Genomic DNA, 60,557 nt, shown 5'->3' with positions numbered 1-60,557 from the left:
CGGGCGGTGAAGCCGAGGCTTCCGCGCTGTTACAGATCAGATTCTGCCGAGTCCCAGCTGTTGTTGTGCCTGGGGAGTGCCTGGCACGGGTGGCAGCGCTGCCTTGAAAGCTGGAACACACAAGGTGTTTCCCAGTGGGCTTCTGTGAGTTGTTGGGGTTTTTTTTCTGGCCACAGTGAAGCAGGAGGCGAAGGCGGCATCAGAGGAGTTCGTCAGCTCTGTCCCTCTGCCCTCACACAGGAGCAGCCCTGGTTCGGTCATTTCTGGGCAGTGCATGCCACACCTGTCCCTAAGGACCACAGACCCTGGAGTGTTCACCTGGCAATGCCAGTGCTTGCTGACATTAATAGGAAGTGTCCCCTTGTGCCTGATCTGAATCTTTCTTGTAACATGTCCACAGTGGACACAGATAATGTTACATTCTCCATCTACGTGTTTGAAGACTGTTGCCGTGACTCTTCTCAGTCTCCTTTTCCTTAGATAGAAAAACTCTTAAGTACCTCGTCCATATTTTATAACTCCTTTGTCATTCGTCTCGGTGCTCTCCCGTGGACTGTCACCAGTTGATTCACAGCTTCCTTTCTGTAATGTGGCCAGAACTGGGTGTCACATGCTGAGAAATGGAAAATGAGATTTGGGGTGGTTTAGGGGTCAGGCTTCTGTTTATATTGTGAGATTTTTCAAAGCAAAATAAATTGCATAAGGATGACCTAATACATACAGGTATTTCAGGACTGGGATAAAAGTTGGGTTGAGGTGAGGCATGTGTTTTTGTCTCTTGCTTGCCTACTTTGTGACTATTTATTTATAAGTTTAGGGGACTATATTTTAAATCCTACATTGCTTTTATATTTTAGCTTGACCAGTTATTTTTGTAATTTATGTATGATTTTTTAAGGCAAGTTTCAATTTAAAAATATGAATGGTGACATTCCATAGGACATGCTAACAAATAACTTTTTGTGAATGAATACTATGTAATTCTTACTCCAAACAGTAGAGAGCATCATATTACTAAAGGTTCCAATTCAGGCTGCTTTCTCTCCAGGCAATGGTGAACATGCTTAAGAAAATGAACAAATGTCACCATCTTCTTTGGTTCTAGATTAACACTTTGATGAGTTATTATGACAGATTGTCAGACTATGGAACTCATGAATGCTTTGCACCTTTAACCTGTTTTTTCTTCATTTTCAGTTGTGAAGGTATCAATACTCCTACAAGGGTGTTCTCTAGGAGTGCAGAACACCTTGGAGCTGGAATAAAACTGTGAATAATGAAAAGATTGTGTGAGTCTTTATTCTTCCTTGGAGACCCTGCTTTGGTGGGAACTCTGCATCTCTCATCTCTGTGCCAGAGCAACCAAGGACCCCTGCTGCACCCTAGTCTGCACAGGCACTGGAAACAGCAATAGTGATGTTTGGGAAAGCAGCAAAAGCTGACCAGGCAGAAAAAGTGTGTGTGGCCGTCCTGTTTTCCACCCCTGGCACCTCCCAAAATAATGAGTCATTTCCCAAAATCATCAGCCTGCCTTAGAAAAGGTACTTTTGCAGTTGTTCCCTTGTGTGTTACAGCTTCTAGATAGCAATGCTCATTTCCCCCATGTAATCTGGTTTATCAGAAATGCAATTTAATATGTTCTTTTTTTAGTTTTAGTTTATGCTGTGGCTCTCATATAACAACTGGAGTTCCCTTTTCTTGGTCTCAGACAAATAAAATGGTAAGTTGAGAGGCTTAGAGCAAGTTGCAGTGGGAGGAAGGAGGGTAGCACTGAAGCTGGGTCTGGAGAGAACCTTCTTCCCTTGATCTTGTGCAATAAATCACCCTTACACAGCTTAGCACAGATATGTCTTGTCAGTCCAGCCTCTGGTCTGGGCTCCTCTGGGAGGTGTGGTAGGTGTCAAGGCAGAACAACTTCCCTCCAGTGCTTGGCACCAGCATTTTCAAACACATCTGTCCCTGTGCTGGGCATGGGTGCACATCTGTTCATATTAACCGACCTAATCCCTTCATTTTCTCTTCTCTGTTTCCAGCATTTCTCCGTTTCAGGTCCTCTGAGCCTGCCCTGGAGGATAGGCTGTGGTCTTTCCTGTTGCTTGAGATATGAACTTGTACAAGTCCATACCTCATGGCAGCAAAATGCTGAGGAATAGGAACTTACTTGATACCTCTTGATCTGTTTCAGTCACCCTAGAAGTAATGTTTTAGTTTTCTTAACATACTTACTGGAAGAACAGGTTTGCCTTTCCTGACCTCACTCCTAAAATATTTCTTGTGTAACTTCTTAAAAAGTAGTAAAGTAGCAAAGTACAAGGAAATAGTAGTGGAATGGGAATGAATCACAAGACTAATCAGCAAAAAAAGAAAAAAAAGAAAAAAGAAGAGGTGCCAAAACTCTGTGTTGTTTTCCTGCCAACTTCCTTTTGGCTCTGATTTAAAGGCCAGAGACATCTTATCCACCTTACTGACATGAAATGGGAAACTCCAGTTTTCCCCAGGAGTGAGCAAATAATTCAGTGATGTGTCCCAAAGCTATACGGCAAGGTCAGCAAACATTCTATGAGGATATTCTTAATAATGAATAAAGCTCCTGGTTACAGATCCTACCTGGCTGGATCAGTGTACAAATCCACCTGCACAAACTGGGGCCCCTTTTTACAGTGCCAGAGCTTGATTTATTTTCTACAGCTTATGTGGAGATCACTGCTGGACACTAAGCTCAGACTGGTTGCTAAGAGTGTTAACAACAGCAATGGCTATTTTGTTTCTTATTTGGACACACTCCTGGTCTCCAGTGATTCCATAATCTTTTGAAGAAAAATACTCCCCTCTTGCCCTCCCCTAAAAGTTTTGTGCCAGCAGCGCTTGCTTCCACCTGCCAGAGTTATGCTCTGGAGTCATATTGTGTCAAACGCTTGTAAGATTGAACTTTTTCTTTCTTGCATTTTTGCCTGAATTCTGCATGAACCCTCACAATTGCAAAACTCCAACAACAGAATGGAGGGAGGAGGGATAAAGTGTTACCTGCTAACCCCAGAGAGGGAGGAGCTCCCTACTTCAAACATCATCAGAATTATAAGGAAGGTGTGTACTTAGAGCACTTCCTCAATGTAGAAGTTCAAGCACACTATGCTGAAGACCTGTCCTGAGGGTGCTGTACAAAGTCTCCAGAGGGTCATTTCATGGGGGAAAATCCTGCCAAGAACCATTATGCACAGCTTAACCAGGGAGAAGAGAATGAGATGGTGAGTTGTATCTCCGTCTAGGTCTCTCTTAGCTTGAAGCAGAAGGTGGCACGTGTTCTGCAATAGAATGCTACAGACTGTAATTGAGTTATTGCTAGTTGGGGTGTTTCCTTGGCCGAAACATACAGTTAGAAAGGGATATATTTTTTTTTTTCTGGCAGAAAGATAATAAGGTTGATTATGTCCATTGGGTTTAACCAGTTATCCCCTCTAACAGAGGATGATGGCTCACTTTTATTCATGTGGTGTTATGTCCATTGGGTTTAACCAGTTATCCCCTCTAACAGGGGATGATGGCTCAACAGATTATTCATGTGGTGTTACAAATCTAGATGGAGGTGGTTTAATATGAGCTAGAGGGATGGGCCAGACTGGCATCCCCAGCCATTTGACAGCTGGGTCTCCAGGATCAGCTCCAGTTAGAGAACAGGAAACCTTGGCTTTCTCCAAAACATAAAAACACCTGTTATGTTTGCATAAATTACTGACAAATGCAGTCTGTTAAATTGTCAACACTATCTCAGAAGCTGGGATTCCTAAATACTGAAATACTATATTTCTTTCCAGAGTTTCCCAGGGAGAAATGTGTTTGCATGCATTTTGTAACATCTGGAAATAAGTCTTATGTTTACACAAAATCTCTGTTCTCCTGCATGGCAATGCTGTTAAATAGGAAAGAGATTGAAGTGAATTCAGTGCTTCTGAGCTGCTTTGGCATTACTGTGTGTTATGAGTCAGCTATTCACATGGATTCTGTCCCTCTGATAGATTCTGCTGGAGATATCAGATCCATGATGCAGCTGTACAACAGCAGTTCTTAGGCATATCTGGTAAATGCAGTGCTTCTCAAAATCCCTGTGCTGCAGAGCCACTGGAGCATTGCTGTAAGTGTCTGCAGGATTTCAATAGCAAAACCATTGAAACACAGTCACTTCCAAGTTGACACAACTGTTCACTTTCAGAAGTCCCGGAGAAGTCTTCAAAATCTCCTCACTGACATTCCTGTTCTAGTGAAAGAGACTGTGTCACGTGCAAACATGGATACCTGTTATCTTGCAAAGAAAAATGTAGATTTTCAGACAGCGCTCTCAGCTGTCCAGGGAAGGGGAGATGCCACATTTTGCGTAATGCAAACCTGGGGAATGCAGTAGAGAGTCACCCAGCAGCATGAACTGAGCAGTGCAGGAAGCACAAGGCTCTGGCTCCGCGGGTGGGGACTAATTAGCTGCGTGCAATGCAGAGCCCGACTGGCTCCGCCGGCCAGTTACTAAACCTGCTGGCAGCGCCCTGCTCCTGGCTCTAGCCCTGGTGCTGATGTGCACTGCTCCCCAGCTCCAAACAGCTGCTGGGTTCGTGCCTCTGCTCCACCCTGCCCTGTCCTTCTAGGAGTAGAAACACCCTGTTGTGCTCTCACCACTATCGGTGCTGACTCTAGCAATGCCAGAATTGAGCTGGAGCTAATTAGGTTTAAGTGGATTGTCTGGTGTTGTGTACAGTCACGCTGTTGTACCCTGAATGTTCAGTTCCAGCTGTGCCCTGCTGGGACACCCAAGCTGTGCTTCCATGGAGCCAGTTATCCCAAGGATGTTTTTGGTACTCATCAATATCATACTGAGCCCATGTGTCCTGAATCTGTGCTCAGGGATCTGTGAATCTGAGGTTTTCCATGCACAGCTGCTGTGTGTGCCCAGTGTTGAGTCAGTCTCCACTATGAATCCAGAGTGTCTGGCAGTTGCCATGCTCTCCATGCCTGCACTGAGTAGGATCAGTACTCATTCACCTGGAGTTCCCAAAGGAAGTTGAAGAAAAAAGACTTGTAAAGCACTTGAGAAGAAATGCAATTAAAACTGTATCCAAATTATGCTAATTTAGGCAGGAATGCATGTGTATTTGTTACACAGATGCAAGACAAAAAAAAGATTGAGATAGAGTAAGATATCCCTGAGGATGGATGAAGTATTGTAAGAGGATGAGAAAAAAAGCAATGTGTGTATAGAAAAAAGAGAGCAGCTAATGTGTGTATTTATGTGAAAGGAAAAAAGAAAGTAGCATGTAAATAAAAATAGTTGTGAAGAAAGAGAAGTCTTTAAGTAGAAGAGTGAAGAAGGATATGTGAAGTAAAGAGAATTAATTTTTTTTTTAAATTCAAAGCCATGAAAAATATTTTTTAATGCTATTTTCAACAGTCAGTTTAATCTACCTGAACCAAATTATTAACAAGCAGCTCTTGACTTTTCGAACAAGATCAGATCTCTTGGTCTAATAATGTAACAGCTGACACTGGGCAAGTGCCAGTTCTTCCAGAGTGGAATAGTTCAAGTAATTTGAAAGCACGTAAGTAATTCACTTGAACTCTGGATGTGCAGTGCTTCCCTGTGTTGAACAAGCTGTCCTGTTTGCTGAGGAAATTTGGGGAACTCTAATAAGAAGAAATGCTTTGAAGCTTTCTTTTGTGTTTCCATTTCTTGGTACAGCTGAGGTGCTAGATAGTCCTGGATTTAAGAGTATTCACTCTGACTTAGGAAATGGAACCTGTATATCCTTGTGTATATCTTTGGGATTACTTTACAATTGCTGCAGAGCATTTGCTTGAATTAAAGCTCACTCTTCTGCTATGCAGCTAAAACTTAGCAAGGTGTATTCAAAGCATGAGATAAACTCTCTCTCCATAACCATTTGTAGTACCAGAAAGGTCTTAGTAGTGTGAGAGAACTCTGGACACAGCAGCTTGCCTCAGAGAGGGCTAATAGTAGGCTTCCCTTCAGAAAAATCTGCTGGAATATTTTGAGAAGTACATTTACAGTGGAATACAAAGAGGAAGAAAACCCACAGCTTTATGCTCTCTGCCAATTTGATGTTCTCTGCACAGCTTGGGAATAATCATTCCCTTTGCACAAAACCTAACGTGTGAAGCTTAAGTCTTGCAGTGCAGAAGATTGTGATAGACTTTGACAGGCTGCTGCTTTGGGAAGGATTTTCCAGCAGCCTGTCTTAAGCATGTGTTCCCCCATTGCTTGTGGCTGAAGGAATGCAGTCAGTCAGCTGGTGCACCCCAGTTTACTGCTGCATCTTAGCAGCTGTCTGCCTCCTTTGAGAGGCCACAATTCTTAAGGGAATCTGATACAGGAATTTTATATACTTTGAATGTGAAAAATGTAACTTTAAAATTGAAATAAAATCTGAAAGGTACAATCTTGTTGCTAATGGAACAATAGTGAATGTCACTGCTGGTTTTGAAGAGAACAGGGACAAACCTTTGATGAAACAGGTTCTGGTCGGTAAGGCTGAGATTCAGTTATTAAATTGCTTGTGGAACTTAGCCAGTCTTTCAAGTCTAATCCTATTAACTGTTGTTATAGCAACAGGTTGTTCATAATAGGGTACCTGGTGTTGGGGTTGCCAGAAATATGACCATTCACAGCCACTGTTTAGGTTCCCTGGTGGTAGCTACAGGCTTTGTTTTCACCAAAGTAAAAGGTGCTTGAATTTTTTTGACATTTGCATTTAAATTCTGCTGTGCAGATGACCTGGCAGTTAGAGGCAATTTTTATTTTAAACATAAGTAACAAAGACTTGCTGGACACTAGAGTGATAAGCCCTTGAATGGTGGCTTTGTGTGGTTCTAAAAGCAGCTAAGAACCTTACTTGCCACTGAACAGGTCTGGCAGCTTTTTCTGTCCAATAATCCTGGCCCCTTCTCAGACCCTTCACTCACAAGTCAAACCATTTTGTTACAGTCTCTCCTCTGACTGTTGTGAGTCTCAAGGCAAAAGGGATGTTAACAGATGAGGAAACAAAATTTTACTGTACACTGCAATATTAAAAAATATTCTATAGAGATGAGATGAACACTGTATATCAGCCTATTCTGTAGATGGTTTTGCCTATGAGGAGTCTTACAGACAGCTAATCTTAATTTCATTTTCTACCATTTCCTAGTCTGATGCACTCAAGAACCCAGAATTTTGACTGTGAACTGTTTTATATGCCAAATGTACTCATTTAACTCTAAAAACTTGTTCATGCATTAGAAAAGTTGTTAAGGTGCAAATCTGTATTCGTCAGATCCTCTTTAAAAGAAGCATGTCTGCACGAGTGCAATGAAATGAAACGCAGCAAAAGTTATTTCCTTAACAACACAAAACTAATCTGACAGACATGTTCTCACTGCAGTCCTCTCAGCAGGACTTCTGCCAGCATTGAAAGTATTGTTTGCCATAGTAGACATGCATTTGCTTGGAGATCTTTGTAGCAGAGGCCAAGTGAATCCTAAATAAACTTCAAGAATTTCTAAACCCTAATTACTATAAGTCATTCATGTGGCTAAACAAACCTGTGCCATGTGTGTGCCTGTTCCTCTCTTCTTCATGCACATTGTGGATACCTCTGTTATGGGTCTAATATTCACCTTTTTTTGTGGAAGAGAATAGTTTTGAGAATTCTTCTAATGAATTTAATTTTGACTTATCTGATGAGTGAGAAGTTTCTGCTTTAACAAGGAGTTATTCATGTATTAATTTTTTTTTTAATGAATGCAGCATTCATTGCTATAATCCTTCCAGCTGAAAGCACAGGGCCAGAAAAAACTCCTCAACCTAACAGAACATTCTGTACTGAAGTTAAGCTTGAAAGGTTCTGGCTCAGAGAACTTTGGCACAAGTCAAATTTGGAGCTCAGTCTATTTCCTTGCCTAGCTTTACTTCTCAGTGACGTGGCCCAGGTGACCCACTCCAGACATTTCCAAACTGTGGGAAGTTACTTGTTTTGTCAGTAGATTCCTTCATGGACATCCAGATGCATCAGTTAACATCTGATGTTTAGTCTTTCCTAGCTTACTCGTTGTAGAACTCCTAAAGAGCTGTATTCAGAAATGTCACACTCATCAAGACATGAACCAACAAACCTGAACCAAAACCTCTGTTCATATGGCAGTTCATGCCCTTGAAGGGTCAGAACAGCTCAGTGGTATCCCTCTATCTGTCTGTCTCTCTGTCTGTCTCAGGAAAGTCCCTTGTGAGAAGCAGCAAGATCCAGCACACAGCATAATGAATACCTTAAAGAGCATTATTTTCTTCCAAGATGAGCTGTTTTCCTTGTTTGCCTCTCTTCTGTATTTCAGGATGAGGAATAGTGATGCATGCTTGGTTCTGGGGAGTGTCTTGGAATCTATGGATTCAAATCACTTTTTGAGCTGAAATTATTCTGAAAAAAAAGGCCTTAAAACATATGCTGGCATAGGGGGATGCAGATACATATTTTCATATATTGGTGAATGGTTTCCTAGGCAAAAATATAGAGAAATACAGAGTTTGCTCTAGTTTTGTGGTTATCTTGCTGTATCAGACTTGGGAAACCATTGAACATTTCAGTGAAGAACACTGCCAACAGATGATGATCCCAAATGGCCGCCAATCATATGCAGAGCATCCACCCTCTCTCTTCTTAATTCTATGAGTACAGCCTTTCTGACTTCTCAGACACTGGGTGTAAGACACAAAAACTGAAAATTAAAGGAGTGATTCACAGGCAGAAGCTAGATGCACATGGCAGCAATCCTGTTCTTCCCCACCCTGATATTCATGCCCATCCCAATTTGAAAATACTATTCCAGTTATTCCAGGTCCAGCCACATACTGAAGGAAGTCCAAATCCCTTAGGTGTCTCTGTCTCCTTGGGATTCCCTTTGCCTTGCTGACAAGCTGTGAAGTCTGGATCCAAGCTAGTAAGCAATCTGGATTTTGCTAGTAAGCAATTGCTGTGAAGAGTGAGTTCACATTGTCCTATGTATTATTCCGTATGCTGGTGCTGACACTATTTCTTTAACCTTTTTGGTCAGGTTATAGCCAGAGAGAGTTGAATGGAAACCCTTTACCTTGTTATAGGAGCATGTGACTATTAATTGCACATGACTGCTACACCAGCTACTTCCCAGCAAGCTTGCCTGTCTGCTCTCACCTATGGGCTTCCTTCTATCTGCTGCAGAGTTGCCTTATTATCTTGGTCTGCTCAGAGATTATAGAAGCCTTTGAAAGTGCTGTGTGTTCGTCTCACAGGTGGTCTAACCAGGTCCAGTGCAGTGCAGGCCACTTTCCTGTGTCGTTTACCATAATTTTTTGTTGCAGTTGCCAATTTCTTCCCCTTAGAAACCTCCTGGAGATTGCCTAGGATGACAGAGTCTGTCTTTTGGAGAATGCCACAGAGCAGGTGTGCCGAGGCAGCATGTGGAACCACTGGGCAGGGCCTGCATTTCACATAACAAGCAAAGACACCAGCACAGAACCAGGAATTATGCATTAGTCATCCTTACAATTACATTGCCTTTTCTTCTCACCTTATAAATGGATCTTGCAATATCTGTGGCTGCAGAGATCTGATCCTCAGATGCAGATTACATAGTTGCTGCAGATATACTCAGAAGAAGGAATTGAGGAACCTTAACCCTTATGCTAGCAAATTCTCCTGGTCACCTGATGTAATTGCAGCCATGGAATCTCCCATCTTAGCTTAGGCTGCATCTTCTCTATAAATGCACTGTATACGTTTTGTTTCACATTTACTGAGTCCCTGCTAGCAGTACTGAGAGGAAATTTGGCCATGGTACCAAGACCTGCAGCTCTTAAAATGTAATGCTGACAGACATGTTTTGGGCAAGTCACCTTGCCTCACTGTAACAATTTCCCCAGCTTTAAAAATGGAATAATAATAATAATAATAATACTCATACAACTAAAATGAGTAGCTTCCTTTGGCCTGAACATGTAAAGCATTCTGTAAGTGTTCATTAGATGTTCTTCCTAACAGTTGTTGTTATTATTATTATTATTATTATTATTATTATTATTATTATTAATCATTAGCTCTTAGGCCAATGGCACATAGGCAAGCTCCAAAATCCCCATACTGGAGCTGTCATGGAAGAGGGTAACAGCTCCAAAAGCTGTGTCAGTGCCAAGCTGTGCCCAGCAGCTCCAGCTGGTGCAGGCACACAGTGTCATTCAGCACCAAGCACAGACACTGACTGAGTCTCTGAAGTGTGGGTGCATTAGTACAGATCACTGCTAGAGCATGGGGGCAGCCCTAAGGCAGCAGCTCTGCACTGATCACTCACCATCCCCTGGTGAAAATGTGCTTAGTCTCTTCAGCTGTCTGACCCTTAAAAATGCTGATGGTCAAGTCTGAATTCCTGACTTGGAATAAATGTTTAAACCTCTATATTTTGTCATCATTCCTGCTCATGCACACACAAAACAATGTTTCATGCTGAGTTTCACAACTCCATAAAAATAGTGGTCAGGCTACAGCAATCTAGATTTTGTGAAGGTGGATGAAAAGTTCTCTTGAAGATGCAAATTTTTGGTAATCATATTTAGGACACTTAAAGTAGCCAAGTATAAGTTCTATGGCTTGTTTTTCACAGTACCATACCTAACAGTAGCTATGGGAGAACAGCGAGTCACAGGAAGCTGTAGTATTCCAGGCATTTCTTTAGGAGGAATAGTAATGATTTTTGTCTTCTTTTTGCTGTACAGGACATATTTGGCTACAAAACTCAAGGCTGCCGAAGGGCCTTGTGCATTGCTGGATACATCTTGTCCTGTGGGGCTCTGAGGCTGCTGTTTTACTGGAAGCCAGAGTGGGATGTGTGGATAAACTGCATCCAATCCAGCTTGGAAGAAGCAGATGTTGTTCTGCTTAGAACAACGGTAGGTGCCTACTTTAATCTTTAATTAGTCCCTAGTAGGTGGCTATTTGGAAGGTGAGTTAACTGTAAGGTATCCAGTTAGCTGAAGTCTCTTACACTGCTGGTTTCCTGCAATAATATCTTATGTGTACCATTGTTGATCTAAAGAACTTAAAAATATCCCACAAATTACATGTATGATGATGGTGGGAATGGAGTGTAACAGCTGATCAGACAAGGTGAAAGACATTGGGCTGATAAAACCCATAATATCTGTGGTTTTAAGACTGTTGTTCTCAGTCCTTCCTCCTCCCTCCTACCATCCCTGTTCTTTCTACATTGTAGCCTTGTGCTCCAGATTCTGGAGCATCTGTGTGTTTGGCAGTATCCAGCAGGTCCCGTTTCCCTCACTTGGCTGTTCTGGCGAAGATGCTGCTCTCTGCCAAAATGTATCTACTGGGCCAAATTAAAGATTTGTCTAGCAGTGTCTCAGCAGTGCCCAAGTGTGTCATGAGGGATCAGTACACAGAAGAGGCCAAGCCTACACTGCTGCTTTTCTTGGCTCTGTGGTTCCATTTCCCATCAGCCCTTCCCCATGTCCAATAAGCTTGCAATCCTGCAGCTAATGCTTTCAGAGCTGGCACATTTTGCTGTAGTTTCCTGATGCAGGTCACTCCCTGTTGAGGACTGTACTGAAGCACTGCAACATATGCAAACCCTTGGTTTTATTTCATGGAAGCTGCTGCAACACTAAAGAAGTAAACTGAGACTTGGGTCTGAATCCCAGCTGAGCCTGAATGCTGCAGGAGCTGGCAGAGTTGGTTTACTTCCAGAAATTTGATTTGTTCTGCTTCAAAGATTTCTGAACAATGGCATCTTCAGTGTTTGCAATTGCAAAATGGATCATTTACTGCCTCTGTGTTTGAGCTGCCTTCTTAAATGAGCACAGCAGCCTGCAGTTAAAAGCCCAGGTTTTGAAAATCACAGATCTGCCTGTTGAATACTTTCTAATGAAACAATCTGCATTGTAATAGCCTGGGGGGGTATGTTTTTTCTTTTATTAAAAACATCATATTAGGCTTAATATCCTTTCCTAATCTTCAATTCAGTTTGCATTTTTAATTACCTATTCTTGTGTGTAATTTTAAAAAGACGTGCCATGCCAAGCACTTTTCAAATAAATGAGTTTTTAAATGATCCTTTGTGTAATTAAACAGAAATTGAATCATATTGTATGTTCTTGTTATCAAGTAGCTTTCGCAAATGTGTTCTAAGTGTTTGAAAATTTAAGATTTCCTTAATGATTCTTTGTGTTAAAATGACAGTTTTGTTTTGTTTTGCTACATTATGATTATATCAAATGTGATGGCTACTGCTAATGAGGATACAAGTAATCTCATCAGCTTGATCCTTGGAATTATCTTTTGCTTCACATAAAACCTTAATTCTTAAGTCATCATTATCTCTGCGTTTGCAATATAAGAGCCTATTAACTCACTTTTGTTATTGAATTTTGATTCACTTTAGTTCAAATGATGAGCACCTGTGTTATTCACTGGTTCCCATCTCAATCTGCATCCCAATCTCTACTCATTCTGAAATCTGAACTAAAGATAAATATCAGAAAATAAATGTTATACTACTCAAAAGACCAGTTTAAAAAGAAAAGCAGGCAAATAAGATATATAAACATTATTAAAGTTCTTTTTTAACAATTAAATTATTCCAAAAGGCTCATATTTGGTACAGAAATGTTTTTTTACTCTTCCCTTTTCCAATTAAAGTTTCATAACTGCAAAACTGCTCACACCCAGAATGTAAGTCAGTCTCATAGTTGGCCTTAGTGCATGTAGTTCAGTGTTTGGGACTGAAACTTAGCATGGAGCTACTCACTACAGTAGTTCATCTAATCTCTCAGACTGTACTACCAATCCTTGTTATCAGGCAGTTCTAATGTTCAACTGGCTTTATAAAAAATGGGAAGGTCATGAACTCAGTTTGTGGTAAAAGCTTGTCTAAGGTGCCACAAGTGCTGACACTTCTTCCAATGAAGTGTTAACTCAGGAGTGGCTGTAAAGGTACTGGCACTAAACATCCATTTTGCAGCACAGCACTGTGTTCCTTTTGATCTTCCCTTTGCAGCAGGGTCACTAATCTCAGATTGTCCCGTGCTGTTTGCCTGCCCTAGATCTTGACCTGGGTGTTCCCATTCCATCCTTATCAGCCAAACACCAGACTGTGGTCACTGAAGTATTTGCAGTACTCACATTTTGACAGGACAGTTCTGTTCTGTTCCTATTCTAATGATTTTTCTCTAAATCACAAGTGTTGGGAGGCTACTGTTGGCTAATCCTTAAAAAAGCCAGAGTAGTGCTCCAGAAAGGCTGCTTGACTCTGAGGTGAAAGTGAATTTGGTCTGTGTTTGGGGCAAATTGTGACATTTCTCTTCTATATCCACTTAGGATGATTTTCGGACTTACTCTCGTAAGACTGTGACATGGATCTCTGTGTCTGCATTTATCAAAAGTAGATCAGACTATCCATCCCCTGAGGAAGACTCAATCTTCAGCAAAGCCATAATGAAGCCAAGTTTGCTAGTAAGTAAAGTATTCTCTGCAGCATCTGGGAGATGATGGCAAATCTCAGCCATGCCTCATGGAGTAAAAGTGAGCTGTGAAACATATGCAGCTAAGAATCTTGCAGCTTGAGGAACACAGTGAGCTGTGGAAAAAGAAAAGGATTGTATTCAACTGTACTCACCTCTGTAAAAATCCTCTCTTATTCTGAGGGGGGCTATGAAATGAGAATTCTCACTATTTCTGAGAGAAAACCTATGTTATAAGTAGGAGAGCTTCAGGAAACTGAGGTTGGCATTGGAGAATCAGTTCCAAATTAAAAAAAAAATCTGGCATAGGAATCAGGGAATTTAGGGGTGACTGTGCATCTGAAAGGAGTCTGTGCAGAACTGAATGCAGCTGCCTCAGTAACACGAAAACAGGGATGAATGCAGATAGGGAATAGAACAGAAAAGCACCTGAGCTAGATCACTATTTCCAGAAATATCTCATCAACACATTTTGCTTCTTTGCCTTTGTATGCACCAATTTGTTCTTTAAAGTGCATTTGCTGGAGTCGCGTTAACAGGAGTCACTACTGACAGTTCTTGCAAAAATGTATCCTGGTCTCTGCCAGTCCCATAGATTTGTGATCCCAGTGAGACACTGGGGTGAAAGTAGATGATGGATTGATCCAAGCAGATTTCAATGCCTCTTATCAGCTGAGTAAATGTAATTATCCCATTCTAAAACATGTACCAGACAGTTCAGCCACGTGCCTTGCTTAGCATTACAGGCTAAGTTTGTGTGAGCAGTAGGAATGCAAACTGATGCATTTGTTAATATCTGGCTTTTGATTGTAGATACTAGAACACTGCACCGAGGAATCCAGAAAAGAGCTATTTTCCCTTTCAGGAAATAAATTTCTAACTTACTAAAATTTCTTTTTATATCTACAACAATTTTTAGTAAATATTTTCAATATAAACCTAACTTTAGCTGAGCAAAGCTGTTGCTATTTCTACTGTGGACATATATTAATGTACATAGGAAAGTTTAGTGTCAACTAATCTAATCAACTGGCACAATGCAGAAAAAGTGAGACAGGTCTGTAACATTCTTTTGAGGATCAAATTAGTAACATAAAAAAGCCAAATATAGCCTCAAATAATAGGCCCTTTGAATACCACTTTCGTATCAATCAAAACATCTAGATAGAAAAGATCACATTTCAAAGCAGCAAAAAGAGAACAGTTTAATCATTCCCTAGCAATTCAAAAGCCCTTACTTATAATTAAATTTCAAAGTGTTTTTGCCATTTAAGCTACCTGAGTGTGCAGAGTTCTGTGTAGTGACCAAGAGCTGTCCAAGGACCTCATCTGACAGGGAGCTGAGTCCATTTCTTCCCACTCCAGTTTCTAGCATTGCAGATATTGCAGCTCCTATTGCATGAAATCCTAACTCCAGACCTCTTGTTAAGCTAATGACTGTGGTTATAGCTCCATTTTGAGTCGGTGCCTGAGCTGAGTTTAGATTTCATTGGCCTATAATAATGCTTATTGCACTGGGCAGGGAGAGTTCCCTGGAGCTGATTTCTTTACCACTCATGTGTACAGGTGTATAGCCCTGCCTTCTGCCAGCTGATAGGAAGTGCCATTATCTCTAATAGGATTTGTTATTGTTGTGCAGGACAGGACAGACTCCTCCTGCAAGTTATAAATGACAGCGTGTGTTCCTAATGGATAACTGCTCTGCAAGGGCTTAGCATTAGCAGTGACTCAGTATCCTGGGATGGCCTTTCTTGTCTGTTGGCACATCTGTTTAGCCAGACTCAGCACCATGCTTGGAAATGACCCAAAGTCCCCTGCTTTCCCCAAAACTAGACAGAAGACTAGGGAGCTGTTGGCTTTTTCAGCTGCTTGTGTAGCCACCATGGCATTAGTGATCTCTTACATTCATTCTATGAGATCAGAGTGAAGACCATTCCTTTCTTCAGAAAAAACACTGCTTTGTACTTGTGTGACCTAAAGGTCTGTAAAACTTTCTGCAACTCGCACTGTTCCCCAGTTATAGATTGGGGATCCCAATCTATAATTCATCTAGGGTGTCAATGAATGCATTCATGTCTTCTCTCCCTCCTTGCGCACATAAAATTTCCTTTATCTGTACTTGACCCCAGTGAGGATGCCTAGATGAGCTCTGTGAGCAAGTCTCAGAGTATTTTTGTTTGCTGTGTTGCATGCTTTGTTGTCCCTGTCTCGTTTTCCAGGTGAAAACTATCCAAGTACAAAAAATCCGCTATGTCTGGAATGTCTATGCAAAACAGTTCCAGAAAGTTGGGTGAGTTCACTGTGCTGGTTGCACAAGTCTCTGAAGTCAAGTGTCTTTGTGAATAATATCCTAAGGAACACACTCCCTTTCTATTTTAGAGTCCTAGAAGACCACTACACTTGCTCAGCTATACATGATAAATTTGGTTCTGGTCTCACCTGCAATGAACAGAATCTCAGGTACTCATTTTAAAACACGAACACTCAACATATGGATTTCAAAGGGATGTAAATTCGATCTGTTGGTGCATTTCCCATGAGTTTTTTGTGTATTTATTAATACACACATAATTTTAGATGAAACAGCCATGCATGGAAATATTGAGTGAAAAGGGCTAGAGAATGTTGTTTATTCCTTGTCAAAATTTTTGAAGTGTCTCAGTATTCATCACTGTTATTGGTCTCAATCAGGAAATAACTATGTCCTGTAACTAACTTTAAGCAGTTCTTATTGGGAGTAAGAGAAGGTCTCTGTAGAAGAGTGCAGATAAGTTGTGTGTTTGCTTCTTGACTGGAGCTCCAAATTGACTAGTTCTAGTCATTGAACTTATTCTCATAAACTAGTGTATCATTAAGCCAGTTACAGAACATATATTTATGAAACTGCTAAATAGAAAAATAATCTTCAGTTGATTGAATACTGAAAATCCAGCTCCTGACCTTAGCTCATGTCAAATCCTACATTCCAATCATTCTTAACTTTTTGCAAAATTATTTGTGTTTGGATCATTTACTTTTAGATGCAGAACTCCTTTGTTTATGGCCTCTCAAAGTAATTCTTGTATGATGGAAACATTTGCCTAATGTTTACACCTCTTGTCTGCATAAGTAAATGTAACTGGTACAGCTGTCTTTTCTAACGTAAGCACTGTAGGAACATTTAAATTTCTTTTCTTGAAAAAAAATGTCCTCCCAGCCTTTAAACTAGGATCAAAATAAGTCTCAGGACTACTGAAATCTGTATTGTCTTGATCAAGTGACATTGTCACTATTTTATCTGTGACTGATGTATCTTTATCCCATACAGGAGAGTTATATGTGGGCCAAACGCTATTGATGTTCCAGTGATCCCTATTTGGAAACTACTCATCAAAGAGGTTAAGCATTTCTGTTGATTTTATTCTAAGCTGCTTGGGAGGCCATGTGTGCATATAATTGATTCTATATCTGATTTAACTTCCCACTACTCACTCTTCAGGCACATTTATTTTTCAAATCCTGTTGAAAGCTGTTCCATGAAATCATCATAAGTTCCTTCACTGTCTCTTTTCCCCTATCCTCCATCACCATACCTGTGTGTCTGCTTGGTATTTCTATGTATCTGTGTCCTGGGAGCTCATTCTATTTGCCTTCTGAGGGCCATTGAAGGTTTCCAAGCTGCACTGGAGATCAGACCTTCCAGACAAGGGCTGTCTCTTAATCCACAGAGGTTAAGAGAACAGCAGTACCTGGTACATGCCTGTAGCTGCAGAGAGCTCGAGTGAGTTCATGATTTTGGGCAAGCACTACACAAAACACCAATATCTCTTTCTGACAGGAACAGCCTGTATGTGCCTAACCAAGGTGTTTGTGGCAGTGTGCTTATGGTATGTGAGCTACATGCTCACAGCACAATCTGCTCTTCTCTCACTTTTGTTGCATTTCTTGTAAGAAGCAAACAAAACAAGGATTGGGCTGAGTCATTCACATCTCAAATAATATCCTATTGGTCCATATTATTTGTCCCTTCTGTCAGATGAAGATGGTCCGATCTCATTAGACTAAAGTGACTGCTGAGAAAATTACAAAGGGGGCCAGAAGTCACAATACTTAATGTCTCTTATTCCAGACCTTTTATAACAGGTTGGACTGTCTAATTGGGGCCATTTAAATGTGGCCAGCTCTTTACCACTGCTGTCTCTCCAAACAGGTCCTAAATCCATTTTACGTGTTCCAGCTGTTCAGTGTGTGTCTGTGGTTTGCTGAAGATTACATGGAGTATGCCACAGCCATCATATTCATGTCTCTCCTCTCAATATTTTTGACCGTATATGATCTTAGAAAGGTGAGACACCTCACATTTTCCACAAGGCAGATTTAATGTCTGGGCCAGGCCAGCATGTTACAACATGTGCTACACAGTGCTACAAGACTTACTCAGAGGTTTAGTCTTGTGACATTTTGTAGTAGCAGGTGCAATGGCCTGGCCTCCCAGTCACCATAACCTCTGTGTGGTACCTTACCCACATCCTCCCTTCCCCATTCCAGTGCTTCACCTGGTAACATTTTGTTACGCTCTCTGTAATTAGGGTGGGGAATGTCTTTCTCTCTGTGTTGTACAGTTCCTGGTAGAGCCAGAGACCAGTTTCTGACAGCTCTCATAACCACAAATAACAAAACAAAATAGTTGTTAGTGGACAAATTGCATCATGTAAGTAAGATGTAACACTTTTGTGTGTTCTTCTTTAATTTATAGCAATCCATTAAACTGCACAGACTGGTTGAGTCTCATAACAACATCATGGTCACTGTCTGCAGAAATAAGGAAGGTGACTCCTCTATGCTTCTTTTTTCCAATGTGCTTTGTTTCTATAGCAATTTACATAAAGCATGTATAGTAACAGATTTATTCTAAAGTGATTTTCATCTTCTGTTCTCAGCTCAGTTAACTCACTTCTGCACAAAGAGTTAATTTCACTTAGAGATATGTTGTGGCATATCAAACATATTAATAATTGAGTGCAGCCTTAGCTGAAAATTGTCAGGAAAATGAAGTAATTTTTCTTAAAGCAGTGCTGACACAGCCAACAACATACCAATTGAATAGCTGTGAGTCCATCTAATTGCTCCATGCAAAGTCTGTTCATTGTCGAGGTATCTAGAGCCAGTCCAGAGAGATGAAGTCAAATGAAGAAATTTAGATCCAAGGCCCTTCAATTAGGTCAGTGCAATGGAACAGTTAACCATTGGTTGGGATCCTGGGTAGACAAGGGGGACTTCTACAATTGGAATTGATATCTAGGCTTTTCTTAAATATTGGAGGTTGTATACATAGGTCCTACTGTAGTCCTTTGTTTATCAGCCATTATAAAGAATTCTATTCAGCAATTGGTTCCTTGTATTTTTCCCCCTTGCTACAGAGAAATATATGAAGCACAAAGTTTGCATTACTTGTCATTTTCAGGTTTCCAAGAGCTGGAATCACACCATCTTGTTCCTGGAGATTTGCTGATTTTGAAAGAGGGCAAAACCTTTTTGCCTTGTGATGCCATCCTGGTCAGCGGGCAGTGCACTGTAAATGAAAGCATGCTGACAGGTACAGCTCCTCCCTGCCAGGTTTGCCACCTGAACACCATCAACACACACAATATGGACTTTAGGAAGCGCAATTTATACTTTCCTACGTTCATGGAGTGCCATCCTGGTCAGCGGGCAGTGCACTGTGAATGAAAGCATGCTGACAGGTACAGCTCCTCCCTGCCAGGTTTGCCACCTGAACACCATCATTGCCCCACGGCTGCAGCCAGTGACACAGGACAGACACAGTTATCATGCACATCCCTTTCTGTGAGACAGTCCATAGCTGGCCAAGAAGGGGATTCTTTTGGTTTGATATAACAGAGATTGAATTGTTGTTAATTGTCTAAACACACAATGTGGACTTTAGGAAAGGCAATTTATACTTTCCTACCTTCATGGAATGCAGCATTTAGGAAGAGGCGATCTGATTAGAAGGGAAAGAGTGGACAGTGAAGAGGAGTGAGCAGGACAGGAGAAGAAAATGGATATGAAGCAAAGTTGTTCCTTCACAGGGCCCACAGTCCACTCTGGCTGCAGGGGTTTCTGTCACTTACTGGATGTCTCATTGCTGCAGCATCTCCTGTGGAGTGTCTATCTAACCCTCCAGACACTTAGCCTCACATTCCTGTGATGACAGTGGAGAACACACCAGATGGGAGAGGTTACTGAAAAGCAGGGTTTTTAGTGCAGGAGGGGGTCACAGTTCTATTTCTTGTCTTTAAATTTGGTCTTGGTCTGAATCAAACTGAAATTGACAGTTCTGAAATTTCATGGAAATGAGAAATTCCAGAAACACGTTTCATTTAGAAAACTTTCAGCTGTCACAAAACATTTCTTCTTCACCTTAGTGTCTGCTTTGACATAAATAGAGTATTTGTCACCTGTCAAGCACTGAGCTAAAGGCTCTCATTTTTACTAGAGAGGGAGAATAGGGGATATCATGTTCCCATCTGCTTGAGGGAATGTGTGGTGACCTGCACATCAGGTTCAAATTAGGTAAACAACTTGTGGTCATTCAAAGGCAGTCATGCAACACCAGTTCAGAACTCTTTTCAAGTCTCTACATCTACAGTCAGGATTTGGAGTCCTTGGTCTGCGTTCAGTTCTTAGACTTACATGAAGCTGCTGTACTGATGCAAAGAAAAACTCTTCTCTGGCATTCTGTTTGTTTGCTAGGCTTTGAGCTCTATTCACTCTGAAGATGTCAAAATAAAAAAGTAAAATTTCTGTAAACTGGTTTCTCTAGTAAATACCTTTAACTTACCATCTAGATGTCTGGGTACTTATTTGAAAGTCAGCAGGTTGTTATTGAGTGTACTGCAGTTTTCCTCATCTGAACTAATCTTCCGTAGGAGAAAGTATTCCTGTAACAAAGATCCACCTACCACAAGCTGATAATTTCAAGCCCTGGAGAGTGTACTGTGCAGAGGATTACAGAAAACATGTCCTCTTCTGTGGAACAGAGGTCATCCAGACCAAGGCAGATGACAGAGGAGTAGTGAAAGCTGTGGTGCTGCAGACTGGTCAGTCAAAACTTGAGTTCACTTTTCCTTCCATGATTTTTTCCACTGGAACAGTCTGACAAAGTATCAAATAACATTAAGTAAAAGGCACTAATCCATATTTACAACAGACAGATGGAGAATCATTATCCTGGGCTGGGCTAAGTTATTATGCATTGTTTCTTTTTGCTTGGCATAACTTCTACGAAAACTGCCAGTATGTAATTACAAAGAAGAATTTTGCTTTGCTTCTAAGACATTGAAAAAATCCTTCCCCTAAGAAAAAAAAAACTCCTTTCTATATTCTGCAGATAAGGTCACATTCACTAAAATGAAACACCTGGGTCTTCTTTCATAAATTGCAGAAATTATGAATGATTTAGAAGCCCCCCATTCTTTGCAGAGAATTTTTAGAAATATTTTCCCCTTGGAATGCTTTTAATTTGTCTTTCCAGGTTTCAACACAGCTAAGGGGGATCTGGTGAGGTCCATTCTCTACCCTAAACCCATGAACTTCAAGCTGTACAGAGATGCCCTCCGGTTCCTGATGTGCCTCATAGCATTTGCAGCCATTGGAATGATCTACACAGTGTGTGTATTTGCACTTAATGGGGTGAGTTACTAAATGCAGGAGACATGGTGCACCTGAAACCCTTTTAAAACAGTTCACTCATTCTCATTCGTCAATGTGAGAACAGTTATAAACTGTAAACAGTAATTCTGCAAATTTTAAAGCCTGATTGATTTAGAAGTTTTTCAGAAGCTTTCAAGAAATCATTTCATGCCATGATAATTACCTGCCAATGTAAAGTCCAAGTCATGAGTTGTAAGGTTGATTCTGTAATCCAGCTTCTGAATAATTTTTCTCCTGAGGAATAACCTCCAATCAATTGGCTCAGAAGATTATTTCCCCTTAGGATATAAAAGAAAGTGTGTTTACGAACATATTCTTGTGTCTGCTTTGCAGTTTTCCCTTTTTTTTTTTCAAATTTAACTTCCCCATTGTAATATGTAAAATACATGCTGATGCTATCTCATTTGCTGAAATTGTCTTGCCAATATTTTAAGACTGAATCACAGGATGTACTAAATGCTTTTTCTTCTGTAAGGGTTTATCTAAAGGTGGGTGGTTAAGCACTTCATTCTAACATAAAATAGATACAAAATATGATCAAACTAATGTGCTCTGTGGTCTGAGACAATATCAATGAAGGGAGAACCAGAACATGATGGAAATTCAGAACATCAAATGCAGTATGATTTGTGATCAAAGTCTCAAGCTCAGAAGTAAAAGAAAATCTCTATGATGGTTTGCAAGTACTTCTGAACTGCAAGTTTGCTTTAGTTTGCAGTGTCTCAGTCCTGGGACCCCAGTTTGAAAAACATTCAATTCTTTAGCATTCATATCAGCTGCCCAGAATAGCGGTGTCCACACTCAGCATCCTGGCAGTCAGTTTTACACTGACCTCTATGCTCCCAAATTATAGATTGCTTTTACAAAGGTAACTGTTACTTCCATGTCTCTTCCTGCAGGTAAAAGCAATTTTCTTTCACAACTCCTAGAACATAAGGTCAGAAGAAATCATTATCTCATACATTCTGCCCTCATTTTCAGCACCATACCATAAGTCTCACCTGTCACCTTACCAGCTGTGCCTGTAGGCATCTGGATGAATGCCCATATAAAGAGCAGATTCCTGTGTGCTGTGTCATGGGAAAATAGGTTTGACTGAGGGTACAATGGTCTGGCTGGCATGTTTGAACACGTGTTTTGGAGGAGGCTGTGAGCCTGGCAGGTTTATTTGCATGGAGAATGGATGAAGGCCTGGAGGCTGCTCTTTAGCCTCTGCTTAAATCAAGCCTATTAATTTCTTATGGAGATGAATATGTGGTGGACCACAGGCAGAAATCAGCACAGCCTGGAGCACCTGCAGTGGAGGGGAGGAGCAATGAAGAGGGCTTGGTGCAAGCAGCACTTCTTGCCACTCTCTGCCTGATAACTGTCCTTGTTATTATGTCAGGAGGAGACAGGAGAAGTGGTGAAGAAGGCTTTGGATGTTATCACTATTGCTGTTCCACCAGCTCTGCCAGCTGCCTTGACAACTGGAATCATTTATACCCAGCAGAGGCTGAAGAAAAAGGGCATCTTTTGCATCAGCCCACAGAGGATCAACATGTGTGGACAGCTGAACCTTTTCTGCTTTGACAAAGTAATGGCTGTGTGGTGGTTATGCCCTCACTGGTAAAGGAGCCATGCTGGGAGTGGGAGGCTGGGGTTTGATTGAGCATTTCCATTGTATGTTAGAAACAAAATGACCAATGCTCTGTACTTAAATTCTTGTTTTCTGAACAGAAGCTGTAGCAATTTCTTGTTTTTCTTGGAATCTAGAGATTGCCTGATAGCACTTTTGCTCTGCTCCATGCTGGTATTTTCTGGACAGTAACTTCTTAAAATAAGTATTGTTTTTTATTCCTATTGGAGCTCTCATGTAAGAAGTAATGTAAATGTACATTTTAACTTAGACTGGCACCTTAACAGAAGATGGCCTGGATCTTTGGGGCTTGCTGCCCTCTGAAAGAAACTGGTAAGGCTCCTTGACACACCAATGGCACCTAAATTTGGTTAGTGATTGGATTCTTCTACTAGACAAAGGACCAAATCTGAAAGACATTTATTGTTAAACATTAAGCGGTTTGAAGTTTCCCATGTTTAGATTTTAAATTTTATTTCTATATCCTCTGGAAAATGAATTGTTTGCCTTATCCCGGGGGTCCTGATCCACATGAAAAGATACAGCCACTGTTGCCAGCATTTGGCACAGCAGGTCTGGGCAGGCAGTGTTCAGTAGACAGCCTGGGTTAGATCTCAAAGCTGCAGTGTAACCCCAAACTTTTATGACAGAAAGTCACTGTTACCCACAAGACTGACACTGTTCTTTCAGTAACCTTGATTTTGCCCCATTTACATTTCCAGAAATGTGCATACACAAAGCTGCTCAAACTTATATCTGCTTCAGAACTCAAAGAATCTTTGCACAAGCCTCAAGGAAGATATTTTATAATAATCTGTTCCTCTCTCCATCCCATTGGATTCCCTAACTAGGCATAAAACACCTGGTTTGAGCACGTGTATCCCAGCCTTTATAGGTGCATGGAAAGCAGTTCATGGGGGAGGACAAGTCCCCGGAATATCCATGTGGTCTGGGCTCAGGATGGGACTTTAACTGCCCCCAGTTTAGGATTTTTTTCTGTTAGTCTTACGTTGTTTGGTGTTCTCTGAGAGTAACTTTTATGTTCTCTTTTTCTTTAGCTTTCAGGATATTCACCGTTTCCCTGCAGACCACAGCCTGCCTTGGGGCCCAGTGTTCAAAGCACTGGCAGTTTGTCATTCATTAATTGTTTGGGAGGGCAAGATCCAAGGAGACCCTCTGGATGTGAAAATGTTTGAGGCCACTCACTGGGTAAAGATGTGATTTGCTGTTATGCAAACAGTGGGTAGATAATCTTGCCATCTCAGGTTTAGCCAGACACCTATCAAAGTTACGAAAAACCTCAGGAATTCTGTTAAATAACTTGAGTTTCTTTTAACACCAAAAACATTTTTGTTCCTCACAATCATGTTGTGATGATAAAAAAATCCAGATGATGTGTGGAATACTTCAAGAGCAGAGCTTTCTACATTAATACAAATTCTTGCGTATTATTTTCTCATTGAGTCTATGTTATATCTAAAGATTTTTCTTTAATTTTGTTGTAACGAAAAAAGGATTTATTGTCAATGAGAGGACATAGTCTATTTGCTGTGCAAATACAGCAGTGTCTTAGTGAACCTGGTGAGGCTTTTTACTCGATTGCTAAGAGAGGCAGTGGATTTTCCATTACTGGAAGTATTTAGTTTGACATCAGACAGACCCCTCCCAGGAATGAACAAGATAACTTGTTTAGAGGCAAGGAAAACCTCTAAATGGATCCTTGAGGTTCCTTTCAGCTGTACTGGTGATTCAATCTGAAATAATTTTGTCTTTCAATGCACAGGTGATAGATGATTCCAGCAGACACCAGAACGAAGGTCAAGGATCCACACATGCCACTGTTGTTAGACCTGGACTTCAAGCCACCACTGTAAGTTACTTGCAAGATTCACATCCATGATCGAGTAAGACTGTCAGTGTGAGGGTTACCTTTCAGTATAGGAAAGCTTGGGTGTCCTTGTCCACTTTGTCTTTCCTGTACTGCCTGCAGAGAATTGCCTTGCTCTATCTGATTACAGACGCCTGGGGGAGCTTGCTGCTCACACCAGAAACAGGGGGATGCTGGATTAGAGATTGCCCAGCTCAGGGATGTGCCCGTCCTCATGGCTTGAGACTCAGGCTGAACTCATCTGAGTGGGGAATGCAGTGGAGTCTGCTGGCTGGTGTCAGACCTTTTCTGGTAACATACACTGGTGGGACACTTTCTGACAACCATTTTCCTTTGCCAGACCAGTGTAACACCTACCAGAGTCTTATTAAAGAAACAGGACTAGTAAATTCCTTTCAGTAAATTACATTTTCTAGTCTGCTAAAATTGTCAACAAACTATTCCTACTGCTTAAGCTAAATATTTCTGCACAAATTTAATCTCATCTTCATGTACCAGTCATTTCTGTCTAAGTGTGATAAATTAGCCCATTATACATGGTTAGCTTCTGTGGCCCAAAGGACAGACCTAAAATGCTTTGGTCTGAGTTTAAAATCCTTGCTAGACTGTGTAATCCACTTGTTTCTCTCCTAGGCCCCTGTGGAAGGAATTACCATTTTACATCAGTTTCCATTTTCCTCAACCTTGCAAAGAATGTCTGTCATTGCCCAGGAAATTGGTGGGGACCCACAGGCCTTCATAAAAGGGGCTCCTGAAACAGTAGCCATGCTGTGTAGAGCAGAAACAGGTAACAAACATTTATAAATGCATTCAAGAAACAGATATGTATAAGTGACTTTGGATGGTGCAATGAAATGAAAGGCCAAAATGAGATTTCTGTCTAAGACTTTGTACTAAAGCCTGAAAAGTGTCTCTGTTGTATTCCAAGTCTAAGGCTAAACTCTCACACAGCCCTTCTCAAAAAAGAAGGGTTTTGAGAGAGATAAGAGCTAAAAGTAACTACCACCTCCTATACAAGATGTACAATCTCTGCCAGAATAGATATTTGGAAAAGTTGTTTACAGGTCCACTCTCCCTCAAAAAAGTTGGGTTTTTTCTCCAGACCTTGGGAGGGCACTTAGAGAAGCACAGATCCTTCATGACACCCTGGAAGAGGGTAAGTCTTTGCAGTTTAGGACCGAAGTTCAAAATTATAAAGGACAGGCAAAGATCTTATTGAACAAAATTTCCTTTCTTTGAACAAAAACTCCTTTCTTTGATGTGCTTGGCCTGTTGGTAGACTCTAGCTGTACAGGTCCTCTGGGACATAAACCTTCCATGCTCCAAGGTTTCCTTTCATTAGAAAGCAGTTAAATGCTGTGATAAATTGTGTTTTCTTCTTTTGCACAGTCCCATCAAACTTTGAAAGCAAGCTCCTGCTCTACACAGCACAGGGCTTTCGGGTCATTGGCCTGGCCTGTAAATCTCTGCAGGGAGGGAAGCTGCCTGCTGCTCTAACAAGGTAAGCCATAAAAAGCACTGCTCCTGGCCGTGTTCAGCCATGGGCCAAGGGTGCCTCACAAAGCACCAGCACCTCATCACCCCTGCCAAGAGCAGAATCATAGTACAGAGTTTTGTTAGATTCAGGCCAGTGGTAACCTGATTTAAATCAGGATATAGGCCTGGGAATAGATAGAGAGCACTCCTGTGGCACGTGCACAGAATCTTTACATATTTATTAAATTTCTAAAGTCTGGATTAACATAGGAAGCATAATCCTCTTACACTCTGAACACTAGCACATGGCAACTGTTCATTCCGTCATTTACACTAGACTCCTTGCAGATTTACCCATGCTTTCAATTGAAGAGAAATCTTTTAAATTTTTTTTATTATCCTCACTCTTCAATTAGGCAAAGGAAGTAGATGACCCTCAGTAGTGATCTCCAGCCCAGTCAAAGGCAGCAAAAGACATGCCAAGGGGAACACAGAACTGCCAAGACATGGCTTCCTCCACAGCTTTCTCCTTGGAACCAGCCTTAGCCCAAGGCTGCTTTCACTGCTCTGCCTAGGATTAGGGTTCTGCATACCACAAAGCCCAGAGCAAACTGTCTTCTGCTGTTCTGTTAGTTCAATCATTTAGCTTTCTCACTTTAGCCCTTTTTGGTTTCTATTGAAGTCAGCAAACTCTTCTATTATGCTTGTGGTATTAGTTTTGTAAAAACTGTGATTCACAAAAGAGCACCTTTCACTTGAATCCATACAGTTTTTTCCAAAAGCCTTTTGCTTTTGTATGTGATACTCCAGAAACTCCACTTCTGAAATACCTGCAGTTACTGAGCATCTGCTGTCCTTTCTCTTTCCTAGCTGCAGGTCCTAATCCAGGTGAGGCTCACTTGCTTTATCACATTCAGCTTTGCTGGATGGGCTGGTGACACTGAGGCAGAGTGCAGGTGGTTACATAACTCTTGTCACAGGTGTCACAACAGACCTATCCTCCCAATGAGCAAATTTGTGTGAAATGGCCCAGATTTTGCAGTTGTGTATGCAGTTACAGCATGTGTGATGTTTATGCTGCCAAGAGAAAGAGGAAAGCTGCTGGTCAAACACAAGATCTGCTGTGAAAGCAATGACCATTCAGGCACCACCTGACTCAGCTACTCTGACTGCCATGCAAGTGTGTGGCATCTCCTTGGTGTCTAAAATGAGTGCTTGAAAGCTTTTCTTCTTTCCAGATTCTTCAGTCTACCTGTGTCCCTGAGAGACCTCTAGTTCATGACTCAGGTGTGGGGTGTCTACTCAGTTCTGTTCTCAGCTGCATGTGTTCAACTGTAAAAAAGCAATAGCACAGGTGAAAAGAAAAATGCAGGGGAAAACAGAATTGGAGGAAATTGAAGAAAACAAATTGCCACAGGCTGTTTGCTTAGGTCTTGCTGTCAAGAGGAGCAGACACATTAACTAAGGTGTGTTTCTTTGTTGTACAGTCCTCAAATGAGAAGTGTGCAGGGACTTTCCCAATCAGACCACCATAGTTTGGGAATCCTGCAGGAAATTCAGGGTTCTGGTATTGAATTAGCACTGCTGGTATTGAAATAGCCCTACAAAAGTCAGACATCCTGGGACTGCAGAAAATAGACAAATTATTTTAATTCTTTTGAGTTAAGTGGGATGGTTGATAGTTATAATTGACTATCACCAAATCTAATGGTGATAAAGGTAAAATAAATGATTAAATCTGTCTCTTTTTGACTGTTAGGGAGGAGGTAGAATCTGATCTGACATTCCTGGGTCTGTTGATAATGGAGAATCGATTAAAGAAGGAGACAAGGCCTGTTCTGGAAGAGCTCAGTGCTGCCCGCATCAGGAGTGTTATGGTCACAGGTACCTAAAAAAGGTGGATTATTTTTGTGGTCACTGGCCCAGGCAGGGAGTCCAACAATGTTTAAGTGCAAAGTCTGCTGTTGTCAACACCACTGGTAGGAAGGCACAGATATTTAATCCAAGAAATATCTGTTTTTAATAATGACATAAGGTGAACCATGTTGTCCCTGGCAATTTCACCACAGTGAGATGATTCTAGACTGTGTCTGATTCTAATAAAGGCTTGTCATGGAAGGTCCCTTTTTTATAGGGCCTTAGGGCCTCCTGAAATGAGCAGAAACGGGGCATGCGAGCTCAGGACAAATCTCCAAACCTTTTGACATCTGTAACTCGTGCCTACCAGTGACTGTCTATCCTCTTTTTTTTTTTTTACTTTTTTTCTTTTTTTTCTTTCTCTTTTTTTTATTTTTTCTTGGAGGGCTATTCTATCCAAATCCAAGCCAGGGTTTGGATAAAATAACCCCAAGTTTTTCCATTGCCCAAAGACTTGGGCCTCACCCATTTCAGCTCACATACACTAAAGCCAATCAATGAGAATCAAGGATACCAACAGCAACATAGCACTGAACCCTTTCTGGGTTTTGTTTAAAACAAATAATCTAGGAGCATATTCCCCATATGGATTTCTTCAAGCAGAATATGAAAATACTTCATGTCCAGATCAAAATATTTCTTTTCCAAATGAAAATGGTTATTGATTGAGACAAACCTTATCTGCAAAGTTTTAATATTTATCAAAAACTTTCTTATGCACAGACACTGAAATTTTAGCAATTCTTCTGCATCTATTCGAAAACTCAGAATTCAGGCTAATGAATAAACAATTCCTCACTGCAGAAATGCCGATAACACTTTGATTTTTGTAGGGGACAACATTCAAACAGCTATAACAGTTGCCAAAAATGCTGGCATGATAGCTCCAACACACAGAGTGATTCTTGTGGAAGCAAAGGAAGTTTCTGGATCTTTTCCAGCATCTATAACCTGGAAATCCCTAGAAGAAAAGAAAATTGAAGACTACAGAGGCCTGGTGAGCATATCAGAAGCAGGTTTTGTGCAGCAGGAAAACAAACTAGGATGGAATGCTTTAAACAAGGAGTGGAATTATGGCAGTATAACAGAGAACCACCATTCACCACCAGAATATGTGCTAGAGGAGTGTTTATGAAGAGGGGATCTTTATAGAAATGTGCTCCTCTAGAGCTTACTTCCTAACATTTTATCCTGCTACCACATTTTTGCTAATTGCCTAGCTGGGTTTGAGACCAGTTTTGCAGAAATCCCAGAAAGATTTGTCTCCAGCCTTCATGATTAGCTGATGCCAATCAGTTTAAATGTTTGCTTTTCCTGCAAGATAAATTTTGTGGTATAGATGTGGACTTAAAATCTGTGGAGCTGCATTGAACAAATCAGCCCTGTTCAAGCAGATAGAGTGTTAGTACTTTCCTGTACCTGCAGAACTAAAACATGGACCCACTGTTGAGAAATTGCGTATACACAGTGAATCATAGGCAAGCCAGGCTAAGAAATGTATTTCATCAAGCATCTCCACACAGAAGCTGGGAAAAAGACCAATTACTTTCTCCCTGAAGAGTTGGTCTGAAGGTGCTGACCCTTCTCTGGGCAGTACAGGGTCAGGCAGATGGTAGGGATTATCTGCAGTGGTTCCTGAACCTGAGCAACTTCTGCCTTGTATTTCACTAAACAAAGACTTCCTTAGATGTGGTACACATCTGCTGTCTCTGGTCCGTCTCATTTCCAGTGCAGTCCACCAGATTGGCACTGTTGCATGAATTCTACCAAGTGCAACAATCCATTTGATAGAACTCATGCAACGAACACCCAGTTAACACTGAAATTACTGCTGTAATGTGCCTCAATCCCTTTACAAATCCAAGCAAAGGCCATGGGCCTTGAATCCAAGTTTCCCAGAGCCTTCAAAAGTACCCTCTTCACAGTATGCCCTTTACTTTGTCTGTAGTAGTGTCTGTGTAAACGCAGAGTAGGTTTTGGGGGCCTGGGCACAGCACTCATTCCGTCTCATTTTGTAGGAGGATGACAGTCAGACTGAGCCAGGAATCAGGCTGGCATTGGGATCAGGCCAGTATCATTTTGCCATGAGTGGAAAATCTTACCAAATTGTAGCACATCATTTCAGGCACTTACTTCCAAAGGTAAGATCTGGAATATGTAACTGGAGTAGCCTTGCCATTCAGGAGATATGGATTGTCCTGGTACAATTAGCTGAAGAGATCTGTATCAGGACATCTTTGGGAACAATTATAACCCTGAAATACTTATAGGCTGGATGAATCTCTGATATTATTATATGGGGAAGGATCTGAAAATCCATCTTTTTCTCTGCACATTAGAGGAGCAGGCATGCCTTAAGGTGTGAGGACATGATTTGAAATATTTGTACCCATATCCCTACCCCTTGCACAGCACTGACTCTGACCTGTTTTGGAGAACAGGACAAAATATGATATTACACATGGTGCAACTCAGCATAGCTTGTTTGCTCCATGGACAGACTATCATGAATTCTCATTAATTGTTTCCTTATAACTCCCTGCCTGGCAATCTGTGTTCATCAGGTAACTCAAATAGCATACCAGGCCTCTTGTCCTTATTGTCATTGTTACTTTTTCAAAATATTGATTAAGATCCCCTTTATCTTTGATCATCAGCCTTTCCCTCCTTTCAGGTGTAGAATCAGTTGTTTATAAATGTGATATTTGGTGATTTTAAATCAGATTACTATTGAAATAATTTCAGCTATTTAAAAAATAATTTCCTATTTTTCTCCTTATAGCTCTTGCTGAATGGAACAGTTTTTGCTAGAATGTCTCCTAGTCAGAAATCCAGTCTTGTAGAAGAATTTCAAAAGCTAGAGTAAGTTCCTAATGAATTTGAAAGTGTTTGTTGAATTTACAGGCTTGTAAAGAGTCTAGTAGCTTTTGTCTAGCATAGAGTTTCATGGAACTGCACAAAATTGAAGCCCTCACACATCTGCAAGTTGGCAATTAAATTTCAAAAGTCTGTTAAAAAAGAGACACTGAACTCAATTCTGGTTTGGCAACCTGTCAAAGATCAAATACTTCCATGGTCCTGGATTTTGTTTGTTCATGTCATTCTTCATCTTCTCTCTGGGCCTGAAGGATTGATACTTGTCTCCCCAAGATTTTTAAGAATCTCTCCCAGAACTGCAGCTTCATTGAGCTTGCTGTCTTTTTGCTGTGTTACTGCTGTCTCAATGTGATGGCTTAGAAAATGTGTCAGGGCAGTCTGGATTGCTCACAGTCACAGTGATATATATATATATAGAGAGAGAGAGAGAGAGAGAAAGAGAGAGAGATACAGATGTATAGATATATTCCTGAGCCACAAGCATCTTGTTGCCTGTTGTTCAGCTGTTTCCCAAGTGTTTTTAAGACCCTCGCCCTTACTTCACCTAGCTAGCCCCAGGCCTTGTCCTAGAGCAAGGTGAGATTTAGGCCATTTCAGATTATCAACCTGGTGAGTGTAGTTGTGAGAACCTCAACTGCTGTCTGGACAGACAGGGTTTAACTTTCCAGAAAAGCTTTTAACAAAAATCTTGTCTGACTTGCACAAATGACTTGCATGAAGCAGGGTCTGATTCCTCACTTGCCTTATCACTTTATTTTTTAGTTACTTTGTGGGCATGTGTGGAGATGGAGCCAATGACTGTGGGGTAAGTGATTTTTTTTTTTTACATATCTTAAAAATGAGAAATTAGTGTAATGGCAGTAGAATATTCCAAACTGAGCACATGCTGGAGGTGGGAGTGTACCACTTATTCACAGAGCAGCTGTACTATCACTAGTAATGATTTAGACCTGATCCCTCTGTGTGGTCCTTACCATGCAAGAGCTGTCCTAGGCAGAGATTTTTGGAGTTTGTTATCTCAAAGACTGGTTCATTTTCCTTGCAAAATCCACCAGAAGATTCTCCTGGGGGGAGCAAGCAGAGAACCCAGACTAGCTGCATAAAGCATGGGAACAAACAAGTGCTAAAGAAGGAGGCAGAGCCAAATGTTCTTCTGCAGAAGGTAGTGGGTGGCTGTGGGGTCTTAGGAAAATGAACTTTCCTTGCTCTCATCCCCATTCTCTCCCTGGACTCGGCATCTCACTGGAGGAGCTCTCAGGGTGGAGCACACCCGGGGAGTGAAGAGGGACTGCTGTCACAGAACACATCCTGTGATAAGGGGTCACTGCTTGGCTGACATGTGGGTTGCTGTGTCTTCCTGGTGAGCACTGAGGAGCAATGTGACTTTCAGGCTTTGAAAGTGGCACATGCAGGGATATCCCTGTCAGAGCAGGAGGCGTCTGTGGCTTCACCTTTCACATCCAGAACACCCAGCATAGCCTGTGTTCCAGAGCTAATCAGGTAAGCATGGGTTTTGTTTCCCATTTCATAAAGAAGTTCCCACTCCTCTCAAACATTAGGTTTGGGTGTTCCCATCAAATCACAATATGTATATCTAGAGAAAAAAATAGTCTTTGACCTTGAAATTGCCATTTGCCTAGTCCCTATCTGAAATTCCTTTAAGATACATTAATTATCACAAAAGGAAGACATTTACAGTTGAGCTTTATGTCATCAAAAGTATTTTAAATACTTCTAATTTTAAAAGTATTTTAAATTTTCATAACAAAATTAACAATGCTCCATAAAGCTGAAACAAATGTCCACCAGCCAACCTGTAAATGAATTTTAGGCACCACCTCTGATACCTTATGCCACTAAAATATATCATCTATTATGCCAGGATCCTGATTTTGCTTACTGGGGCATTTGAGTAGCCAGAGAGAGAGCATTATCCTGATTGGATATCGTATGTTCACTGTGGGAGGAGAGGACTTGTTAGTTCTGAACTCACTGAATGGCTGCTCGGCTTTGTAAGTTTTTCCTCATACAGAGTTTGCTACCTACACTATTAATATCAGCAGAAAAAGTTGCTGGGGTAAATTGTAGTCTACAGAACACAGGTGACAGAAATCAAGCCCATTTTATTGAACAAGATTTCTGCAAGTGAAGATTTTATTTTCATTTAGGTCAGATTTTATTTATTTCACCTCCCAGGAAGATACTGGTAGAGGTCTGTCTGCTTGTGACACATGCCTTGTTTTTCAACAGCCTTTTGGGAGAACTGGCACCAGGACAGACCCACCTCCTAATTGCTGTACTTTATTTATGCCTTCACACAGGGAAGGCCGTGCTGCCCTCGTCACTTCCTTCTGCATGTTCAAGTACATGGCACTGTACAGCATAATTCAGTACCTTGGTGTTCTCCTGCTTTACTGGGTATGTACTGGGGACACATTGGCTGGAAGTGGATAAGCTGCTATTTCCTTGTAGGAGAAAGGGGGCATAAAAGCCACATGAGACTGGGAGATGCAGATTTACCTTTACCAGACCTGCAGACTTCTGTGGTGTGATCATATAGTCCTCCAGTGGAAAACTGGCAAGATTCTTCCCATTAACTTCAGCCAGAGGGCTTGAGATCCAAGCTGGGCAGACAGAAAGCTGAGATACTGAATGGTGTTTTGGATGAGGGCATATGTCTGTGAAAAGGAAGAATCTGGTGTAAGCATATGTTGTTACAATTTATTCAGCATTTAAAGCATGAATTAACTTGACAGTAAGCAAATCCCCTGGAGTGCCTTAAACCACTTTTGCATGGCTTTTTCCCAGATGGAGAGGAGGGTTTTGTGTTCAGAAGTAACCCAGCAGTGAGAAAGCAGTCTCTTCAAATATTCCTCTCCTTTATTGCCTGGAGTGAACTGAAAGTGTAGTTAGTCCAAACAATGGGCAAAATGAGAATATTCACTGCAGGCCCAATGGTGAGGAACCTATTGGCAGGGTGGTGAAATGTGTGGTCTCCTTATCTGCAGAGCAGCATTTGAGAACAAACAGCAGAGCAGGAGCTCCATGGTTATATCATGGCTTTCTGGAGACAATATAAACATGCCCATGGCAAATGTCTGATTTGTGATTTTTTTTTTCTTTGTTTTCCTCTTTTCAGCAACTAAACTCCTTTGGGAATTACCAATTTTTGTTCCAAGACCTGGCTATTACCACTGTTATTGGTGTGACAAGTAAGCCCCTCAGTCATCCTATGTATTAATTAATGAGAGAATGATCTCAAATATTTTTCTCCTCCTTGGAAATACATAATTGTACATTGAGCAGGAAAGAAAGTGGAGGCCAAGCTTTCTGCTGACTAAACATCCTTTATGTAGAATACAGGATGTTTGGATTAGTAGAAGAGGGGTCTTGTTTGAGAAAAGCCCAAAAGATGGGAAGTACTTAGTGGTGCATTTGCTGAGTGTAGGTTGTTGCTAACTGGGCTGCTATCTTTAGGACCAAGGAATAAACCCACACCAAGTGCAGTGAAAAGTCTCCTCAGGCACTTTCCTGTTGACTTAGGAAGGCAGATTAAGAAGACACCTGGCTCCATGCCCAAATGAAAAAGTAGGGATTAGTTTTTATGAGTCCAGCTCTCATTTGAAGCTGTGTAAACCAAAGCCCTGAAAGAAAAAAGTGAAAATTGAGAAGAAAGAAATGACAGATGTCAGACACTACAGAGCAGGGAGCTGTAAGCCAAGAATAAGAGAGGAAACCAGTGCTGAGGAAGAAAGAGAAAGACAATGTTATCGAGACACAATAAGTGCAGGGAAGGTTTTAGAGGCAGGAATGGCAAGGACAGGGCCATGAAAAGCATATAGCAAAACCACATCCTGGTATGTTCCACCCTTGCTGGAACACAGACAACAGGAAAAGACTTTAATGAAATCAAGCCTTAAAAGGTCAGCCACAGCAACACTGTGGGCCAAAAGCTACATTGCTGTAAGTAGTTTATCTGGAATTGCATCAAAGCTTTGTGCATAACTCTTTTACTCAAAGTCTGGATAATTTTGTTAAACCTAAGAACAGAGGAAAACCTGTTGTGTCAGGTAATGCTGTCCTTCTCCAGCTCAAATAACCTGGCTAGGTGTTTAGTTCAGGAGGATGAACAGAACATGGGCAGCAAAAAGTCCCAAGCCACAGCTGACAAGTGACAGAAAGAGAAGAGAAGAGCATAGGTATATATTAATAATCTTGGGCCTGACAGTAGCCAAATAAAATAAAAAGCCAACATTTTACTTTTCAAAAATACCTCATGATAGATGACATTAGTTAACACCTTCTGTGTAAATATGATTTTGTAAGAAAACAACTCTGTGTTTTGTACTTGATACAATCTTTGTATTATTAAGACTATTACAGACTGCAAAAGTGCCATTGATACTGTCAGTATTACACAGCATCACTGCCTGTATTTTGGACACACTAGTAAACACACCTGTGCATATTTCAGTGAGTTTCACGCGAGCCTATCCAAAGCTGGTCCCCTACAGGCCTCCAAGCCAGCTCATCTCACCCCCATTGCTGCTCTCTGTTGTGCTTAACATCCTCTTCAGCCTCAGCATGCAGATCTTCGGGTTTGTGGTGGTCCAGGAGCAGCCTTGGTATTCCCAGACAGATATTCACAGGTAGGACTCCTTTCTGGGACTCTGGATACCACAGGGTTGACCTAGTGGGGCAGTTCTGTGTGAAACTATTGATCAGCTGAACTGCAGGCCTGATGAGCAGTTGCAGCAGACCCTGTGCTGCCCACAGGGTGCAGACACTTTAACCAGTGTTGCCTGAGGTCCCTGAGCTCTCCAGCAACCTGCCACACACAGTTCATGTGGTGAGAATGCTTCTGCTGAGCACAGAGAGGAGGATTTGATTGCAGGAGAGACCAGGTCTGAGCTCAAGCTCTAAGAAGTTCAGCAAGCTCAGCCAGTGGTGAGACTGAAGGCATTGCCAATAACCTATATCATGGCTTTGAGGGAGGGTTCCTGATAGTTAATTGTGGAAGCTGGGGGAAATAACCAGGACAATGATCATTCCCTGAGCAGTGTGACACTCATTTTCAGTGCCTGCCTGTCAGTGAACAACCATGAGAGGAATTCATCCTCCAGCCTGGGGCTCTACGGGGTGAGAGATGGAGCCCATGAGCAAGCAGACAATGGCTTCAAGAGCTATGAAAACACCACAGTGTGGCTGCTAAGTACCATCAATTGCCTCATTGTAGCACTGGTGTTTTCCAAGGGAAAGCCTTTCAGGCAACCCATCTACACCAACTGTAAGTATGGGGAGAGAAGAAATTATATATAAATCAACTTATATATGGAGGTCAGTTTAATAGGGAAAAATTTAACTTGACCAAAACTATGTCAGGCAAAAAATCAGGAGAAAGACTGTCATGTGAAGGGAAGATGAACACAAACATTTGTGACAGTTCCAGAAGATGCAGTGAGTCATGGAAGAGCTGTTCTTTTTCTCTTTGGGACAAATACTGCAGCATGCTCTTAGACAAAACTCTCTTTAGCTCTTTTTAATATTTTTTACTGAAGAGTTAAAATAATGCAGCAGGTTTCATGGCTTTGGTGTTTTGGTATAGTAATAGTGAAGAGGAGACATTGCTTGTAGAGAGCAGAAAAGTGGGTCATTGGTCTCCCAGAAAAAGACAAAACACAAATGAGAGGGTGGATGATGAAGTTCAGTGCATGCCAGCTGACGAGCAAATGAATTTACTCATCATTGGAACATTTATCTACAGATGGAGTTGAAGGCAGCATTCCTAACCATATTAACAAGATCAAGACTATATCCTGGCTGTTTTCTGAATCACAGAATATGCTGTGATCAGAGAGAGACTTACTGCAAAGCTATAAAGCTTCTTGGATATAGAAGGTCAAATCCATCGTTCAAAATATCCATTTGGTGTTTTAAATATGTGGCTACAATGCTTGTCCCACACTCATGTATATCCACTTGATTTAGTAAAGCTGGGATTTTACTCTGTTCATTTTTCTCTTGCTGAAAATTCCTTTCTATCTCATGGATTCTTTTGATGACTGTGTAACACAGAAAATTATTACAATCTTCTACAGTAAAGGCAAATGGCTGAGATTGCTCATAAATCTGTGGGTTTCTTTCTTTGCTCTTATCCCTTCAGATGTGTTCATCCTGGTGCTCATAGGGCAGCTGGGCATTTGCCTCTTCTTGATGTTTGCTGACATTGATGATCTCTATTCCAAGATGGATGTGAGTATTGTTCCAGAGGGGATTTTCTTCCTACTGCCTGTCCATCATAAGCACATTGGGATTCTTTAAACAAAAGGCACAGACTTTTGCAGGGAGATATGGCATCTCTAAATAATATTTTAATAGGTGGATTTTAGATGATGGGATTATAGAAACTTCTGGCAATACAGTGACTCCAAATTAGTATCTGTGCATTCAGTGGGGCAGCTACATGTGTAATTTTGATTGTTTCAGCACACTGTCCAAGCAACAGAAGATAACATCACTAGGCTTATGTGTGGTATGTTGGTGGCTTGTGAACCAGGAACAGAACAGGACTGGGCTCTGCAAGTTTAAAATAAACCACCATGTCCTTGTGTTTGTCAAGCTGTGCTACTCTGAACAAAGGTCCTCTTGCCAAAATCTGCCAGTTGGCTCTCAGAGCAGCTCTCAGTTCCAGTCCCCAGTCTTTTCAGGCTCCCCATTTAAATTTTAGGTAACCTGCAGTTTCCCAAAGCAGGATTTGGGTTTAGAACAATTGTAAGGAAAGAGTAGTGGGGCTGCCATGGCAAGAGAGGATCTGTCTTGATCCTTGATTAATAAATACCAATAAGGCTTGACTTATGTCATCTGGCAGAATGCAAGCTGGGAGTTGTCTTGTCCAAATCCATCCCAAGGGAAATGTGAGGGAAGGATAAGATCGACATCAGCTGAAGGATGGGGTTGTTGGTGGAGCTGACAATTAGTATGTTGAGGCTGGGAGATATTAGCCTTCTCTACTCTGACACTCTCACAGTCTTGCTGTAGCAGTCACAGGAACAAAACATGACAAGCACCACGAAGCTATTTTTTTCTGTACATTTGCAACAGAGCAGTGGCCTTGAGTCACAAGTGCTGAACACAATGCAGCTTCCAGTCCCGTATGTTTGCATGTCAGTTAGCAAGTCAGTTTAGACATGGGATTAATGGAATTTTTATAAAGAAAGATAGTCAAAGGGCCCGAGTCTCGATTTTAAACGTCAAACAGCCCACTTCTCACTCTTGCCTGCAACTATCTGAGGAGCCTGGCTCAGCAGGCAGACCCAGTTAGAGAACCTGCCACGAGATGGCACTTCAAAGTCATCGTCCTGTTGTGGACTGTGCTGGCACAGGACATTTTTCAGCACTGCAGCTGCAAGGGGATAAAATGCTTTTGGGGAGAACTGTAAAACTCCCAGCCCAAGCAGTCTGGAGGGAATTCACTGGAATCGCTGAGAAGAGAAAAGGAGGAAGTAGCAATAAAAACCTCGGCAATAGCCTAGCCCTGGAGAAACTGCAGATCCAAATTGTGGATCTGAGCTGCATCTCCAAAAGCAGCTGAGCTACAGCCAGAAAGCCAGTCCCATCTCTGGGAAGCTGGAACTGGGTTTGGGGCTGAAATACTCAGTTTGGTCTGTTTAATAATATTAGAAAGCAAAAAGACAGATTTCCTCTTGCACATCTAAAGAATGGTTTTCTCTGTTTTCTTTACTGCATCATAGATTTTAAAACATCTTTATCAGTAATTCCTCAAGACACATAGCAGTATTAGCTCATCAGCAGGGTAAGCTAGTTTGGGAGTTTGGCTTTTCATGACATGAAGCTGCTGAAGATCTGGAACACAAGTCATGTAAGGAGTGTCTGAGGGGACTGTGTTTGTTTAGTGTCAGGAAAAGGAGGCACAGGGGAGACCTTAATTCTGTTTACAGTTACCTGACAGGAGGTTGTAGAAAGGTGGGTGTCACTTTTTTTTCTCCCATGTAACATGTGATAGAGAGGAAATGGCCTCAGGTTATGCCAAGGAAAGTTTAGACTGGAGATTAAGAAAAAAAATTTTACTGAAAGGGTTACAAACTGGAAGAGACTGCTCAGGGAAGTGTTTGAGCCATCATCCCTGGAAGTATTTGAAAGAAGTGTAGTTGTGGCACTGTGGTGGACTTGGCAGTGCCAGCTTTATGGTTTGGCTTAATGACCTTTAGGATTTTTCCCAACCTCAATGATTCTGTGTTCCTTTGCACAAGTACCCACCAGTGTTTACTGTGGACTCATTGCTGAATAGCTTCTCCTGCTTTTTCCCCAGCTGGTTTGCACCCCTACCATGTGGAGAATCTCCATGGTGGGAATGCTTGCAGTCACACTGGCTGTGTCCCTCCTTGTTGAGGTGAGTGTGCATCATTGGATGTGCTGGTCAGCACTAATGTGTGAGGAAAAAGAGCAAGACTTGACCATTTCTCCCTCCTCCTCATCCCAGTTTGGGAATATCTAGTAAAACAGGAGTAATTACTGCTGTCTCACCCTTGCTCCCTTTTCTTAAAGCACTCCATCTGAATGATAAGGGAATGAAAGACATGGCCACCTTTTCTTTCCTCTGGTGGAGAAGTCTGGTGGAGCTGGTGTGAAATGTGGTCAATAAAAGGCTGTGTAAGGGACATGGATGAGCAGGGCAGGTGGGAGATCTGGGTGTCCACTATTTGCCCCATGTTTGTACTCTGGTTGAAGAGTAAGTGGCTGTCCAGGTCCTCTTAAACCCTCTTTTTGCTTTTACCTTTTCAGGAAGCTGTCATTGAGAACAGACCCCTGTGGCTGCTTCTGAAAAAGACATTTGGGTACCACTCAAAGAGCCACTACAAGAGGCTGCAGCACGTGTTGGAGCAGGACCCAGCCTGGCCACCTTTGAATGAAACCTTCTTCTCAGATTCTGTGGCAGTGACAGTAGAAGGAAATATGGGAGGCCATAGCAATCCAACATTTGACAGCAATGAGGACTCGCTCTGAGGGAAACTGAAGTGGACACATATCCAGGACAGCTGTATTTGACCTTAAAAGGACTCAGTGACTTAAAAAGAGGAAGGGCTGATTCATTACTGATCTTCCATTCTAGGAGTAACCAGCTCTTGCTTACATCTAAATTAACTGGAAGCACAAAATCTTCTGCAGTAACATAAAGCCACAATGATGTTTCCTCTGTCCCCTTGCCCATATACAAATGGCTGCTGGCTGAATATTGGTAAAGTATTTGTGGTTGAAACACCCCTCTGTTGAACTGCATTATGCAATCCCTAAGGGTGGGAGATGCTCCAGATGAAAAGTAGCTAATTGCAATAGCAGCACTCCCCTGGGCAGATCTCCTTTGAGAAAACAAGTAGAACTTACTCCTGATAGAGGCTGCTGAGCATGGGTGTCCCTGGGGTTCCTCATGGAGTTTCAGATATTGCTACTCAGTGTCTTGCTTCTTTTTGGAGGTTTTAGCCCTTCTGGCAATACTTGGCTTCCACAACTGGAAGGGGCTGCAAACAGCCAAAGCTTTCTGTAAGTGTCCACTCCCAGCACCATTGTGCTTTTCCCATGATGGGAACAAGAAGCACTCTCTTGCTAGCTCACTGCTACCAGGAAACCTGTTTGCCCTCTTAGTTTTGAGCAAGTGATATTTGCATTTTATGAGTAAAAAATTGTTGACCTGCAAAGCAGAATGATTTCATTATTTAACTTTTTTTTTGGCAGGAGGTATTTTTTTCAGGATATCCGTTAAACTGTAGAATGGAATGTATTAATTACAAATTGTGGTCTCATCCTTCAAGGACATGCTGTCCCTTGTGGGGTGAGCTTGCTTTACCAGGGCAGGTTCTGCACAGATGGAATGTCTCCTGGCACCAGTTTTACCAGTGCCAAAAGAAGCAAATATTGAAGGGGTTATTAACCTCAAGGAGTTAAGGCCTGAAATAAAAGATATGGAACCAGCTAGGTCTCAAAATAATTTTTTAAAAATTCTGTGACATGCACTTAAGTTGAACCATCTCAGGTTTAGTCTGTGGTTTCTCCATAATTGTAGATGCAATTCAATCATCAGCTCATATCCCTCATCTGTTAACCTTTGATGGAGAATTTTATGCACTTCTCTGTGCTGTATTTGCCATACATAAGTGCAACAACGTAATAACTGCACGCAAGTGTTACCTACTAAGAAAAAAGGCAGCTTCTACCTGCACATACTATCTTAGCCCACTGACGTTAATCTGCCTTTCTCCTCACTGCATGTTGCAATTTTGGTCCCCAGCTGGATAAAACAACAAGGAAGTCAATCAGAAGGGCTTTGGACCAAGAGGAACACTTCCTTCCTTGGATAAGAAGTGTGGGGGAGCTGTGCCTTCTGAGTTAACGTCACAATTTGTTTTCCACTGTTGGAGCTAACCCATGTTTTTACTGGGTGGAGCTGAGAAGCACTTTATTACTGGAGATTGTATTTTCCCAAACAATTTGTTTTCCACTGTTGGAGCTAACCCATGTTTTTACTGGGTGGAGCTGAGAGCACTTTATTGCTGGAGACTGTATTTTCCCACCATTGTGTGCTAAAGCACTCATGTGCTGCTACAAAAAACCAGGAAACTGGCAAGTTGGGAATCATGGGAAAGACTTATTTGGTTTTTAGATTTAAAAATCAGCTTGAGAAACATAGAGCAAATCAGAAGAAACCATTAATTGTTTTGAGTCAACATATTTGCACCAGAGTAGAGTCTGAAAATAATCTAGCCTGAACTTAAAAATAACTAAAATAAAAAAATAGTAGCTAAGAATAAAAAGAAAAAACCCAACAAACTTAACCAAACAATATTTCAACTTGAAAAAAAAACCACATTTATTTGACTCAAAGCAATTTTATAATCTGTTTTTGGCAAGTTTGACATTTGCAAATGGAGTAAATACCTTCCTACCTACAGTAGTTTACCTAATGGTAAATGCCTGTCACAAAGCCACACAACTGACACAAACTAGAAATATTTCATATTAATTCCTAGAAGTGTCTCCAAAGTTTCCATGGTTTCCCAGCTCACAGCAAAAGGCACTGGAAGGGGAAGGCGAGATGCTCTCTGCATTCCTTACAGCTTGAGGCACCAAAGAGCACTTTAGTGGAGTTACTCCTGACGTCCTGTCTTTTAGATACAGTAGCATTTTCTGGAGACAAAATTCACTGTCCTATTATGAACTGCCTGACAAAACTAACATGTTGCTGGATGTGATACAGTGACAGCAGCAGTAGCATGGCAGACCAGGCATGTGATCTATGTTTAGATATCACTGACACCATAAAAGTATCAAGTCTTGGTAAGCCTGTGGTAAGTGTTGGGTTGAGGAGATAAAGAACTGCTTGCCTGCTGCTGAAATACAGCCTTACCTGCAAGAGAGCAGAATTCAGATGCTGGTAATGTTTAACCTCTGCCACTCCAAGCACTGCAATCACCTCTGCCCCTTTCCCAAGAGGTCAGCGAGTCAGGCCAGCACTTGGGGGAACAATTATGAACATTTCACCTGGGAGTTTTGGGATGGGGTGACTGATACTTCATAGGCATAATCCATGGTGGAAAGCTGGTGAACCTCTTTTTTGGCTATTAGCACACATTCCTGGCAGAAGGTTGCAGGGAATGATAGGAAGCTAAGGAGGTGCTGCATGCTTGTAACAGCTAAATATTTCCCCTATGGTGACTGTGTCTCTTCTTGGAGAGCAATACTGTCAAAGACTGATGTCCTTCTCCTCTGCTGTTGGCCCTCACTCCTGACAGAATTTTTCCTGTGGACAGAGACATCTTGCCTCCTGACTGAGCAGCAACACAGACCTGGAGTGCTTGTGCTTTTTGCAGCTGCTGGAACCACAGCCAAATCACATCTGCCCTTTCATGGAGGCTCTTGCTGGTGATCTTTGTTTTAGTCCAGCTGAGGCACACTTGCTCCTCTTTAACAGCCTTGGTTTAGTCCAGAGACTACAAATCACTAGAGAAACGCTGCTGCTGGGCTTGCTTGTGGCCTCAACAGCAGAATAAAGCACAGAGGGAAATATTTGCAAAATTGCTATTTTCAATTGCTTTTTCACCTCATAACTTCCTTTTCTCCCACGACATGGACAAAGAATGTTTTTTCCTGCATAAATAAAGAAATACTGCAGGACTGATCTTCCTCTACAGAGGACAAAACAAATACATCTTGTGGATAAGAGGGGAAACAGTTATGGATAGTTACTTGCTGAGTTTGCATATAGAAATGCCAGGCATGTGTTTCTGTATACAGGATATTTTTGTGCCATCTGTGTTCAATTTACTGGGCTATGGATGCTGCATGAGGGTCCTGAAAATGGGAGACACCTCTGAATGCTGGGACTCTAAACTAGTATGTGCCTGAGCTTTTACTGAAGTATGTTTGAAACCCTACATGAAAATTCCAGGGCTCTTGAAATGGTTTAGATTTGATGTTACCAACCTCTCAGTGCCCTCTGGAGAGAGTTTTTGAAGAGAACTCCAGTGGCACTCTGAAAAGTTTATTTAATTTGAACTATGCACTTCCATCCAAGGCTGAAACCTCATGTTTGAAATACTAATGGTGGTGCCTGGAGCCAGACTGATCCTCATAAGCTCATGGTAGTTCAGTCCAGATGCAACTTCAGTGTCCAAGGGCTGGCACCCTGATTTAGTGTCTTTCTCTTTGTTCTAGTGAATATTGAAAAATGCATTAAATTTTCAATGAGAGACCAGATTTGTCAGATGAATAATTCCTTTCAGTTCCAATCTTTATGCAGAAAACACTTTCAATGGCTATTTTAGTGCCACTAGCTCTGCAGAATAGTCTGTCACTACTTCAGAGAATCCGAGTGGTGAGTAAATCTCAAAAAAACATCACCTAAACCTTTTGCTGTTAGTTAGGTACCACAATAATCAAAATTATGCTCTCAAATATCTGTGGGGCCTGTGGCCTGTTTTAACACAAAATATAAAAGTGAGAGATGCTGTTTTAAGGCTGACAGAATGTAGAGTAGCTAAAAGTATGCAAGTACAAGGAAATCAAACCATTATTTTAGCAGCAGTCTAAGGCTGATTACTGCTGACCTCACAGACCACTAGGTTTTCTTTCTTCCAAATAAATATCGTATTCACAGTGGCTTTCTTAAATCATAAAATATCAAAGGCTTTTATGCTAACTCAGTCTTCTCCCTGCCCCATATTTGGGTACTGTGTCCTGAGTAGCGGTTACATGTCATCAGAAATGCTGCCTCCGTTAGATGGCTCTGCTGGGAAATCACATGACTTACAGTCACAGCAAAGTCCGACTTTAACACAGCTGCTGCCAGAGAATTGTCTGCAAACATTTCCTAGCTACAGGCATGTGAAAACTGATAAGCTGTTCTCTGGCAGCCAGGAGGAGCCGCCCTGTCCTGGGGTGCCCCCGGCACAGCATCGCCAGCCAGGCAAGGGCATTCAACTTCCTAATAAACATTTTATTAGTCTTCAGGAAGACATAAGGCTTGGAGGTCAACACAGAATTGCAATCCCCGAAGATGGCATGGTGTGATTAGAGGTGGTGGAGGGAGTGAAGGGATGGCAGCTCTGAGGTGCACTGACCTGTTTGTCAAGATCACGTGTGGCTTAGGGCCAGGCACAATTTATGTTGCCTCCAAATTCACTGCTAAAATCGTTGTTCCTGAGCTGAATTACTGGGCAAGATTCAGCCTTTTGAGAGGTTCCTTGAGAAGCCAAAGTGTTGTCTATGGAATGCTGCCCAGGAGAACTTTTATTGCTCCCTGTCACTGATCTTGACAAAGTCCATGTGAAAAGCTGGGGCTTTTAGCTGCACAGGTGTGTTGGCTGCACATCACATTTTTACACCTCCGGTATCTGTAGGATGAGTAGCACTCCCATGCTGAGCAAGTGCTCAGAGATGCCAGTGTGCCTTTGTACTCAGAGTACTGGTGTCCATCATTTTGCAATACAATTTTTAAATCAAGAGAAGGCATTCTCTCTAATGGCCTTGCAATGATAATTGACTTCATCATTATCTCAGAAGATCCAGCCGTATGAATTAGATTGCAACAACTGGCAAAGCTCAGACCCCCAACTAAATTAGAATTTCTGTATTTCTTCTTGCAATGGCAGTTTTGTAATCATAGTCTTTACAACTTGGTGGTTCTGTTGATATCCTGCAACTGTTGAGCACAAATACACTTTCTACTAAGGGACTGCAGACAGCAAGGCTACATTTAAGGGTGCTGACTCTGGCATGAAGCAGCAATTGCTCCTTGAAGGCCAAGGGGCATGAACTGGAATGAAACAGAAAATTGGATCTGTGTTCCCACCACAGCTTGTTCTATGTTAACTCAATGAACTCACATCCTGACTTTTAATGAATGATGTCAAACCTCCCTGGGTAACTCTGAGTTCAGTTTCTGTGCTGTTAGCACAGAACTGTAACTTTCTTTCTTGTTGACTACTGCTGACTCGCTGCAGTCACTTTCCCATCCACAGCAGCCTCCCTGGCTGAGGAGCATACCAAAGTTCAGGTTGCCATCTGCACCAAGAGAAGAGGGAGTCACCTGTGCCTTATTTTCCTCACCAGCTGTATAATGAACTAACATGTTGAAATGTATCTGGAATTGCACAGCAAAGGAGGAATGGGGCAGAGGGAGGTGAGGTGGGCAGGGCAGCAAGAAGTGTGGACACAGCCTGCATGATGCAGTAATGATGCATCTGTATCTGCAGCATCTGTCATTATACAGTTGAAACCAATAATTTGCTTTAAGAGTCTAGAACAGCTTGGAAATTGAATTTCACAAACAAACAACTAGATAACAATTCTGGCCTTCCAAGACCCACTTCCTGTCTCTGCTATAGGCTGATTACACAATCTTGTCAAGCAGTTTGCAAGTGGTTTTTAAAGAGTCTAGACACATGGCTCCCATCTAGGCATATATTTTCTTTCCCAGCCTCAGTTCCTCACCCATAAAATAGGAGTTACAACTATTTTTGCCTCCCAAAGGCATTGGGAAGAGCAATAGTTAGGGTGGTGGAAGATGTAAAGGCTTTGGGTAGGTTTTCCTGGTCAGGGTGTTTTATGGACACTGTGCAAATGAAGTTGAAGAAGCTCACTTGGAGAGAGAGATTTAAAGGGATGATCTTTGAGCTTTGTTTTTCAGCCAGCGTTATTTCTAAGAAGCACTGGTTTAAAATAATACAGTGGAGAATATTACTGATACTCTGTGTGTCTTGAGACTTACTTTAACTGCCCAAAACTTGTGCACAAGTAAAGTTCATTTTTGTGTTAGTCTACAGGAATCTTGTTACTTAGTCCCTGGAGACACATTTATTTTAGGTGGAAAAAGGTTCTGTCTCCCCTGTGATGCTGTCCTGGTTGATGGAGCTGCACTGTGAATGAAGGGATGTTCTCAGGTGCAGCACTGGAGAGAGAAATGCAAAGGTTCTCTGAAAGGGAGGTGTCTCTATCTGTTGTGACAGCAAATTATTTACTATTTATTAGTGTAGTTTGCAGTAGAAGGGACAAAAACTGTAGCTTGAATAATTCACAGGTGTCTTAAGCTTTTGGACACTGTAATTGTGTAATATGCCTTTCTTATCCACATTAAAAACAAGTAGCAGTTATGTACTCTTAGGAGTAGAAAATGAAAATGTATGCATAAGTAATGGAATTTCTTGACAGAATTTGTATTTTTTTAGGTTTTGGATTCTGCTGTTGAAGCAGTGCAGCTCAAGCCCACAGAGCAGAGAGGCCAGTGTCAGCCTTAAACATCAAGACACTGCAAGGCATAAACTTGGTTCAGGGGCACAGTGTGACCCAAGCTCCTCATACACAATGCACAGAACCAACAGTACCATGGCTGTGAGGAGGCAAGAGAAAGAAAGGAGCTGCTCTTCTCTCTGCCATGTCCTGGCCTGGAATGGTTCTGGATCTACAAGGTAGTTACCTTGTCATTTCTTCTCCTTCCTTGTCAACCTTTTTCTCAAGAGAGATATCCTGGGGTTTTTGGTGAGGCAGAGTGTGATGGGTGTCCCTGCTTCTTACTCAGCTCCTTCCCTCCAAGGAAGACACCTGGGCACTGCTGTGGCAGGTGTAGCCACAAATGAGGCTGCTAATTCAAGGCAAACAGAACTCAGCAGCAGCCTGAGTGCTTTTAATTACCCTGAGGGCATTAGAAGAATGTGCACAGGGCTGTTCAATTATGTCATTCTCAGCACAGTTAATAAATAGTCTTAATCTAGTCAATAAACCCTTCATCTTGTAAATGTTAGGATAATGCTCCTTCTGTTGAAATTAAGTCTTGCTGATTTTAGTGCTTGTCAAACATCATCTACCTTCTGCAAAATCCATGAGACCACAGATCAGAGTTACAAAGGTCACATGTCTTTAGGGACTTCCCTAAACGCTGGCAGGCTAGATCTCAATTCCAAGCCTAAAGACCATTGAAATCCTAAAGGAATAACCATATAAACATGAAAGTTGATTATATTAAACATTGTACTATTGAATTCATATTGCAAAATACAATAACAGACTTCAGCACTTCAATGCATGTGATGCCAAGCTCAAAGTGTTAATCTTTTCCAGTGGCCAGGACAAATCATACACCCCATATCAACTCCCAGGATCATTAGTAGTTATTAGTACACCAGATACTCCAACACCACAGAGATAATTATGCCATAATGAATGAAAGAAGAAATTCATTCCAAGAGGAGAATAATCACATTCCCAATACTTCTTAAGAAAGCAGAGAGGAAATTACTATCTGATGCAAATTAATGAGATTAAATTAGTGTCAAGCAATAAAATACTCCTCCAGTGGGACCAGACTGCAGGCACAGAGTACAATCTCTTCTTAGGCCTCCTCCAGTGCTCTGGGAGGCCCCACTGAGGAGGTTCATGTTGAACAGGCTCACAGCCTACTAAAGGGTAGGCAGCTCAAGCAGTACCAGAGTGATTTTCACCAAGGTACCCTTGCAGCCAGTGTCTCACATAAGCAGCAGAACAAAACTGGATCCATGTGTCAGAATAAATTAATGTAATTAAAACCATCCTCTGGAAGGTAACACAATGTAAAGCTCTTTTTGCAGATGTGTCCAATGTGCCTCCATCTTGGAAGGTGCTGGCAACCTCTTGCCAAGAACATGAGGAGGAGCTACTGCTATGTGCATGGATCTCATTAGTCTATTTGCATAATTACTCTTTCCTAAATGTTCACATTTTTAAATGTATTGTAAGACTAGCTGTCAGCTAAGCTCAACACTGTGAGGCAGTAAAGGAATTTAATTCTACTTACCAAATATCCTATTTTATGTTTAATAAGATATAAATATTTGTTAGTTTTATGGGATGTTTAGCAGCTTCACTGTGTCTCTGAAGTATTAATTAATTAATAAGCCAATTATGATCAGGCTGAGAACAAGGTATAATGTGCTGGAAACAGAAGAGGCTTTGATGGCCCAGAGGCACAACAGGTCCTGGGTTCATTGTGCTTTTTAATAGAGCTGCTTGCTTCCAGATTAATTTCACTGTGCCTGTGCTAGTAACACGAGGGGATGCTAGTGGTGATCAAAGATAAATATATCTATTTAAAGTGCTCCTTAACAGGCCAGACTAAATGGTGGTTTACCATATTGTGGTCTGGCAGACACACCTTGTCAGCCAGCAGCTCCTTAGGGGGAATTAACTTCTGTGATGAAATTGCAGTGTCTTCACCCAGCCCAGCCTTGCATGTCTTCAGTCTGAACTGCATGCCCAGGAGGGAGTAAACCTCAAGGCTGGGCTGAAAGCCAAAAGAAAGAAACAGAAAGAAGTTCCTTTCATAGAAAGAGTCTGGGGCATGAATCTTTGAGTTATGCTGAGACATGGTGTCAAAAGGGTCTAACCAACTTACCCATTTTTAACACCCAGGTGGGAGGGACAAAGTGCCTGTGTGCTGGCACAAAGTGCAGATGTAAAATCTACAGCTGGAAGTGAAGCTGGGGCTCCTCATGGCTTTCAAATTGCTCCCAGGATCACTGGGAGTGCAGTGCTTGTCCAGCCCTGCGAGTGAGCAGCCCCAGCCCAAGCAGATGCACTCCTTTTCCACACTGCAGCCTCACAGCCCCTCTCCAAGGGCACATCAACAGGATATTTGAGATCCCTGCTGTGGGTTGTTTCCTCTCCAATAGGGCTGTTTCTGCTCACACAGCCATTGCTACATAGGACTCCCATCCCAGCCCAGAGTGTTCTCCCATCTCAGTTACTTCACATCAAGATGAACTCATGAGAATTAATCACTGAGTACTACTAAAGATGATTTGGGGTCTGGAGCATCTCTCTTATGAGGAGAAATTGTGGGAGCTGAGCCTGGTTAGTCTGGGGAAAAGTGAGAGGAAATCTCATTAATTAATATAAATATCTCAAAGGTGGGTGTCAAGAGGAAGGTGCCACACTCTTTTCAGTGGTGCCCAGTGACAGGAGGAGCAGTAGCCATAAACTAAAACACAGACAGGTCCACCTCAATATGAGGGAGAATTTCTTTTTATTGAGGGCAGCAGAGCACTGGAAGAGCTGTCCAGGGAGGTCATGGAGTTCTCCTTTTCTGGAGATGTTCACAACCCTCATGGATGGCTCCTGTGTCCCCTGCTCCAGGCAACCCTGCCTGGCAGGGGGGTTGGACTGGATGATCTCTAGAGTCCCTTCCAACCATAACAATTCCGTGATTCTGTGAAAACAGTTTTAACAGGAAATAGAAAGATTTCGTTTAGAACCACATTAGTTCTAATGACACAAGCTTCCAAACAAACCAACAGCAGCAAGAAATGTGTCTTCAAAATAGTGTTCTACCTTCCTAGGTTTCTCAATATCTCCACTTATCCAGTCTAGATTGTTTCTCTATTGATTCCAACTCAGTGAATCATTAGCTACTGCACTGTAAAGCTGTGATTGCAGTGTATAGTAGAAGGTATATGCACAAAAATGCTGCAGAGTTAAAAGGAACTCTTTGCTTTTAGAATCACAGGAATTATCAGAAAAGTGAAAATTTAGTATTTAGAAGAATTCTTACATTAACACAAAAGCATTAAAGGAATTGCTTCAGTAATGTGATTTGCTACTGACAGGCAGCAAAGTCAGGATCAATGAGGCAGAAAAACTTGAGGGTTCTGTTCCAGCTTCGTTGCTTGGAAACTGGCAGAAAAACGCAAGGCAAACACAGCTGCTCCCTCTGTAAGCACAGCCAGGGATGGCTGCTTTTGAGTGCCAGGGGAAATTTAATGCTTTTAATGCCCAATAACTATCTCCTTGCTGGGGATTCAGAAGTAGCTCTGAGAAACAGAGGAAACCTAGGGGTTAGTTCACATCTACCCCACGGTATATGGAAGTGTGGTAAGGACAATGCATCCACTGGGGAGAAATCATTAATAGAGTGGTTCTTTCCTCAGGACTTGTGACATTACTACATTAATAACTGGCACGGCTTTGCAGATGCAGTGGCCACCTCAGTCATGCTTGAAGTGTGCAGAACTATGTAGTTATACGTACTTGTCTGTGTGACAATTTGCTGGGCCAAATTTCAGTGTCTGAACTAGCAGCCTGTGGCTAACAGCAGGCTGGTATTTGTGACAATGTGCAAAGAATCAAGTATTGCCAGGTGAAAGTTTTGCAAAAGGATCTAGCAGAAGGCTGTGTCCTCGGTTTCCTGGAGGGAGGCTGACAAGGTGGAAGTGAAATGGCATGTTATGACCTCAGTCTGAAACTAAATGTTGTCTTATTTCTAGTAGGTGTATGCTCATACTGAGGTAAAGATCACCTTGGAAGAAGAAGCCTGAAACCACTTTGCACTGAATGGAAAGTCCTCTCAGATAATTGTCAAGCACTTCTACAGCTTGCTGTCAAAAGTAGGTTCAGAGAAAACAATGCACTTACATGTCCCTCTGTTTTATATCATGTCTGTGGTGTTCTGTTGGGAGAAAGTGTTTTTCTGTCAGCAGCTGTAGCATCACATTTTGACAACTCCAGGCAAACTTCCACCATGCCTCAGGTTTAACCTGAACAGCTTGCTTCCAGCATCTTGTCACACCTCCGATGACAGGGGTGGCTGTGCTGCTGTGAGCAGCTGCACAGCAGAGTTACCCCATGGTCACCTTCTCAACTCCAGTTTAATTAAAAACATCAACCCCATGCTCATGTGCCACCTCCACAGCCAACAATGGCCTTGCTCAGCAGGGCCATCAGGAATGTGAAACAACCACCTCTAGCAGCAGAGATATTCAGCTCCTATCACTCAGTCCATTAAAAAGCTGGAGCTGGAACAGATTCTCAAATTTTATACTGTCTAGCCAGAGTTTCAGGTAGAAGAAATCTCAGGCTGAGCAGGGTTATTGCTGCTGCCATCAACCATCTGTTCTGCTCTTGGGAAGGCCTTGCCATGCCTGGCTGCTCTAAAGGCTGCTGCAGAGGATGTGGTGATCACTGGCACCTCAGCATCTGACAGAACAGGAGAGGCAGAAAACTGCAGGATAAATACTCACTTAGAGGACACCTAAACCCTAAGGGGAGCAAAACCATGTCAAGGTTTGAGAATTGGGATTAGGGCATTTTACAAGTGTCAGGGCCTACCAGGGAGGTCTAATACTGCCTCAACAGAGCAATGGAAGCAGAAATTCTGCCAAGGCAGCTTTTTCTTGCAGTTAATGGTGAATGTGCCTATCTTTGGCAGGATGTCTCCTGGCCAGAAGTCCAGCCTTGTTGAAGGGTTTCAGAACTCAAGTAAGAGTCACTTTTTTTTTTTTTTTTTCTTCTGGAACCAAATCAATAATGTGTTTTCTTGAAGTGTGATTGTCCCATCTAGTGCTGCTCCAGGCTGATCTTTCCCACTCTCCCTTTCTCCACAAGTCATCCCACTTTGCATCCTTTGCAGCTGCTTCTCTACCAGTTCCCTTACAGGCACCCCTCTGCATCTGGAGTACCAGCACCCCTCACCCAGCCAGAGCCACTGCCCCTCTCCAGCATGGCACAGAAAGCAGCACTAAATGAGGCCGAGAGAAAAATGCCAAGGCAGACACCCACATTTACAAATAGCCCCAACTCCAGCAACTCCTGCATGGTTGCAAATTAGTAATGTAAAAACAACAGCAGCTTAATCTGGGTATTAAAACTGTAGCTGCAGATAAAACAAAAGAAACAAACTACTGTAGATGAAGGGTAGTTAAGTAGCTCTGCAATACCTTAAGGCAAAAATGTTTGTCTATGGAATTTGAACGGTTTTCTGCTCTTCTGAGAGACCCTAAACATAGAACCTAAACACAGAAACCATCAGCAGCACTAAACCCACAGTACTGCAGCTGGAAGTAAGAGTTGTGTTTTCTGTTTTGAGCAGGGAAGGCCGAGCTTCTGTTTTGCTCTGAACACCTGACCATTTAGGGTAAATGAGGCCGAGAGAAAAATGCCAAGGCAGACACCCACATTTACAAATAGCCCCAACTCCAGCAACTCCTGCATGGTTGCAAATTAGTAATGTAAAAACAACAGCAGCTTAATCTGGGTATTAAAACTGTAGCTGCAGATAAAACAAAAGAAACAAACTACTGTAGATGAAGGGTAGTTAAGTAGCTCTGCAATACCTTAAGGCAAAAATGTTTGTCTATGGAATTTGAACGGTTTTCTGCTCTTCTGAGAGACCCTAAACATAGAACCTAAACACAGAAACCATCAGCAGCACTAAACCCACAGTACTGCAGCTGGAAGTAAGAGTTGTGTTTTCTGTTTTGAGCAGGGAAGGCCGAGCTTCTGCTTTTAGGGCCTGATCATTTAGGACCTGATTCAGTTTGTTGGTACCATTCTGGTGTTTTGGGTCATTGTTGCATCCCCAGTTTATCAGTACATGGTTCTCACCAGAGGTTTTTATCTTTATTGGTATCACTCAGCAGGGGAGAAAGGCCATACAGGACTTCAAGCTGAAAAGGATCTGAAAAGCTGTAAAATTACAGTCAGGGTATAGATTGACTGTAAGGACCCTGAGAGTTGGAAAAAAGCCCCATGATACAACTTCATTTCTTCCAAAAGAAGTAAGGGAGCTAGAAGGGTCTGAGCGCTGCCCAGCTGGCTGATGGAGACACAGGAAAAGGGTTTGCTGTAAAATCGGGCTTTGGGAGACCTGGGGAAAAAAACCAAAACTTGAGAAAGAAGTCAGTGTCTTAGGCAGGTGGAGGAGGGTAGTTAAAGAGAAATTACTTGCACAAAAAGCTATCCTCAAACAGATAAAAGACAATTTTAGGCAAGATGAATTTGGATATTTACAGTTTAATAAGTCTTTGAATTAATTATCACAGCAGTTGCTAATAAGTGTTCATTACACTTGTGGCAAAAGCTAAACAGTGACCAGGGACTCCATGCCTTGCTTGAGCTCTTCCTAACAGCAACTCCGTTCTAGTATATCTCTCCCCGCCTTTTCAAATTTGCCAAAGGTGACGGAATGAGCAACATTGCTGGAAGATAAACCAATACAGGCAAGAAGACTACCACTACCAGCAACCACAAAGGGAGCACCGGCCACAAGAGGAAGACCAATCACAGGAATACTGGCCACAGCCATTAGACTGACAGCTCCTATCCCAGCCATCACTGCAGAAGAAACAGAATTAATATTCTGAAGCGCTGTCTTGGCCTGTAAAGAGAAAGTAAAACACAGGTTAGAGACATTATAAGCACTTATATTTACCCCCAGATATGATAACTGAGAAAAGGCAAAGATAATCAGGGTAATTGAATCCGGTCAATGTGCCCCATTATCAGAAGGGGTAACAGGCAGGTTTGTGCCCCCAGGAGGTGGCACTCAGTCAGAGGGCACTGGCAGGCTGCAGGCAGAGCACAGGGACCCTCCAGGCCCAGGGGCTCTGGGGAGGCAGCGCTGCTTTGGAGCCCACGCCTGGCACTGGGCTGTCCCCATGCAGGCTGCAGGCTGTGTCCCAGTGCCCAGCTCACAGCCAGCAGCCAGGAGGGGCTCTGGGAGGCACCAGGGGCTCACCCCGGGACACTCACCTGCTCAGAGACTCCATCTCCATAGCGAAGCATTGTCACAAAGTGCTCACAGTTCTTGAGGAACAAACGATATGGCAGCTCCTTGTCAATCCATTGCTCAGCACGCCGGATGATCTCCTCCACAGGGAAAGGAGTGCGGTAGCAGTCATACTTGTTGTTGACACGCCATTCATCCTTTTCCACCACCTCCTTCAGGAGCTCCTTCTTCACCTTGGCTCTTCTGAGAACTACTGACCCACTGCTGGTTGACGGGGATGAGGCTGCTTCATCTGGGGAAGGCAGGGAGGAGGTAAGGCAGGCAGGCAGATCTTCTCTGGCCCCCTCAAAACCTCAGATGGCTTTTGGACTGCTCCTGGAAAGCTCATCTACACACACAGGGTCCACATGGAGCAGCCCATGGAGGCAGAAAAGGCTCCTGGAGCATCCCAACACCCCCTCTGCACCCTGCCAGGCTGCGCCAGCCTTACCTGCACCAGTCACATGGATGACATATCCTTTCCCCAAGTAGAGGGCCCAGTGCTGGTACGCTGGTCGCTTGATCTCGATCAGGTCCCCAAGGCTGGGGTCATCCTTGTCGTCTGTCATACCAAGAATGCGCACTTCTTCACGTATAACAGCCCTCAGCTGGAAAACATGCAGTAAACACTCGGTGAGAAATTTAGCTTATTTGGTGAGAAAGTTAAGCTTAAAATCAGGTTTTTTTCCATAGAAACAGCCAATAGAGCATCGCTGATAGAAGCAGGATGATAGAAGGACTGCACCAGTCCTCAGCAAAGCATTGGAGGGGAGGTGGCGGCCTAAGGAAAGGAAAACTTGCTTTCAAGTGCTAGCAGACTACCACAGAAATAATCATAGACAAAAAGTAAAAGCAGATGTGGCAAACTGGCCACAGCTGCTGGGGATCACCTTGAATGAAGATATGCTTGACTTTGTATTTCTTAATGGAATGGCAGGGAGAAGCAAGGCCACAATGCTGAAGTTGCACACAAAGCTGTATACATATAAAAAACAAGAGTCTATGCACTATGAGTTTGGGGTTTTATGTTTTATTAAGGCTTTAATTTTATGCTATCTATAAGGAGGCACCAGGGGCTCACCCCAGGACACTCACCTGCTCAGAGACTCCTTCTCCATATCGAAGCTCTATCACAAAGTACTCACAGTTGCTACCAAACCCAGAATAGTTCAACTCCCTGTCAATATAACTCTCAGCACGCTGAATGATCTCCTTCACTGGGAGAGGAGGGTATGAATGGTCATACTTGTTGTTGACATGCCATTTATGTTTTTTCACCACCTTCTTCAGTCGCTGCTTCTTCACCTTTCTGATGAATACTGGCATTGTGTGGGCTCCCGGCTTTAGGCCCGGCTTATCTGGGTATGAGAGGGAGGAGATGAGGCAGGCAAACCCTTGGTACCTCCAAACCTCAGAGGGGTTTCCTTTGCTCCTGGATAGGTCATCTACACACACAAGGCTCACCACCAGCCCATGGAGGGAGACAGGGCTCCAGGAGCACCCGAGGAGCCTCCTGCACCTTGCCAGCCTGCAATACTCTTACCTACAGGTGTCAAGTTGATGACATATCCATGCCCCATGTAGATCGCCCAGTGCTGATGACGAGGCCGGTCGATCTCGATCAGGTCCCCAGGCCGGGGTTTGCAATTGTCCTGTCCCATCTCGGGGTGTTTGGGTGGGGCCGTGCGGGCTCCGCCGGGCTGGCTGAGCGCAGGGCAGAGCGCAGCGGGGAGGCGAGGGCTGTGCAGGGGCAGCTGCCGGCAGCGCAGGCACGGAGGGTGTCAGCGGCGGCGCCGAGGGCAGCGGCTGCCGGAGCGGCGGCCCCGCTCGGCCGGAGCCGGCTCGGGGCCGCTCCGCTGCCGGGACGCGGCTGCCCGGGGCTGCCCGCGGGGCCCAGCCCTGCCCGGGCCCTGGGGCACCTCCGGCCCGTGCGGATGGAGGGGCCGCGTCCTGCTGGAATCGCCCGCTCGCAGCCCCCGAGCTCCGCTCACCTCAGCGCCTGGCCCGCTGCTGCCGGGGCCGGGATCCCGGCCCGCTGCTCCCGCTATAAATAGTTTTTAGAGGCGATTTCGCTATCGTTCTGGGGTCACCGCCCTTTCTGCACCCGCAGATATGTGTCTGGCACCCATCCCGTGCAGCGGCAAGTCCCCCCCGCCCCCATGGCAGTGCCAAAACCACCCGTGGAGTGGTAAACGTGATCTTGTTGCCGAGGAAATGGGGCCACCACCTCAATGTGGGGACACTATCCCCGAGTTATCCTCCAGGCCACTGATGGGCAACAGCCAGGACCCTGCGCCCTTCACTACTCTGGACCTTTTCTTGTAGAACAACAACTGCTGGATCATGATTAAAACCTGCCTTGGCTACCAGTCTGTAAGTTGCTAATAAAAATGGCAGAGGATGCTGCGGAGAGATCCCAAATGCCCTCGGGTAAAGGCAGAAGACTTTGCAGCAAAAAGTTCATGGATTAGATTGATGTTAACCCTACCCACAAACACAGACAAGGGGACCAGGTTGCACGATGCTGAGGCTTCCCTGGCCAGCACTGAATCAGCCCAGGTTTTCATCCTCTGATGTGCACCACATTCAGGTGCTTGAAATGTCTACAAAAGCCCCTCTGTTTAGGGACAGGCTGTGCCTGTGCCCCTGCCCATAATCAAGGATATTTCTCTCCAGTCGTGGGAGAAAAACAGCCTTGACTCTATTCCATGACAAATGCAGGTCTTGGGCTTTGCCAGTAGCTCCTACAAAGGCTCAAAATACAGCAAATAATGAATTGTGCTGCTCCTCCTTATGGTTTGGGCTGTGTTCCACCAAATCCTGTCAATGCACCCACCAGGCTCCAAGGAAAGGCAGCCCATGATGAGCAACCTCACCCTGACTGCAAAGAGATGCCAAGTACATCCGCAAACCTCTGCATTCCGTGAACTGTTGCAGCTCTCAAGAACAAGAAGACAATTCCTCAGATAAAATAATGCCAGTTCTCTTTATTGAAGGATGAAGCAGAGATGTGAGAGGTCCATATGCTGCCCTCACACAGTGCTCCCTTGTCAGGGTGTGCAGACAGAAAGCTCTGAGAGCAGAAAGCTTAACTAGGTTACTGTATAACCTAAAGAGTTTACCCATGAAAAAAGTTTCAAGTCCATTTCCAGGAATTCAAAAACAACTTTCAGTTTCATTATGATGTGTTCTCCTGTATTAAAGCCAATATCTTCACTCAGATGTAATAATAAAGGGCAGAACAAAAACAACAAAAAAAAAAAAACAAAAAAACCACCACCACCAACAACAACAACAAAAAAAAAAAAAAAACCAAAAAAACCCACCAAAACCAAAAACAACAAAAAAAAACCCAGAAAGCTTGACTTGGTTATTTTGAACATTGTAAAACTTATGTTTAGAAAAAGAGTGAATTAATTCCTTCTTTTGGTTTCCTTTAATGCAGAGCTTTTGGTTACCTACTAAACCATCTTTTTCTCAAGCCACAAGATTTTCACTTCAGCTCTAGTAATTCCGTCCCTGATGGGGCTGGCAGGGAGTGAGTGTGCCAGTGGCTGCCTGGTGCTTTGCTGCTGGCTGGGGTTAAGCCTGGACAAGCTGTCCAGAGCAGACAAAAGCAGCCAGCCTCTCACACACAGCTGTGCTGCCCTCAGCTGTCCCTGCAGGCCAGGCAGCTGCCTGTAAGAAAAGCAGCCCAGGGCTCTGTGTCTCACAGGTGGGATGCAGGTGACCTGCTTCCAAACACTCAAGGCAGATCCTGCAGCTAAAGGACAATAAAGCACACTTGACCTGAACAGTTTTCTTGCAGGGCAATGCACACATGAGCTTTGTGCCAAGGAAATGGTGTGGCTCAGGACATTGGGAGGTGAAGCACAGGTGCTGCACAGCTCATTCTTCACATCCCTGACCCCCAGCACTGCAGGGACCCTGGCTTTGCCTTCCTCCTGGCTGGGGGAAGATTGATCTGGTGCTTTAGAATGCTTATGAACGCTTTGGGATTAACATTTGGTCACTGAAGAGAGAATGGCCACAGCTCCGTGGGTCAAAGTCTCCTGACTGCCTTTGTAATTCTTTAAGCCCCTCAGTGGTTTTGTGGCAGCTCAAGGAGTGAAATCCTAGAATGGGCTGAGAGTATGAAGAGAGCATAAAAATCGCCTAGCAGGCTTGCTCAGGTTCAAGGCCAGCAATCTCCACACATACAGGGGTGAAGGGGGAAATTTGATTGAGCAATAGAAGAAGGAGCTGATTGAGAAAAAGACAGGTGGGTTTCCCTGTCAGACCTCCCCGCACTGTGGGACTGCTGCTGCTGCCAAAGATAATCCGAAGAGCCAGGGAAAAGAACACTTTGTAGGCAGGTAAAAACTGAGCACAACACCATCCCACCAAAATCAGAATGACCGTGTAAAACACGGAAGGATCCAGCCTGTAAGACCTGCCCTTCCTTCCTGTCTCCCCAGCTCCCAGGAGCTGCTCAGTGTAGGCAGCAGAAGCTGCCCAAGGTTTCAAGACACAGCACATTCCCTGCCTGTCCTTTTGCAGAGCTGGCAGCCAGGGCTTTCCCACTCTTACGGGTTTAGGCTTCTAGGTGAAATTTCCTATTTGCCATGGTGAAGATGCTGGGAGTAGGAGAGGATGGAGGAAATGATTGGAGGGTGAATGATCCCTATAAGGGAATTGGCAGATATCCCAGGCACATCAAGGAATGGTTTGTGGAGGGGAATGGGGAGTTTGGCAGTTTTGCAGCTGGTGGTGCTCTCCTGCCCTCGGGGGAAGCGGAGCCGTCGCGCGGTGCCGCGGGCAGCGGTGCGCGCTGTGCCGGGACTGGGCTGCTCTGTGTGCCGGTGCCCGCTCTGTGCCGGTGCCCGCTCTGTGGCTCGGCAGCAAACACTCCGAGTCTCAGCTGGAGAACACAGTGAACCCTCAGCAGTCCTTTTTATTTCACTGATACACAGAATGAGCCTCCAGGAGCTACCTGATCAAATCAGGAGGAGAAATCTGCCCCAGTGCTCAGCAAAGCACTCCAGGGGAGGTGTGTGGGGTGGGGAAGGAATGGCTAACTTGCTTGCAATTTCTCCCAGACTACCACAAAAACCATCACACACAATAAAATAAAATCTCACGTGGCAAGCAGGCTAAAGCTGCTGGGAATCACCTTGAATGGTGACAATCTCAACTTGTTATTCCTTCCTGCGATGGTGGGGAGAAGCAAGGCTGAATTTTTAAACTTTCAAACAACACTATATTCAAATAGATAAAAGAGAATTTCTGGAAAATAGTAGTTTGGATTTCAGACATTTAATTAAGGATTATTTTATGTTTACAGGAAGGGTGGCACATTTGCTAGAAACCCTTGCTGGCACGTGTAGCAAGAGGAGAACAGTGACCGCAGATTCCAGAAGATCCTCCTGCCCTGCTCGGAGCTCTGCCTGACAGCCATCAGTAGCACTATGTCTTGGATTTGCTCCCCGACAATGCAATCCCAGCAAGAGCAGCAACACCAAGAAGAGTAGTTCCGACGATGGCTGAAGCACCACCAACTACAGCTTTCTTGGCCTATAAAAGTGAAAGCAAAACACAGGCTGGAAACATAAGGAGCACTCATATTTACAACCCCCTAGCTTGATAATATAGAAAAGACAGGGATAATGAGGGTAAGTAAATCAGTGAGAGGCATGTGCCCCATTATCAGAAGGGGTAACAGGCAGGTTTGTGCCCCCAGGAGGTGGCACTCAGTCAGAGGGCACTGGCAGGCTGCAGGCAGAGCACAGGGACCCTCCAGGCCCAGGGGCTCTGGGGAGGCAGCGCTGCTTTGGAGCCCACGCCTGGCACTGGGCTGTCCCCATGCAGGCTGCAGGCTGTGTCCCAGTGCCCAGCTCACAGCCAGCAGCCAGGAGGGGCTCTGGGAGGCACCAGGGGCTCACCCCGGGACACTCACCTGGTGAGAGACTGCTTCTCCATATCGGAGCTCTGTCACAAAGTGCTCACAGTTTCTGTTAAGCACATCATATGGCACCTCCTTGCCAACCCATTGCTCAGCACGCCGGATGATCTCCTCCACAGGGCGGGGAGTGCGGGAGCGGTCATACTTGTTGTTGACATGCCATTTGTGATTTTTCACCACTTCCATCAGGAGCTCCTTCTTCACCTTGGCCCTTGTGGCGCATATGGAAGAGCTGCTAAGGGTAATGGATGAGGCTCCTTCATCTGCATAAGCCAAGGAGGAGACAGTGCAGTCAGGCAGAGCCTCTCTGGCCACTCCAGGACCTCAGATGGGTTTCTGACTCCTCCTGGAAAGGTAACCTACACACACAGCATCCATCCCCGGCCCGTGGAAGGTGACAGGACTCCCGGGGAATGCCAGCACCCACTCAGCACCTTCCCAGGCGCCACCAGCCTTACCTGTCACGTGGATGACATATCCATCCCCCACATAGATCGCCCAGTGCTGGTACAGTGGACGTTTGATCTCGATCAG

At 43.1% G+C, this 60,557-nt stretch overlaps 3 protein-coding genes across 3 annotated transcripts; 1 reads left to right on the top strand and 2 right to left on the bottom strand.

Moving 5' to 3' along the window:
• The first annotated feature begins 3,109 nt into the window (after positions 1-3,109).
• ATP13A4 (ATPase 13A4) lies at positions 3,110-41,004 on the top strand. Its single transcript, XM_039722449.1, has 30 exons — positions 3,110-3,245; positions 10,775-10,948; positions 13,389-13,523; positions 15,751-15,821; positions 15,911-15,991; positions 16,839-16,908; positions 17,721-17,855; positions 18,267-18,339; positions 18,975-19,106; positions 20,443-20,613; positions 21,048-21,205; positions 22,614-22,802; positions 23,116-23,177; positions 23,903-24,053; positions 24,628-24,714; positions 25,366-25,519; positions 26,122-26,233; positions 27,968-28,092; positions 28,959-29,122; positions 30,144-30,266; positions 30,908-30,987; positions 31,765-31,807; positions 32,393-32,502; positions 33,324-33,420; positions 34,142-34,214; positions 35,477-35,651; positions 36,081-36,289; positions 37,166-37,254; positions 39,332-39,412; positions 39,805-41,004. Exons 1-30 carry the CDS (start codon positions 3,183-3,185, stop codon positions 40,024-40,026), a joined length of 3,609 nt encoding a protein of 1,202 aa, XP_039578383.1. The 5' UTR covers positions 3,110-3,182; the 3' UTR covers positions 40,027-41,004.
• Positions 41,005-53,308: 12,304 nt separating this feature from the next.
• On the bottom strand, positions 53,309-56,138 carry LOC120508606. Its single transcript, XM_039722373.1, has 5 exons — positions 55,626-56,138; positions 55,178-55,440; positions 54,534-54,690; positions 54,067-54,335; positions 53,309-53,692 (listed from the first exon to the last, which is right to left on the bottom strand). The coding sequence occupies exons 1-5, from the start codon at positions 55,741-55,743 to the stop codon at positions 53,438-53,440; spliced, it is 1,062 nt and encodes a 353-aa protein (XP_039578307.1). The 5' UTR covers positions 55,744-56,138; the 3' UTR covers positions 53,309-53,437.
• Positions 56,139-59,361: 3,223 nt separating this feature from the next.
• LOC120508642 (phospholipase A and acyltransferase 1-like) lies at positions 59,362-60,554 on the bottom strand (the record flags this gene model as incomplete). Its single annotated transcript, XM_039722450.1, has 3 exons — positions 59,362-59,635; positions 60,018-60,286; positions 60,482-60,554. Coding segments are annotated over 3 exons (450 nt in total), but the record flags the coding sequence as incomplete, so codon positions are not given.
• Between the last annotated feature and the right edge of the window lie 3 nt (positions 60,555-60,557).

Source organism: Passer montanus, unplaced genomic scaffold (genome assembly GCF_014805655.1).
Source record: "Passer montanus isolate IOZ18808 unplaced genomic scaffold, ASM1480565v1 scaffold48, whole genome shotgun sequence".
Taxonomy (NCBI): domain Eukaryota; kingdom Metazoa; phylum Chordata; class Aves; order Passeriformes; family Passeridae; genus Passer; species Passer montanus.
The sequence above is the reverse complement of the archived record's forward strand: the minus strand, read 5'-3'. Positions and strand labels throughout refer to the sequence as shown.

What these genes read in the sequence shown, in the direction of transcription:
- ATP13A4 (XM_039722449.1), top strand. Translation starts at nt 3,183, where the DNA reads ATGGGGGAAAATCCTGCCAAGAACCATTATGCACAGCTTAACCAGGGA. An exon ending in AAATGAAAGCATGCTGACAG is followed by an intron (nt 19,107 to 20,442) that starts GTACAGCTCCTC and finishes AATCTTCCGTAG; the next exon opens with GAGAAAGTATTCCTGTAACA. An exon ending in ATGGAGCCAATGACTGTGGG is followed by an intron (nt 31,808 to 32,392) that starts GTAAGTGATTTT and finishes TGTGACTTTCAG; the next exon opens with GCTTTGAAAGTGGCACATGC.
- LOC120508606 (XM_039722373.1), bottom strand. Translation starts at nt 55,743, where the DNA reads ATGGGACAGGACAATTGCAAACCCCGGCCTGGGGACCTGATCGAGATC. An exon ending in CATCAACTTGACACCTGTAG is followed by an intron (nt 55,441 to 55,625) that starts GTAAGAGTATTG and finishes TCTCATACCCAG; the next exon opens with ATAAGCCGGGCCTAAAGCCG. An exon ending in GAGAAGGAGTCTCTGAGCAG is followed by an intron (nt 54,691 to 55,177) that starts GTGAGTGTCCTG and finishes CATGTTTTCCAG; the next exon opens with CTGAGGGCTGTTATACGTGA.